The 69,834-nt window shown below is 46.7% G+C and overlaps 3 protein-coding genes across 3 annotated transcripts; 2 read left to right on the top strand and 1 right to left on the bottom strand.

The window, feature by feature from the left end:
• Positions 1-12,410: 12,410 nt before the first annotated feature.
• Positions 12,411-25,178, top strand: TTC34 (tetratricopeptide repeat domain 34). Its single transcript, XM_077788222.1, has 8 exons — positions 12,411-12,719; positions 13,137-13,939; positions 14,045-14,270; positions 15,858-16,050; positions 18,117-18,283; positions 18,732-18,999; positions 19,535-19,749; positions 24,619-25,178. The coding sequence occupies exons 1-8, from the start codon at positions 12,411-12,413 to the stop codon at positions 25,135-25,137; spliced, it is 2,700 nt and encodes an 899-aa protein (XP_077644348.1). The 3' UTR covers positions 25,138-25,178.
• Positions 25,179-38,069: 12,891 nt separating this feature from the next.
• On the top strand, positions 38,070-61,406 carry MMEL1 (membrane metalloendopeptidase like 1). Its single transcript, XM_021529902.2, has 23 exons — positions 38,070-38,336; positions 38,483-38,646; positions 45,069-45,128; positions 45,728-45,889; positions 46,269-46,349; positions 46,825-46,920; positions 47,166-47,284; positions 47,898-47,963; positions 50,125-50,259; positions 50,856-50,945; positions 51,186-51,322; positions 51,778-51,871; positions 52,430-52,558; positions 53,515-53,613; positions 53,984-54,067; positions 54,326-54,429; positions 55,058-55,116; positions 56,957-57,076; positions 58,052-58,185; positions 58,569-58,634; positions 59,614-59,709; positions 59,982-60,058; positions 60,416-61,406. Exons 1-23 carry the CDS (start codon positions 38,287-38,289, stop codon positions 60,513-60,515), a joined length of 2,322 nt encoding a protein of 773 aa, XP_021385577.1. The 5' UTR covers positions 38,070-38,286; the 3' UTR covers positions 60,516-61,406.
• A 5,735-nt stretch (positions 61,407-67,141) lies between these two features.
• LOC110470357 (transcription factor HES-5) lies at positions 67,142-68,788 on the bottom strand. Its single transcript, XM_021529901.2, has 3 exons — positions 68,672-68,788; positions 68,357-68,537; positions 67,142-68,228 (listed from the first exon to the last, which is right to left on the bottom strand). The coding sequence occupies exons 1-3, from the start codon at positions 68,732-68,734 to the stop codon at positions 67,987-67,989; spliced, it is 486 nt and encodes a 161-aa protein (XP_021385576.1). The 5' UTR covers positions 68,735-68,788; the 3' UTR covers positions 67,142-67,986.
• Positions 68,789-69,834: the final 1,046 nt, after the last annotated feature.

Genomic DNA, 69,834 nt, shown 5'->3' with positions numbered 1-69,834 from the left:
GAGGGACTCTGGCCGTGGAATTCATCAGTTCCCTTGATTTAACCCCTCCCGTGCCCCTGCTGGGCGACTCCCCGCAAGCCTGGAGGTTTCTGTGGCCACTCAAGGCGGAGAAAGGCACAGGCAAACCTTTCCTGGCCACTGAGAGAACAGAAATCCCAGCAAGAGAGGAGATTCTGAGAAACCCCAGGTGCCCTTGGAGCACAAAGGCTGGGGCTTGGAGCTGAGGAAAGGAGGAGGAGGAGGAGAAGGAGGAGGAGAAGGAGGAGGAGAAGGAGAAGGAGAAGGAGAAAGAAGGAGAAGGAGAAGGAGAAGGAGAAGGAGAAGGAGAAGGAGAAGGAGAAGGAGAAGGAGAAGGAGAAGGAGAAGGAGAAGGAGAAGGAGAAGGAGAAGGAGAAGGAGAAGGAGAAGGAGAAGGAGAAGGAGAAGGAGAAGGAGAAGGAGAAGGAGAAGGAGAAGGAGAAGGAATCCTGGGCTGTGCCTTCACCTGGGCAGTGTTTGCAGAGCCCTGTTGCAGTTCCCAGCCCCAGGACCCCTCTCAGATGTGATTTCACACCCTGGAACTCGTCCTTACACGGTCCCACCTCCTGCCCTGCCCCTGGAATACCTCCTGCCGTGGCTCTAATCCCTCTCCAAGCTGAATTCCCTACCTGGCTTCTCCCAGACTCACACACGGGGATTTCAGGGCTTGGGCAGCACAGCCCTGCCCTGTCCTGGGCTGTTCCCCACAGCCCCTGCTAACATCCCAGCCATGCCTGCTGATCCCAGTGATCCCAGAGATCCCAGAGATTCCAGTGATCCCAGTGACACCAGTGATCTCAAAGATCCCAGAGATCCCAGTGATCCCACTGATCCCACTAATCCCAGTGATCCCATGGATCCCACTGATCCCAGTGATCCCAGTGATCCCAGAGATCCCACTGATCCTACTAATCCCACTGATCCCACTGATCCCAGTGCCCGAACTGGGAGGAATCTCTGGGATAAAGGCCAAAACTGCTGCCATGCATGGGGGGAAAGGGGAAATTTAACCCTGCAAAAGGGCTGGGCTTGCATGGCCACCGTGGTGGATGGGAAATGGGGAAACAAAGGGATGTCCTGGAAATGGAAATGGGAAGTAGAAAGGAAAGCTCAGGAAGGAAAAATGCACTTTTTTGGTGTAAGAGGAAGCTCTGGTATCTGCACTAATAACAAGCAGGGGAACTGCTGTGCTGCCTCTTCCCACCTGTGCCTGAGCAGCATTATTTCAAGCTTCCTCATGTTGTGTTTTTTATTTAATTTTCCAGCGAACGCACTCTTTTATCATCCAGAACCGTGAAAGTAAATTAAGAAGAAATGGTTTTCTTTCAATTAGACTCACAGTTGCTTTGAGTAACTGCCTATAATTCTATTTAATGAAAAAATAAAATCATTATTCCAGCTCTCCCTGTGCCCTGACAAGCACACAGACGGGCCCCATTAGCAAGCACTGTAGATTTACTTAATTAGAAAAATATTTTGTTTTCTCCAATTTTTAAAAAAAGGAGAAAGAGAGGAAAAAAAAAAAAAGAAGCAAAAAAGAAAGCTCCAGGCACAATATTAATCTAACCTGTTACCTGGTGCTTAATAACTTATAAACTAAAGGCATCTATCAATCTATAATTTAGTTTTGCCTTTGATCTGCTGCAGCCCTTGGCTCCCAGCCTGGCAGCTGCTGCTGTCTTATCCTTCCTGCTTTTCTTCCAAGCACGAGGTCCCACAGCCTGCCTGGGGTTTAATGGGGTTTTTGGACACAGAACCCTGAGGATGGAGGGTGCAGAAGAGCAGAACTGACACCTTGAGCTTGAGGAAATAACAGAACGACAGGAGGGAGCCCAGCGCCCACCCTGGACCAACCACCCACGCTCTGTGTCCTTCACTTGGGGTGATGCTCCCATCCCACTCTTGGCTGAGGTTTCAGGACACGATCTGCAGCTGTCAGTGACTGCCTGGACTGGTTTTGACACTTTGAGAACAAATATTCTGCTTTTGGTGAGCGTTTCCACGGCAGAAGAGCCGAATGTCAACAGGAAAAATGACACAAGCACGGCTTGGGCCTGGCGGTGCCCAGCTCTGGTGCTCCCCAGGCAGTGACAGTGCAAACGAGGGGAAAAAGACCAAACCCCACATTTCTGATAAAGAATTTCATGGGGCTTTTACTGTGGGTAAAATCCAGCAGAAAGTCCAGTGGGGATCTTTGAGCACGGCCATGTGCTGGGCACCGCGTGCCGGAGTTTCCCTGGCATTTATGGGCTCCTGGGAACAATGCCCTCTCATTTTATCTGCATCTCCCTTTCTTTCCCCATGATTATTATTCCTCTGCAGCAGAATGAATGCCTCCAAGAAGAGGAAGTTTCAATTAGGACGCCGAAACCCTAAGCTGTAGTTTTATGGCTTTAAATTAACATATAGAGATTCGCTCCAGGTACCGTAACAAAATCAACATCCAGCCACGCTCTCTGATTACAGAGCTGATAAAGAATTTATGGAACATAGCACAGGAAGCTCTGTCTTTGCTGGCTGCCATTCCAGGGGCAGTGCCCCTCGCTAGGAAATGATGGGGGCAGTGGCAGAGCAGATAAAACACATGGGGCTGCCCCTCAGCTGCCATAAATCAGCCCCTTCGCCCCCTTCTCGAGCCATGCAGGGCTCTGGAGCTGCCTGGAGGACTCCACCCTTGCCTCATGCAACAATTCCTTCCCTTTTCAGCATACACTGTCTTTTCTTTGCTAAAATTACACATTAACCTCCAAGGACTGCAGTTTTCACTGTACCCTTCATAGCCACATTCTGCCTGCCTGAGCTGGGGACTTTTAGATTTTCACCCATCCTTAAAGACTCTCTTGAACTAATAAAGGCCAGTGACGTTCCAGCAGGTAAATTCAAATGTCAAAAATCAAAATCTTTCTGTCAGCGGGGAAAAAAAGAAGAAGAAGCAAAGACATTAAAAGCATTTGAGCCCCCAAAATTAAGTCCTTCATTCTGGATATAAAAGTCAGGATTTTTCAAGCAGCCTTTTGAGGCAGCGGCAGCTTGCCGTTTCTATGTTAATAAAAAATAATAAATAAATAATAAAAATAAAAATAAATAATAATAATTGAGGGACTATTCCCCAACGGGCCCAGGGCTGCCCGGTCCGGCGGTGCGCGGGCGCCCCCTGCTGGCGAGGGCGCGGCACGGCAGGGGCGGCCCGGAGGGACCGGGGGCGACAATCGAGCCAGTGCGGCCGAATTTGGGTAAAAAACCTGTTTCTTCAGCCAAATTTGGGTAAAAAACCCTATTTCTTCAGCCGAATTTGAGTAAAAACCCTGTTTCTTCAGCCAAATTTGGATAAAAACCCCAATTTCTTCAGCCAAATTTGGGTAAAAACCCTATTTCTTCAGCCAAATTTGGGTAAAAACCCTATTTCTTCAGCCAAATTTGGGCACAAACCTCAATTTCTTCAGCCAAATTTGGGCACAAACCCCTATTTCTTTAGCCAAATTTGGGTAAAAACCCAGTCTCCTTGGATAATGTGTTCCCATTTTAGGACAAAATTCCTGCTGTTTTCCATCAAATTATTGACTCGTGATCCAGTGAGGAGCGCTCTTGGCAGGGTAAGGTGAGATAATTCCCAGAATTACATTTTGTCCAAGGGATACAAAGTGGGTGAGCCTCATCTGGAGATTTTAACCATCCAGGATCTTGGAAAAATCTCCTAAATCCAAATAGTCACTGAGAGAGTGGGCAGCACCACCTAGAAACCACAGCTTGCATTTTTCCTTCTTATTTGGATTTGCCTTCCTTTAATTATTATGTCCTTAAGACCCAATTCCAGCTCTCTGTTTAACTTCTGAGTGCAATTTGAAAAAACCTTAAAAAGAAGAAAAAAAATTAGTCAAAATGCACGTGAGCTGGCTATTATTTATATTAGAATATAAATAATATCATTATTATTTATAGTGTAGTTGTGGGATGGAACTATAACCACCTGCAAAAGAAAAAAAAAAAACCAACCCCAAAAAAATAAGGAAAAAAAACCCAAAACCAAAGAATCAAATTATATCTAAATCATCAAACTATATTTAAATTTTCCATTAAATCAACAGAAAATTTCTGACAAAAAGGAAACAAAATGGTGGTAAAAGTAAAGTAAACTAGTTTTTATTCGGAAGTTCAGGATTTCTAAAGTAGATACCAATGAGGAAGGCTGAGAAAGCCTTGTGCAAGGGTGCCCAGAGCCTAAGTGTGCACAGGGGTGTGTAAGGGCACATCTGGGGGCCCCAAATTGCCCAAAACGAACCCAAAACAAGCCCAGCACTGCAGCAGGACCAGCACAGGAGAACTCCCTCGTCTGACTTCATTAATCCAACTCTTGCTCGTGTATCAAAGTGCAGCACGTTTTCTTGTAAAAATGATTAAGCTGCTAATTAAGCTGTTTATAACTTGTTTCCCTGGTTGCTAATGATAATTAACATGCAAATTAGCTGAGGGAAGAGAGGCACAGGGGTCCTCAGTTCATTACCAAGTTAATTACTGTTTGCATACTTAAACATAACAGTTATAAATGGTGGCATTTAATGTAATGGCCAAGATGATAATTATACCAACGACATTTTGAAAAGTCATTTCACTCTGTGCTATTTTTCTGGGTGATTGATGTTGCCATGGCTGCTTGATAAACTTACTGCAGGCCCAGATGACTTGGAAACAGCAGAACCAAACAAGTTATCCCTTAACAACATCCCCTTATCCCTGTTTGTTTGGAAAGCAGGGAAGGAATGAGGGGAAATAAGAGCAGAAAGATTCAGTATTAACAGAGGAGGGATAAAGTGGGCTGGTTAACAGTGTTTAATTTCAGCTGGCAACATTAGCAGCTTCCCTTTTTTAATCCCTCATGGTTATTCCCAGTTTCAGCAGTGCTGGGAGTCACTTCTAAGGCTCAGCCCATTAAACTCATCCCTGTCCTTAGCCTCAAATGCTTCTAACCTAAATAAACATGGCAAATAACTCATCACACCACAGAAATGTGATGATTTTGTCACTTTGCACTGAGAAGAACAGAAGCAGAGGGCACAGCTATTCTTTTGGAATGCTCCTTGCTTGGCATATTGAGGAATTTGCTCAAACAAACCTGTTCCAATGTCCCTCACTGGCCACAGAGGTGCTGAGCCAGATGGAAAATCTGCCTAATTATGCTAATTATGAGGGTGGGAAGTCTGGGATGTTGAAGTTTTTGGATACCCAGAGGCTGGTCTTGGTTCTCAGTCATACAAGGCCCAACTGCTCCTGATTTCAGCACTTTCCATCTAGAAAATCCTGGACTTGCACAGCCAGGCTGGGAAATTCCAGTGGAATAACTCAGAGTACAAAAGGACAAGATTACAGGGAGTGAATTTTGTTATGTTCACCCAGATCCTGAGTGACTGGGTCAGATTATAAAATGACCAGGATAAAACTTCTCTGGCCTGGACCACCTTCCACCCACGTGTTTGAGAGCTCTCTTAAACACCAATTTAATGACTGGACAAGAGAGTTTTAAAGTTCTTCTAAAAGTTTTCTATTCCCACTAATGTTTACGTATTTCTACTCAATTTCTACTGAATCTTCTCACACTGTTCATATAAATAATGATTGTTTTGCATTCTTCTTTGTGGGTGGAGAGAATTGATGGACTTTTGGTTTGACCAGTGTGGTTGGAGAGGTGGCAATTGCACCCTCCAATCCACTGTCACTTTTGAAATTGTATATGTAGTGGAGTCAGAAAATAAAATCTCTCTTCTGGTTCTTTTCTTTCCTCTTTTGCATCTGGTGTCCGTGTGTGAGTGATTTCGAGTTGTAGTGTGACAGACAAGGACTCAGAGCTCTGGTCTGGGTGACGAGGTGGTGAGTGGTCACAGGTTGGATTTGATGATCTTGGAAGCCTTTTCCAACCTCATAATTCTGTGATTTCAGCTGGAAATTTCTACCCTCGAGCCTTTGTATCAGAGGATGCAGCATCAGGAGGGAAGGCAGGAGTGTGACCACCCTAAGGGAACACCACAAACATCTCAGGGGAACCTCCTTCATGCACCCCACAAATTGTTACTCCTGGTCAAGCAGAAGCTTTGTGCCTGTGGAATAGGCAGAGCCACTTCCCTGCCTCACAGGGAGCCACTGCAGAATTCCCAGCATGTCGGAACTCAAAATGTCCCTCAGACATTTTTGGAGGCTCCGGGCCCAGGTCAGAAGCATTTGAGACCCTGGCAGGCAGCTGCAAACAGCTGTGATTTTGGGTTTGAGCCATGGAATGATTTACCAACCTTGCAGGAAGAACAAGAAGTCACAAAAAGTTTAGATATTAGAGCAGAAGTAGTCACAAAGTAAAGGGAAGAAATTTTGAATGCTGTACAGGGGGGTTTTAAGTCTTGTACATGGGTTTCAGAGGTTTTAATATGGATTTGGGATTTGGGCCTATCCTGTCCTCCCTCTTTCTCCTTCCTCACCTCCATGTTCTTGGTGATCTTGGCACTCACAGATTGGTTTAGAGTAGAAAAGCACTTTGTAATATAGGTAGTAGGTATTGGGGAAAACTGTAACCATGTAACACGTAATGTACCATATAAAAGATAGAAAAGCACCATTTAATATAGGTAGTAGGTATTGAGGAAAATCTATAAACATTTTAACACATAATATACCATATCAAAGACAGCAGCAGCCCTGGCGGGGAGAGAAGAAGCAGTCGGGGTCAGAGAGGATGTCAGGGTGTGTGTGTGCCTCTGCCTGAGCTGTGAGCAAACCACAGCAGCTCCAGAAGAAAATCTTTTAGATAACTTGCAATAAACTGCCTTGAGACCAAACAACAAGAGGCTGCAGAGATTTTCTTTGGAAGCTCGGGTTGGAGGAGAGGTTTTTCCAGCACACAGAGCCACTCCTGACCTAGGGTGAGCTTCAGCACCAGCACAAGGAGGACGGATTAAATTCTGCAACTGCACAGCTGAATCCCAGAGCCACCACCCAGCCAGGCACTGAGACAGCCAAGGCTGTGTATGGTGTTTTCTGCTGTCACTGCTTTAATCTCCAGAACATAAACAAAGGGATTATTCCTTTTTCTGATGGAACAAGCACGCTTTTCTTGTAATCTCACTCAAGTGCATCTTAATCCTGCTGCTTAAGGAGGATCCCTGCAATCCTTGGTGTTGTCATTCTTATTGGGTGAGCAGGGATGAAAATAGTCCAGTGCATGGAGAGATCACCTTGGCTTTCTGTGCCCACACACCTTCATGCCCCCAGGAGGTTGTGATTGCCTGGTGAGCAGGAAAGTTTGACTGAAGAGCTATCTAACATATTCTATAATAGGATTTTAAATCCTGGAGAACAGGGGCTCAGGAGGGACCTTCTTTCTCCACAACGACAGGAGGGATGTCAGGCTCCGCTCCCAGGGAAAAAGGGACAAGATGAGGGTAAACAGTCCCAAGGTGTGCCAAGGGAGGGTCAGGTTGGACATCAGCAGGAATTTCTCCATGGAAAGGGTGGTCAGGCCTCACAAGGGGCTGCCCAGTGAGGTTCGGAGTCCCCATCCCTGGACGTATCTAAGGAAGGCCTGGACGTGGCACTCAGTGCCCTGGGCTGGTGACGAGGTAGGGATTGAGCACAGGATGGACTCTGATCTTGGAGATCTTTCAATGATTCTATGACAAAAAACACACTTAAGAGGCTGAAAACATCCTGAAAATGAATATTTCCTACCAGACTGTAGATCTGTCACCAACAACTCTTAGAGGTTTCCATTGAACTCTGCTGGGGCCCAAAGGAACAGCAGCAGCTGTGGGGACATGGGGACACGGTGCCAGGGCTGCAGATTCCCTCCACAGGAGAAGATCCTGCCTCAGGCTGGCAACAGAGCTCCCTGCAGCCCAGCTCTCCCAACAGACAGGGAGTGGAGCTAAAGCTGCCTTGGGATGAAATTTCATCGTGTGGCTTCACTCACCAGCAGAGCTCCTCGGCTTCGGTGGGGAGGGCACCCGCTCCCCCAACCTGGATCATTTAGGACAAACATCTTCATTCCCCAGCCTGAATGCTCACACCAGCCTAAAGACAACAGAGCTTGGCATTGTTTACACCAGCCTAAAGAGTACAGAATTTGGTGTTGTTCACACCAGCCTAAAGAGAGCAGAATTCAATGTCTGCTCTCCAGCCCAGGTCCAGCTCAGAGTGAAAAACAGTCATCAAGTAAATCAAAGATTTTTTTGTATTATTAATACCCCACCCCATTATGCTCCTTTCTGTCAAATAAAGGTCATCCTCCTTTTAAGCCAAATTTTCAACCCCATAGCTACACGTGGTATTTAACAGCCACAAGAGAAGGGACTTGTTACATTGCAGGAATTGAGAGCCTTTAAAAGAAAAGAGTGCAAGATTTCTCAGCCCTGACTCTGAGAAGGGCTGTTGCAGATGTGTTTGTGCACCTCCTGCTCTGCAAAGCAGGAAAAATAAAGTTTGAAAACTTGTTCTGTATTTACTCCTTCCCCATCCACCTCCCTTTAAAAATTCATCAGTAATCAGAGAGATCCTGAGGAGCTGTTGTAGTAGAGTTACTATTTAATGAGTGAGTAGCTGACTTAATATTTAATGTTTAGATAGAAATCTCCACAATTTCCCCCTCCTCCTCTGTGTTTTTATTACCCTTTTAGAAAAGGAGCTGGTCTTATCTACCCCACAGGACACACAGAAAATTGTCTGGGGGCTTGAGGCCTGTAAATCTTTAAGAGACATTGCTGGTTCCACCTCTTACAACAACAGGTTTAAACACTCACACTTTCAGGGATCACACCAGGGCACAGAGAAATATTCTCTTTTTCCACTGAGCTCCTTAGATGTTGCTCCTCTTCTTCCTTCAAGCTCCAAAGTTAGGAACATAAATTGATTTAAGTTTGATACATAACATAAAATTGGTTGTGTTTTTCTGACCTAAAGTCAACAAAATGACATTTCATGAGGCTGCTGCCTTTTTGGCCAAGCACAGCATCCCCTAAACCATCCATGTACATCAGGGAGCACACGGGATCCTTATCCAAACCAGCTTTTTCCAGCTGGAAATGATGGATGGAGGACGATGCCATCTTCACATTTTCTGTATCTGCGGGGCAAAACGTGGCTGGAAGCAACTTCCAGCCCACTCAGTCATGCAGCAAAGTCAGATGATGGGTAATGATTTCTGCAGCCTGGACCAGGCTCCGTCAGAGGCTCCAGTCCCAGTTTGATTCCCACAAGCTCTGCCTGAGCCTCCAAGGAGGGGCAGAGGCATTTGATCAACCCCGCTCCCCTTAATGTGATTTCTATTTCAGAACTGCTTCTGTCGTGCCCTTGAGTCTTTTCCTGGCAATATCACCTGTGGCCCGATGTGACAGCAATGCTAAATTATATCTTGATGGCTAATTAGGGTAATTAAAGGGAAAGTAATCAAATCAACATAATGGGCAAACTCTTAATAAAATGTCAAAAAATCTCTATCCATCATAGAGAGGTTTTTTTTACTCTTTTGAATGTCAAAGAATGTGGAGAGAGAAAGAAAGAGTTGGACTTCAGAGTGGCCCTGGCTTAAAGGGACATCATCAGGCTAAACACTCATAAAAAAAGAGTTGATCTACTGCTAAAAACACTCTAATTGTTAAAAAATAAGGGCTATGATTTAAAAATAAGGGTTATTATTTAAAAAGTAAGAGTAGTTATTAAAAAATTAGGATCACTATTAAAAATAACATTTATAATTTAAAATTCAAGGCTTATTGATAAAAAATAAGGTTAAAAGTTTAGGCTGCATCGTAGAGTTTGCTGGTCTGTATAAGTAATTCCCTGTATCCTGCTGAGGGCTATGAGCTGGGTTAATTTCCTGAAGGTGATGGGGATCCCTTCTCCAAGTGAGGGGGATCCTTTCCCCAAGGTTAGGGGGGTCCTTTCCCCAAGATGAGGAGGATCCTATCCCAAAGGTGATGGGGATCCTTTCCCCAGAGTGATAAGGATCCTTTCCCGAAGGTGAGGAGGATCTTTTCCCCAAGGAGAGGGGGATCCTTTCCCCAAAGTGATGGGGATCCTTTCCCCAAAAGTGATGGGGATCCTTTCCCCAAAGGTGATGGGGATCCTTTCCCCAGAGTGATGGGGATCCTTTCCCCAGAGTGATGGGGATCCTTTCCCCAAAGTGATGGGGATCCTTTCCCCAAAAGTGATGGGGATCCTTTCCCCAAAGGTGATGGGGATCCTTTCCCCAGAGTGATGGGGATCCTTTCCCCAGAGTGATGGGGATCCTATCCCCAAGGTGATGAGGATCCTATCCCCAAAGCGATAAGGATCCTTTCCCAAAGGTGAGGAGGATCTTTTCCCCAAGGAGAGGAGGATCCTTTCCCAAAGGTGATGGGGATCCTTTCCCAGGGTGATGAGGATCCTTTCCCCAAAGTGATGGGGATCCTTTCCCGAAGGTGAGGAAGATCCTTTCCCCAAAGCAGTGGAGATTCTTTCCCCGAGGTGAGTGGGATCATTTCTCTCCGATGAGGGGGATCCTTGCCCTGGCCATGCCCTGAGCATCCCTCCCGGTCCTTCGGGATGAGGAGAGAGAAGCGCAGGCACGGTTCCCGTGGCCGTGCCCGCCCCGCCGGGCAGTGTTTGCGGTCTCCAGGCAACCCAGCGCTCCTGCCCTGCTCTCCCTCCCTCCTTCTCTCCTTCCTTTCCTCCATCCCTCCCGTCCGCCCCAGCCCGTCCCCTCTCAGGTATCTGCAGGGCCGGGATGAAGGAGCCTCATCCTTTCCTCTGCCTGGAAAAGAACCGATTTTGTCCTCCTTCCTCCAGGCCAAGAGAAAAGGTAAGGGGTGGGTGAAGCATCAAGGTGTGTCTCTGTCTCCTCCGTGTCCTCCACCAGCGGTGGCATTGATGGTTAAAGATTTATCAAATGGTTGTCCCAGCCTCATTCCATGGGCAGGGAGCACTGACCAAGGGGGTGGGAGCTTCCCTACCTCTGTGATGTTTCTCCTCGTGGCTTTACTCCCCCAAAAACCTGGCAGTGACCAAACCCTGACTTTTCACAGTGCCTGGGCATCTGGCATTTGTAAAGCTGCTCCCTCCAAGCAGAAAATCTTGTGTTCAGAGCCCCTCTGGCTGATTTTCTGCTAAAATTCTGCTCCGTGGTCCCCCATTGCTGATTTTCTCTCAAACCTGTGCTCCACAGCCCTCACTGATTATTTTCTGTCAAAATTCAGCTTCACAGCACCTCGTTGCAGTTTTTCTGCTAAAACTCTGCTTCACAGCCCCTCATTGATTATTTTCAATTAAAACTTTGCTCCACAGCCCCTCATGGCTGATTTTCTGCTAGAATCCTGCTCCACAGCCCAGCACTACTGATTTTCTATCAAACCTCTGCTCCACAGCCCCTCACTGCTGATTTCCTGCTAAAATTCTGCTCCACAGACCTTCGTGCCTGACTTTCCTCCTCTAATTCTCCTCCACGGCCCCTCACTGCTGATTTTTTGCTAAAACTCACCTCCATAATCCCTCACTGCTGATTTTCTGCTAAAATTTTGCTTCACAGCCCCACATTTCTCATTTTCTGCTCAAACCCTGCTCCACAACCCCACACTTCTCATTTTCTGCTCAAATTCTGCTCTACAAGCCCACATTTCTCATTTTCTGCTCAAACCCTGCTTCACAGCCCCACATTTCTGCTTTTCTGCTCAGACCCTGCTCCACAGCCCCTCATTTCTCATTTTCTGCTCAAACTCTGCTCCACAGCCCCACACTTCTGAATTTCTGCTCAAGTTCTGCCCCACATTTCTGATTTTCTGCTCAGACCCTGTTCCACAGCCCCTCATTTCTCATTTTCTGCTCAGACCCTGCTCCACAGCCCCACATTTCTCATTTTCTGCTCAAATTCTGCTCTACAAGCCCACATTTCTCATTTTCTGCTCAAACCGTGCTTCACAGCCCCACATTTCTGCTTTTCTGCTCAAACCCTGCTCCACAGCCCCACACTTCTGAATTTCTGCTCAAGTTCTGCCCCACATTTCTGATTTTCTGCTCAAACCCTGCTCCACAGCCCCACATTTCTGATTTTCTGCTCAGACCCTGCTCCACAGCCCCACATTTCTCATTTTCTTCTCAAACCCTGCTCCACAGCCGCACATTTCTGATCTTCTGCTCAGACCCTGCTCCACAGCCCCACATTTCTGATCTTCTGCTCAGACCCTGCTCCACAGCCCCTCATTTCTCATTTTCTGCTCAGACCCTGCTCCACAGCCCCTCATTTCTCATTTTCTGCTCAAACTCTGCTCCACAGCCCCTCATTTCTCCTTTTCTGCTCAGACCCTGCTCCCCATTTCTATTTCTTTTGGCAGCCCCGGGCCATGTCCCAGCCGTGAGGGCGCTGGCTGCGGGCCCGAGCAGAGGCGATGTCACTGCAGGAGCTCGCCGCCCTGCTCTGCGGGGAAGGCGACGAGCGCCTCTCCCAGCAGGAATTTCCAGCAGCCACGGCGTTTTACCTGGCTGCCTTCAGCTGCTGTGCCCCCACGGCAGTGCAGAGGGTGACCTCCATGGGCTGTGAGCTCCAGGAGCGGGTGGTGGCCACCTTGGAGACCTGGTGCGGAGGCAAGGCGCCGATCCCCGAGATCCAGAGCAAGAACCTGGCCGCGGTGTCCCTCAGCGTGGGAATAGCTGCCGTTTTCCTCTCCAGCCTCACCCCAGACAACGTGGTGGCCTCTGTGCACGAGCTGGAGGCCCTGCTCCGGCGAGGGTGCTGGGAGGAGGTGGTGAACAAATGCGATCTGCTGCTGGAGGCCGAGCCGAGGGCTGCCGTGGAGCTGCTGCTGCTGCGGGCGCTGGCGCGGGTGCTGGCAGGGACACGGGCTGGGCAGGGAGTCCTGGATTATGTCCAAGCCTTTGTGCAGAACCCGACCGAGGCAGTGGCCTACGTGCGCAGCAGGCAAAGGGAGCACCTGCCCCAGGTGCTCCAGGCTTTCTCCCGTCACCTCTCCACGTGCCAGGAGGGAAAGCCAGGCTGCAGGTCCTCGCAGCAGTGGCTGGGGGACTGCTGCAGCTTCCTGGCTGCCGTGGCACCGGGGCACGCCTGGGTGTGCAGGGCACGGGCAGCCCACCTCCGAAAAACAGGGGAGTTTCAGGAGTGCGTGGCTGTTTGCACCAAGGCCATTGAGGGCTTCTCGGCGGAGGATCTCGGAGGTGAGGACGTTCTGGCTCTGCTCCTGGAACGAGCTGCTGGGTATTTCTTCCTGGGAGGACGCACGCAGGAAATGATGCAGGATTTAGCAGCAGCCTTTGCGGCAGAGCCTGCCTGGGCAACGAAACGCTTTGAAGAGCTTTTCTCACCCTGTGATGCTGAGAAGATCGGGGAGCAGGCCAGGGCTGCCCTGGAGGGGAGGTTTGCAGCCTACAGGGAGGCTGTGTGTGCCCGGGCCGAGCTCAGGGGCACTTGTGGCACTGAGCTGCTGCCTCCTGTCATCCAGACAATCCAGCTGCTCCTGCACATCTGCCCAGGGTCCAGCCGGGAGCTCAGAGTCCGGCTGGCAGACTGTCACCTCCTGCAGGGACACCCCGGGGCCGCCCTGGACATGTGTGAGCAGCTGCTGGCAGCAGAGCAGAACACTTACCACAACACCCTGCTGGCACTGCGGGGCTTCTGCTCCCTCCACGCCCAGGAGCACCACAGAGCCCTGCAGGACTTCCAGAGGGTCATCGAGCACGATTCCCCACATCCCAACAGCTGCATCAAAGCCCTGTGTGGGCGTGGGCTGATCCGCATTTCTGGTGGCAGCAATTATTTGACAGCCCTGGATTATATCACGGCTTGCCAGTTAAAGCTGGACGAAACCGTCTTCACCATCAAGTCCTACGTGCCATGGAACCAGAGGGGATTGCTGCTGAAGGTCCTCCAGGAGGAAGGACAGATGATGCTCCAGAAGAAGAGGTACCCAGGAGGCAGCTCAGTTTCCTTCCAGAAAAAGCAAACAGGGCTGTGCACATTCCTAACCTTGAAGGTGTTTTGTTTTATTGGCTTTTTTTCCCCCTCCAGAGATGCCCCTGGGGTTTTCCAGCTGGCTTCTCTCTTGGTGGAGCTGGACAGCTCTGACGAGGCTTCCCAGGTCCTGTGTGCTGATGCCCTGTACCAGATGGGCCGTGGGGAAGAAGCCCACAAGATGCTGGCCCTGGCCCTCTCCAGAAACCCCCAGAGGGCTCCGGTGCTGGCCAGGCTGGCCCTGCTGCAGCTCAAGAGAGGCTTTGTGTATGATGGCAACCAGGTAAGGAGCACCTGGAAAACCTCATCTTCAGGGTCATTCCCTCCTCAACAGCTGATTTGCCATATTTTTCCCAGACCACCGTGAAATTACAGATCAATCCCTGTGTTCAGTGGTTTGGGTGCATGTCCTCTTTATAACTAAACTTTGCTGTTAGGAACTCCCTGAATAGCAACTGTGACACAGTGGAACTTGGAGCCCACGTGCAGAACTTCTAGCAGAACTTTGAAGGTGTAAATACAGGGCTGATATTGCCATAAAATCATAGAATCACATGAATTTGTGTCCAAAAAGGCCACACGGGGCCCAGTTAAACCCAGCTCATTCCTCAAGTGGTTTTTAATGGCATTTCTCAGCTCTTTAACCAGGCAGAGCATCCTGTCCCTGGGGACAACATTATGGGATTGGGAATGTTCCCTTAGAGAAAAGAAGGCACAAGTGCCACCACCCCAATTATCCTAATGAAGCATTGGAGAAGAAAAGTACAAATGCAGAGCTCCAGTATCAGTCTGCAGTTTTCTTTCTCCAATGCTGATAAATTGTGTTGGAAACCCTGACAGCCATTCCAGCAAGTTGGTTCTCTTAGCCAGGATTACAAAGCTCAATTCCCAGGCTCTGCCATCAGAGGGAACTATTGTATTCTTTTTTAAATGCCACATAAATTCTGCTAACCTGTAAGGAGAAAGATTTCATTGCCAGCACTTCACTACTGCCTATGAAAAATAAAAGTTTGCTGTAATTTGCTGCCTTTGGGAAGGCTGTTAATGAAGGGTGTGGCTTTATTAGAGTGCTCCTCTTGGAAGTTGGAGTTCCATCTTCAGCTTCTGCTGCAAGTTCTGCATGGAATATCTGAAAATTTCTCTTCAAAATATTTTTAGCCCGCCTACCTGTCAGATGCCAATCACTTTTATCTATGAGTTATGAGTTCAAGGGATGTGTCTGGTACATCAGGATAACTTTGTTCTTCTCCAGTTCAGATCTGAATATTTAGTCCCTGGTGAGCACTGTAAAAACCATCTTTTGATTCATTTTAATTGGAAATTAAATTTTTTAAAAGTGCTTGTTGAGGCAAAGATAGCAAAGGTCAGACAGGATTCTTTTTTAGGAGGACAGTAATTTGTGGGTTTTAATCCATGCTTTTCCCAGATTACCAATAACAAGACTAAAAATAACTAATAGCACCTCCCTAATTTTCCATTAATTCACTGGTTTTGATTTTGTAATCAAAAGGGTCACTGGAATCCTTGTGTTCCTTAGGAACATTCTTTTTTTGGGGGGGGCAATCATCCTGTATTTATAAAAACACTCCATTGCCAATGTGGAGCAGATGCTGCCCAAAACAAAGCAGGCAGCACCAGGTTTTTGCCCTGAATCATTTCCCCAGCTTCAGTGGTGTTGAGGAAAGATAAGAATTCCTGTTTCCTCCAACCTGAGGGGCCAGCTGAGGAGATAAATCAGGGAAATTCGTGGTCTTGGGCTGGCTGACACCCCAGGGAGAGGTGGGAAAGCTGGGGAAGGACACAAAGGTCTCACACACCTCACACCTCACTCAACTCTTTCTCTGCTGCCTTTTCCTCTCCCATCCTTAAGCTGCTGAGGAGACTGATCAGAATTGGAGACTCCTCCTGCCTCCTGCCAGTCCTGGACATCTTCCAGGACGAGGACCGAAAGCTGCTGCAGAGCCACTGCCGCTGCCGAGCCCTGGCCATCCTGAAGGGCACACAGGAGGGTGCTGCCATCAGAGAGGCCATTGCCCACCTGTCCTTTGCCATCCTTGCTGCAGGTAGGACACACCAGTCCTGTGCCAGCCTTGATGCAGGTAGGACACACCAGTCCTGTGCCAGCCTTGATGCAGGTAGGAACACATCTGTCCTGTGCCAGCCTTGATGCAGGTAGGACATATCTGTCCTGTGCCATCCTTGCTGCAGGTAGGACACACCAGTCCTGTGCCATCCTTGATGCAGGTAGGAACACATCTGTCCTGTGCCAGCCTTGATGCAGGTAGGACACATCTGTCCTGTGCCATCCTTGATGCAGGTAGGAACACATCTGTCCTGTGCCATCCTTGCTGCAGGTAGGACACACCAGTCCTGTGCCATCCTTGATGCAGGTAGGAACACATCTGTCCTGTGCCATCCTTGCTGCAGGTAGGACACACCAGTCCTGTGCCATCCTTGATGCAGGTAGGAACACATCTGTCCTGTGCCAGCCTTGATGCAGGTAGGACACATCTGTCCTGTGCCAGCCTTGATGCAGGTAGGACACATCTGTCCTGTGCCATCCTTGCTGCAGGTAGGAACACATCTGTCCTGTGCCATCCTTGCTGCAGGTAGGAACACATCTGTCCTGTGCCAGCCTTGATGCAGGTAGGACACATCTGTCCTGTGCCAGCCTTGCTGCAGGTAGGAACACATCTGTCCTGTGCCAGCCTTGCTGCAGTAGGAGGACACACTTGTCCTGTGCCATCCTTGCTGCAGTAGGAGGACACCACTTTACCCGTGGGGATTTGCTCCTAAGGGAGAGCACATGGGTGGGACAGGATGTCCAGATCTCCTCTGCCACCTCCCCGGTGAGGGCTGACACAGCACGTTCACCTGGGCCATGAAGGGGTGGAGTTAAACAATAAGGAATTTTTAATTCCTTGACATGGGTTCAGCTCAGTTCTACAGGGACATCACTCACTTTTCTTCAGCCAGTGCAAAGAAGTGAATGCAGCCCCTCACACATTTCACTATCCCAGCTTTCCCTCAGGAGAGAGACCAGGCTGACATGGAAATTCTCCTGGCGTGTTCCAAGTAAAACCATGTTTGTATGGAAATCTGCCTCTCACTCTGAGCAAATGTTATGACAGCAGCACTGAGAAGAAGAGAGACTGGCTGGTGGAAATGGAATAAAAACCCTGTTAATTGCTTGGAGATGGTTCCATTTCACAGCCCATGCATTCCAGCTTATCAGCTCCCCACCTGCTAGAACAGATGCTTGTTAAGAAATAGATATTGTCTTTAGAGGAGCCAACTGGTAGAGCTCCAGAGTGATAATAACCTTTGGTACAGAAGTTTTGGAGCAAATCAGGAGGGAGAAAAAGCCTCATTACTGCAGAGGAATTGCTTGGAGCCTTTCTGCTGGCTGATCCCTGCAGGCAGCTGCATTTTCTGACCTCCCTACGAAAACATATATCCAGTGGCACTGATGATTTATCATCCAATATTGGATGCCACAGTTATTGATTGCAACCCTGGGCATGTTAAGATCCTTATCGAAATTGCCTTGGAAGGAAGGGATATGTGGATGGCAGGCAGAGAAATGCTCTGCAGGCAGGGAATGGAGGGACCAGGATTTTCACTGACAACTCTATGTGTTTATTTGGGCAGCACTTGTGTGAAAGCAGAGGAAGAAAAGAATGCAGCTCAGTATCACAAATCCCAGTGCATATTAATTCTGGCAGGGAATTAGTCAGTCCCATCTGGATAACTCATTTATCCAAAACAATGTGTACCTTTCCTGCCCTTGGGAGGGGGCTGGGGACTCTTTAAGGTCCCTTCCAACCCAAACTGTTCTGTGATTCTGATCTCACTTTACTAAAAGAGCCAAATGGCTTCGTGCCTCCACTCTCACAGATCTCTCATTCGTGCTGCTCCCACTCCAACCTGACACAGATTCTTCTTTCCTTTCAACTCATGGCTGATAACACCTGGCAGGAATTCCACTAGCAACAAAAATAGAGGAAACTTCCATTTAAGCAAACTCTCATTGTACTTCATCCTGAGGTATCCTCAGGCCAAGTGGAGCTTTTTGTAGCTTCCTTGTGGGTATCCTTGCAGTAACCATGGCTGCATCCCTGTCCTCCAGGTGGTTATGCTGAGGATTGCCTCCTCATCCGGGCCCGATGCTATGGGCGCCTTGGGCAGATGAAAACTGCAATTTTTGATTTTAATGCTGTCCTGAAGGAGGATCCCAGGAATGTGCAAGCTCTGAGCGGCCGAGGGTTGGTTCACCTCACTCTGAGGCAGCAGAAGGTACTGTCCATGTGGGGCTTTGTTGGTTTTTCTGAGGGTATTGAACAATATGAGTGTAAAGTATCACAGAATTTGTTGTGGAATCACTGGAAACAGGAGTTTCTCACAGAATTTGGGCAGTGAAAGGCTCTGGGTTTGTCTGGGTGTATCAACAGCCCATCTGACTTTACTGATTTTCTTTCCCAAGCTTAGGGACAGGGGGACTAAAGCTTGGTCATGATTTTCTGTGCTAACCCAAGGAGTTTAAAGAACTTTGCAAACACTCATTCAAACCTGCCTTTATGACCTCCTATCAGCTTTGCAAATGGAAAAGTTGCAGCACAAGGACAGGGAAGAGCAAAACTTTTTCCATAGTTCAGCAGAGAAGAGAAAGCAGCTGAAAGACCAAATGATCAATACTTAATTATTTTCTTCTATTATTTCTTTCCTTGGTGTTGTTTTTCCACAGGAGGCAGTGCAAGATCTGATCTCAGCACTGAAGGTGGAGGCAGGAGCAGTGATCCCAGAAATCCTGTCCTTGAAGCCTGAAGCCCAAGGGTTGGTCACTGGGTGGCTCCTCCAGCATGGCAGGGCCACTCTCAGCGATCTCATGGCCACCAAAAACCTCCCAGGAGAAGAAACTCTCGGGGACCTTCTCACAATGGCAAAAGCACTGACCAAAATCTGCAGGGCTGCACAACATCACATCTTCTACACTGATGTTTTGATGGCAAATGGTGAGTTCAGGTCTTCAGCACAGCTGGTCAGGCCTGGTGAAGGAGCAGAAAATGGATAGAAGTGAATGTTAAATGTCAGGAGTGCTGCTGGATGGTGCTGGATAGTGCTGGATAATGCTGGATGGTGCTGGACAATGCTGGATGGTGCTGGATAATGCTGGATGGTGCTGGATGGTGATGGATGGTGATGGACAATGCTGGACAGTGCTGGATGGTGATGGATAATGCTGGATGGTGATGGACAATGCTGGATGGTGCTGGATAGTGCTGGATAATGCTGGATGGTGCTGGATGGTGATGGATGGTGCTGGACAGAGCTGGATGATGCTGGACAGTGCTGGATGGTGCTGGACAGTGCCAGACAGTGCTGGATGGTGCTTCTCAAGAAAAGTTTGAAAACATTTTGGGACAGGGTATGATTCAAATAACACCTTTAGACATGGACTGCCTGCCTGACCCCCACCTTGCTGTGGTTTTTCGGTACCTTTCTCTCCATGGGATGGGTTATGGAGTTTGTGCTTGTGTTCCCCACCAGGAAAGCACCAAGAGGCCCTCAAGCACCTGCAGGAAGCCTTTGGCCACTGTCCTGCTGAGGACTTTGCCAGGGCTCGCTTGGCTGTGCTGCAGCTGCAGAGCAGGAACGTGGCAGGGGCAGCTGCCCCGCTCAGTGCCCTGGCCAGGAGAGATGAGAAGGACTTGGCCTTTCTCCTGAACTTTGTAGACACCAAGAAACAGCAGCATCTTGCTCAGGTACAGCCTTTTTTTTTTTTGATCCCACATCTGTGGACTCAGTGGGGAAAGAATTGGGAAGTAAAACTGGGATTGCAGGGATTTCCTCCAGCCAGGTCAGGGAGTTGGAGCCAAGCTTCTTCCACTGCAGTGACCGTGATCAGTCTCTAATGACCCGTCACTGCCACATCTGAGCACTTGGGATTCCTTTTTGGTCTCCCTGCCACAAGAGCTGGTGATGGCCACACAGAAATTCAGGGGTTTGAGGGCCAGCAGGTAGGGAGGGATTTAACAGATCATTGCTAATTGTACTCTGGGGGATACATGGGGCTCAGGGATGGCTCCTGGTGAAGGAGGATTCATTTTTTTCATTTTCTTGGTGAAAAGAAGCCAAATATTTCAATTCATTGACATTAAATGCTTCCATCCTTCTTTTGTGCAATGTTTAGGATTTCTAATATGTTTGCATTTTTACAAAATTAAAGGTTTTGAGGCTGGTTTTCTTAGCTAAAACTGACACAACAATGTCACAAAACTCTGGTCCCCCCCAATTATTTATTATTCAGCATTTTTTCGTGTTTCTCCCCCAAAGTACACCCAGAAAGTATCTCCAATAATAAGACAAGAGAAGGTCAGATTGATGGTGGAGAGTTTTAACACTCAGCCAAGCATCTGCAATTCTGATTACCCAGAAGCTCTGAGTTCTGAGAATCAGTTTGCTTTCTTTTATTCAATTTGTTGCTGGTGTGCACCCTAGTGAGAAGCTATATTGTTATGCTCTCTCCCAGGTTATAAAACAAACAACATGCTGATATCCTTAATGCAGCAAGAGGAGCCCTTGGAATGTATTTGAACAGAACAGCAGGAGGATATAAGTAAACAAGTATTAATTTACCACTCCCCAGACATGACCCATTACAGAGAAAAGAGCCCCTCTCTTCTAAATAATGCAAAAAGTTCAGTCTTAGGGGGGAGAGTTGGAAGATTTCAGAGGCAATTTGCAATCTTCCACTTTTGAAAGTTGATAAAGGAACAATTGAGGCTGTGACCAGGGAGGCCCTAAGGAGGTGTCTGTAAATGAAGACACATTTAAGAGCTGAATTTCCCCTGCTGCCACATCACTCCTTCTGTGGGGGTCTCCCAGGCCAATCCATCCGTGCTGCTTCCCTTCCGAGGCAGCACAGGAGGGATGTTCTTTGCTGTCAATAAGAAAAGAAAAATGAGAAGAAAAAACCAAATTAACATTTGTGTGTCTTATACTACACTGACAAGTGAGAACCCACTGGTGCCACAGGTGTGTGAAGCCTTAAAAATGAGAGAGAAACTTATTTCTGTCTCTTTTTGGCAGCTGTGTCTGAAATGAAACCCCTCACTGTGGCTTATTTATCACGAGAGATTCCTCTGCCTGAGACAAGAGGTGTGACCAGGCCGATTTCAAAACTGGAGCCCAGTACCAGGGTTGGAAGTTTGAAAAGAAAACATTGCTCTCTTTCATCTCGTGCTTTTGTTCAACTAGTAAATGTTTGAACTCAGGCACCTGGGAGTTTTTAGATGTATTTGGTGACCAGGGGAGGAGTGTGTGCTCTCTGGGGTGGGGAAGGAGTTGTTTCATCCACCTGCCCAGCGTCTCGAAGGATTTCCCAGCAGCACTTCCTTTTGCCTGCAAGGCTATTCTGGTCTCTGAAAGGAACATCTCAGTAAAAGCAAAGTTTTTAAAGCTTACAGACAGAATTAATGCTAAAATTCCCAATGGTGGCCTGACTTTGCCAGGGTTTCTACCCTGGGAGAGGGAGCTTGCTCTGTTCCTGAATTTCCCAGGTAGGAAAAGGAGAGTTCAGAGTTCACAGCCAGCCTCAGCACTCCAGCACAAAAGCATTTCTGCCACATTGTTTTTTGAGTATTTGGAATTACAGGCATTTTAAAAACGTGTCATCATTATCCTGTAGCCAGGTCTGAAGAGCTAAAAATAGTTCTCCATATGCTGAAAAGGAAAGGGTGGAGGAAGGAGAGAGCTCCTTGATGTACTCTTTTTTTATTTTTTCATGGAAAACAAAGCCCTCAAATTCTCCCATTATTTATAGTGAAAGGGGTCCCATGCTGAGAAATTTGTAAACAACTGGGAGAGCCCCATGGGAATAGGAATCTGAAAGATTTATTAAGCTGCAAAAGGTCAGAGGAAGGGAGTTTGCTTGCTGCTCGTGCAGCTTCAACCCTTGGCTTTCTTAGGTCAGGGGTAAATGCACGACTGATTCCCAACCCCTCACACAGATCCTGGGGGCTGCAGCTTCTGTGGAGATCCAGATTCCTACAAAAAGGGTCTCCAAAACTACATGGTCAGAGCCAGAATTAGGTGAAGCTGCCATTCCCCACGTCCTTCATGGCATGTGCAGGTGGAGAAGGAAAGGCTTGCCCCAAACTCTTCTGGAAACACCCAACCCTCTCCCAAAGCTCCGAGTTTATCATTCCATCTGCTGGGATTTACTGCTCAGGAACTAACCCTTGGCCATCATTCCATACCCACTAAACTCCTCACTCTTTTTCTTTCTAACGAATTAAGCCTTGGTCATGTCATAACTTTGGTCCCTAGGGACTGCGACCAAAAATGCCACAAAAATATGTGTATGTTCAGTCCTTTACAGCCAGTGAGGTGAATAGATGGAAAAAGGGAACACAGAGATCTAACCCAGGAATCCAGGGGTCCACTCATGGCCCTTTCTAGGTGGCACCTGAATTATTGCAGTCTGGAAGCCAAAATCAATTTTTTAGTGACAAGCTGGACTCGAGTTCTCCTGGAATGCACTCCACAGATTTTCCTGCCCTTCCAGGTCACCTGCAGTGAGGCTGATGACAAAAATGCTTCTCCAAGGCCACGTGCAGGGAGCAGCTGAACTCAGCTGTGCCATGTCCTTCTGCCTTCCCTTGCCTTCTCTTCCTGAGCCTGATTTTCATCTTTATCTCTGTTAGGAGATAATGTGCAAACTGCTGATTAATCCTTCCCTGTTACACCCCAAAAATGTCCCAGCTCATGTCCCTTAAGTCAGGCAGAACCAAAAGAGAATCCAGAATCCAGCTGCCCAACCTTGCTCCATCAGCAAGGGTGAAAGGGAATCCTTTCTTTTCAGATGGGATTTTCCCTCCAAGTGTGGCAGGAAAGGTGGAATCTCACAGCTTGATGTGGGGACTCTCAGGAAAATGTGAAAGAGTCAAAGCAGTGGCTCAGTGAATAAATGCAATATTGCAATATTGCTCAGTGAATAAATGCAATATTGTGGTGCAATAACCCCAAGTGCCCCAGGTTAGAGCACTGAAATCTCCAGCATCAAATTTAGCATTCAGTAAAACAACAACAATTGTGTTTTTTTCTGCTTCTGAGACAACAAATACACCTTAGAGGCTAAAAATGACAATTTAACTACATAAACACAAGCTGTCTTGAGGAACTGCACTGTGTTCCTTGGAACAATGTGATCCAGAACTCTGGAATTTCTAGAGGAAAAAATAAAACACCTTCTCTTGCCAGGATGCTCCTCAGGCAGCTGCAATTCCACCTTGATCCCTTGTTAAATTCCTGCCACTGAGGGGACACTTGCATTGAAGGACAAAGCACATGTGCTGCTCTTTACATGTACACAAGACAGCTGAGATGGGTTTGGACAGACTGCCTGAAAATTCATGGCCAGAATTGTTAAAGCCAGGGGTTTACACTATTTGAGGAGAAGTCCTATTGCAATTTCTCTGTGTGGAAGCTGAGAGACTCCTTAATAAATATGATTATGTCAAGAAAAATAGCAATATATATATATAAATATTTATATAGCAATATGTATAATATATAGATATATAAAAATATTCATATAGCAATATATATTTTATCTATAATATATATAAAAATAGCTATATATATATATAATGTGCATTATAATGAAATAACTGGGGCAGAATTCCTCATAAACCATGAGGTGAGGCTACATTATTTCATGGCACTGCTCTGAGCTGAGGTGCTGGGACTTGCCCTGCAGCATTGATCCCCTCCCTGCAGAACCTGCTCTCCTCAGTCCTGGCAGACAGCAATCACCCCTAACCTCAGCCAGCCAAAATAAAAGGGGCACACAAAGAAACTGCAGGACCTGGCCTGGCTGTCAAGTGTGGCTACTAAAACAGGGGCTGGGCTAACTGGATTTCTGAATTACCCCCTGGAATGAGGAGGATGGAAATATTTATCCTTTGCTTGAAGCCTTTTGTAAGCCCTCAGCTGCTGATGGCAGCCTTGTTTACAACTTGAATATTCTCTCTGCTGCAGCACGTTAAAAGCTTGATTTATCACCAATAAAGGGAAATAATGAGAAATCCATTTGAGGCAAATACTTCTAATAGAGTTTTCTTTATTAGCCTCCATATACCTAAAAATTATGTGGCTCTTTTGGCCTTCTCTATTTTCTTGTTGTTTTTCCCTTCAGATGAGGCCAGAGAGTTCAAATTGCACTCAAGATTAACAATTAGCAAAGCCACCAGTTGGCCTTTTGTTTTTTTCTACAGCTTAGGTAAGCTCCAGTAGAGACAAAAAAATTCATTTTTAGCACTTGCATTTGTGGGGCAGCACCTGGGGATGTTGGTCCAGGCAGCTTTTTGTTAATTATTCCTAAGGAATTTAAACAAATTCAGAAGAAATTCTGTGCAGAAACAAAGGACTTCAGAAACTCCTGAAATAACACCAAGCGAGCCAAGAGCAAAAATACACCAATAATTAGTTGTCCAGCTAGATGCAATTCCAACATTTGCCAGAATAACTAAGATCTCTTCGTGTCTGTGTGTACGACCAGTCCAGATGAGATATTCCCCTATTTTTTTTTTTTCCTTTTTTGAACTAACTCGGATTTCCTGTCCCCACAGGCAGCAGCCCAGGAAGGGAAGGTGCTGGAGAAGGGCCGTGACCACCTGCAGGCCCTGGGCTACCTCAGCCTGGCTGTGCTGGCCAGCGGGGACAGCCCCAGGCACCTGCGGCGCAGAGCCGCCTGCCTGATGCGCCTGCAAAAATACGAAAAAGCTCTGAAAGACATGGAGAAAGTGCTCCAGAGGCATGGCTGCAACAGCCCAAAAACACAGGCTGGGGACCACTGCTGCCAGGGCTTCCTGCTGCTGGCCCTGGCTCGGGAGGAGGCAGCAGTGCAGCATTACATGCAAGCCCTGCAGCTGGACGAGCCGCTGGCCCTGGGCACCATCACTGACTGCCCTGGCAGGGAATCTTTAACCAAAACTTTCCACAAAATTGGACAATATAACTTCGAAAAGCAGCGTTACGAAGAGGCCTGGAAAATCACAGACTATGGGCTTAAAATTGAGAAAAGTTCTGAGCTCCAGAAGCTGAAAGCAAGACTCAAAAGGGAGGCATCGAGCTGTAGCATACATTGATTTCTCTGGCTGGGGATTTTCCAGTCTGATTGCTTTCTGGGTGGCTGCAAGAATGAAGGAAAGATGAGAAAGATAAGAAAGATGAGAAGCTCATGATAAATATGCAACAGACGTGACACTGAACATGGAGTAGAATGTTTAAGGCAGCAAAACAAAACTGACCATGAGAGCAATGAGAGAAAAAAAGCAAATTGTAGCATTCAGGATTCCTTAAAATCATTATGGATTATGTAAACTCCCCACTGTGAAAAAAGTCTTTTTTTCTGGCTAAACAACGAATTGTAACACAGGGGTTCCAGTCCTACTGAAGGAAAACATTCAAATCACTTGCAGCCCATGAATAATAATAATGTATTTCCTAGCTAGTATTTGATGAGCTTTAACATGCACTGTTCAATCAATTGGCCTTATTTTTATAGGCCAGTAAAAAGGATCAGTCAAAAGTAAGTCCTGTAAGGTGTTTGTGAAGGCCCTGACTGTTGGTTACTATTTGAAGGAAAACAGGATTTAATTATTTTTTCAGCTTTCAAATGGAGCCAACAGGTGTTTAGGGATATCATTTCATGCTTGGAAAGAAGCTCTCCCACAGCATCTTGAACCCACTATGGGGAAAAAGCCTCATCTGTGTCACTAAGATTAAAAACTAATTTGAAGGGGTGTGTTACACCCCTCTCCTGCCCCACTCCTGGATGAAGGAGTGGGAATTCCCACCACTGCCCTGGTGGGAATGCAGTGGATTTGCCAGGATCAGCCCCAGTATCAGGGATGGGGCAGCACAAACCCCAAATAAACTGTTCTGCTGCCCCAGGGAACAATGAAATAACAGATAAGGTGAAAAGTGAGACTCAACAAAGATCAAACATCCACTCCAGGATCTCCTGCCCTGATATCCACATGGGCAGCTCCACTCCAGGCTTCACCTTGGACTCCCAGATCCTGTGCCTCCCCTGGCCAGGGCAGGTACCAGGGATCATCTCTCCACAGACAGATCATGTCTGGTGTCTGCCAGAGCTGCTGAACCCCATCCCTCCCACTCCTGGCTGTTCCAGCCCCAGGGCAGCCCTGCAGCTCATGCAGAAGTGGTGATGCACAAGCAGGAGGCAGCATCCAGGGTGGGATTGCTCCCCAAGCTGCAGCATTATTTCTTCTTCTTCTTCTTCTTCTTCTTCTTCTTCTTCTTCTTCTTCTTCTTCTTCTTCTTCTTCTCCTTGTCCTCCTTCTCCTTCTCCTTCTCCTTCTCCTTCTCCTTCTCCTTCTCCTTCTCCTTCTCCTTCTCCTTCTCCTTCTCCTTCTCCTCCTCCTCCCCCCCGCTCCCTGGCAGGCCCAGGAAGGTTTTTGCTGCTGTCCTGTGCCTGTTTTCCAGCTTTCAGGTGGATTTGGGACACCGCAGAGGCAGAGCTGGGACATCCCTGGGCATTCACCTGGGTGATGGAGCCCCCAGCTCAGCCCAGAAGCAGAAAGGACCCGAGGTGGGGCCCAGGGCAGCAGCTCCTTGATTTGTTTTGGCTGCTCCAAAAGAGCTGTCCCAGTGTTTTTGGAGTGTGGTAATATAACCGTGGAGAAAAACAGAAACTACTGCTGAAAACAAAGATGAAAGCAATGCTGAGGAGTGCTCTGCTGCTTTGATTAGGATGAAAGGGAAGAGGGAACATTCTCCTTTTTGTTGTGCTGTTGTCTCAAAGGCAACATTCCAGTGTGGAACTCCATTCAGCAGCCATGGGATCAACCCAAAGCAATGACACCACCTGGAACCTTCCACCTTTTCCTCTTTTCTGCATGCTCCTTTTTTCTGCCCTAAGAGCACAGGTAAGACTAGGCTTCTTGTCCTTCAAATTGTTTGGAATTCAACATTCCACTGAAAGCTTTTCCTCAGAGTTCAGGCAGAGCTAAACTTTGAGCTTTTGTGATCTCAGAAGGTTTAATTTCCTTTTAAACCCCATCACTCCCATTAATTTTTCCTATTTCACTTCGCTGTGTGCTCCCAGGTACTGAGGGAACCTAAACACAGGAACCAACTTCTGCAGCTGCTTTGGAAGCTGACACATCTCCAGGGAATTCCTCTTCCTGCCTTTCAGCCCAAGTCATTGTGCTTCCAGCTCCAGAGCGTGGTGGAAGTGTGGCTCTGGAGCAGAGCCACGCAAACCCAGGAATTTAATGAGCTTTTCCTTGTGCCCAAGTGAGGACAGTCTCCTTGGCTTGCAGGGGCAGATGTTTCACTCTAATGACAGCTAATCTAAAAGCCATTTCTTTCACCATCACGCCCCTGCAGAATATTTAACTCTTATCATTGTGCTGCTGCTGCATCCAGCAGTTTCCAATTTGCCAGGGCTCTGAGGAGTCTCCAGGAATTGAATGTGGCACATGAACTGATCACTGGCACTGGAGCCTTGGCTGCTTCACTTGGATTCCAGCCACGCTGCTGTGCTCTGGGATCTGCTGCTTCACTCAGCCATTACTCAGTGGCACCTTAAGAAAAGCAGTTCATTATTTAGGAGGCACAGCATTCCAAAGCTGTGGGATCCAGGAGACTCCTTCCCTTTCTGCTGTGCATTTCAGGAATGACTTTTCCATCTCCATTCATTCTGTCAATGCTGCAGAGACTGCACCTGCCCACAGGTGTGTCCAGCCAACCCTGGGCACAGGAGCCGTAGTTTATTGGCTCCCAGAAGTGCCTGGAGGGCAGAAAAACAAACACAGCTGATATTGCTGGTTGTAGCTCTCAGAAGCTGAAGATGGGTGGGGAGCAAATTTCCACCCCAAATAGGAGGCTGGAGAACATGAGATGGAGATCCCAAAGATGTCAGCAGAGAGTAGAAAGCACTCATGATCACAGTGATGCTGGTTTTAGTGCCTCACTAATGAACCAGCAATTGAGGAAAGTGAGGAAACAGCTTCTGTCCTGGCCTTCCCTGAAGTCACAACCTGGTGCCACTGACCCTGTGGCTCCCACTCCTCAATACAGGTGTGGCACCTTCACCTCTGAGGTGTGCAACCAGGTGATTTTCAATTAATTCTCTTTCCAAAGTCTATCTTGGATACTACCTGCATGGCCAAGATCTCCTGGAAGCTTGGCAGCCTCCCTGGTGTCCCCAAGAGCCACTGGGGTCATGTTCTGTGCCAGAGCAGGTGTGGCTTTAGGTGTGTCACCACCCAACCTGATCATTTTTGTGTTGGTATGCTCCCTAAAGAGTCAGGAGTTGCAGAGAATGAACAAGAATAAGAATCTTCCCCTGGACTCAAAAGGAAATTAAGAGCAGTAGCTCATAATCATTTTGCATGCCTCATTCCTGAACTGCACCAGTAAATGAGAAAATTTAGCTGCAAAGCCAGAGGGGAATTGTAGGAGGGAGCAGGCAGCACAGGAGGATGTTAATGGTTCCATTCCACCCTGGTTTGCATTCTGTTATACCCCTCATTTGTGCTCTCATCTCCAGGTGGGTGCTGCCACACCAAAAACTTCCTTGGGGTGACCCAGAGTGAGGGACCTGGGGTCCCCCCAGAGCCCCAGGCTCAGATCCAGATCAGTAGTGGGTGAAATGGAGAACTGACAGGGATTAGCATTTCCCCACTTGAAATGACCACCTCAGAGAGCTTCTTGATTGCTTAGAAACCTCAGATGAGCTCTTAGAAGACATTCCAGCACTGGTAATATGCTCCATCTGTTCTCTGGAAGTCACATTTGAAATCTGAAATTACTGGGAACACCTCTGAGTGCCTGTCACGGTGTAGGGTTTGTTCTCTCACTGTAGACTTTAACAATGGCAACAATTGTACCTTGCCATGTGCTAATTTTTGCAGCCTTGCCAAGAGGATTTTTGCAGTGTTGTTTCTTTTCTTCTCGTGCATCATTTGGCCATTCTTGATCTGCTTCCTGAAGTAAACAGGTAATTAGCCATCTACATAAATTGCCCTGTGTCCACGCCATTAATGTGCTTGGATGTTTTAATTGATTGCATTCTCAAATGGCTTGGATGGCTTAAATGCCAGCTAATGCAATCCAATTAAGTCTCCTAATAAACCTGCCTGATGAGCTGCAGGATAATCACACATCAAGCACAGATGTAGAAGAAAATGCCACGGAACTGACAGTTCAGAATAGGCTGTGTCATTTGCAAAGATCCAAACCATTCTCAGCAGGGAAACTGGGAATATTCACTCTGCTGGTGCTGGATTTGGGCCCCAGGACCTGATCCAACACAACTTTTAAGCACACCCATCAGTTCCTATGCACAAAACCTCTTGCACAGAGTCCTAAAACAGCCCAGGTTGGAAGGGACACCAAAAGGCCATGGTTCCCTCCAGTGGGAAAGGGCTCCTAGATAAGATTATCCAGCCTGGGAAATCTTATAAACTTCCAGTGAGGAGACCTTATCATGTCCCTGGGGAGGCTCTTCCAGTGATTGATTATTCTCATTGGAAAAAAAAAATTCTTTTATCAAGATTAAACTTTTCCCACTCCAACATCCTTTTGGCCCTCGTCTCCAACATGAAAAGTATCAACTCAATAATCACCTCGAGGGAGCACAAATGCAAAGGAGATTTCAGGTGATATGGTGGGGGGTACTTTTTAAAATAGTATTCAAACAAAATTAGCTGAGGCAGCGGGAAGTTAAATAAACTCCAGCTGGGATAGGATGTGAACTTCCAGTAGTGCCCCACAAGTAACTCATCTGAAGATGGTGCAGTGTCTTTGTGTCAGCTCTGGAGGTCTTTCCTCAGCCCAAACAGAGATTAGGGATTTAATGGAGCAATCTGTGTGAAATTCTCCGCTCTGTTCTGCCAGATGCCAGACGAGACATAATAGCTCCTCTGGCATCAATGTCTATTAATCTAATCTTGACTTTGATTCTCTGTGTGACTCCCTTTCATCTGTAAAATGGGGATAATTCTCTCTTTCAGATGCTTGTCAGTACCTCTTCGTTCCGGGTACACGGCGCTTTGAAGATGACATTATTTGTACATTTTCCATTATTGTCAAAGAGCTGCACGTTGTCCCCAGCCCCTGTCCTTGTCCCCAGCCCCTGTCCTTGTCCCCAGTAACTATCCTTGTCCCCAGCCCCTGTCCCTGTCCCCATCCCCTGTCCCCAGCCCCTGTCCTTGTCCCCAGCCCCTGTCCCTGTCCCCAGTCCCAGTTCCTGTCCCCATCCCCTGTCCCCATCCCCTGTCCCCAGCCCCTCTCTCTGTCCCCAGCCCCTGTCCTTGTCCCCAGCCCCTGTCCCTGTCCCCAGTCCCTGTTCCTGTCCCCAGCCCCTGTCCCCAGTCCCTGTCCTTGTCCCCAGCCCCAGTCCCTGTTCCTGTCCCCATCCCCTGTCCCCATCCCCTGTCCCCAGCCCCTCTCTCTGTCCCCAGCCCCTGTCCTTGTCCCCTGTCCCTGTCCCCAGCCCCTGTCCCCAGCCCCTGTCCCCAGCCCCTCTCTCTGTCCCCAGCCCCTGTCCCCAGCCCCTGTCCTTGTCCCCTGTCCCTGTCCCCAGCCCCTGTCCCCAGCCAGGGCTGCTGCTGGAGGTCACCCCCTGCTCTGTGCCCGGCCATTGGCACAGCTGCCCTGGCACAGACCCTCAGCAGGGATGAGGAAATCTCCTGAGCATCCCATGGGATCCAGCCCTGCTGCAGGCTCTGGGTTTGCCTTTGGTGATGGCAAAGCCTTGAGAAATAATGAAACCATTCCGACCCCCTGTGGCCCTGAGCCCGCCTGCCTGAGCCCCAGAGGCTTTGGCGCACATGGAACCACTCAAAGCTGGCCATTCCAAAGGGAATTGACTGTCCTTGAGGGGAAATTCCAACCAGAGGAACCTGCCTGCCTGAGCCCCACAGGCTTTGCCACTCAAAGCTGGCCATTCCAAAGGGAATTGACTGTCCTTGAGGGGAAATTCCAACCAGAGGAACCTGCCTGCCTGAGCCCCACAGGCTTTGCCACTCAAAGCTGGCCATTCCAAAGGGAACTGATGGTCCCTGATGGAAATTCCAACCAGAGGTACACCTGGAATCCAAACCCTCCTCTGAGGGCACCCTCAGAGCCTGTTCCTAATCCTCAATCCAAGGAGTGCTGGCCATAAACTAAAACACAAATTCTGCCTCAGCCTGAGGGAGAACTTTTTTCCATGGAGGTGGCAGAGCTCTGGAACAGCTTCCAGAAGCTGTGGAGTCTCCCTGCCTGGAGAATTCCAACCCCACCTGGGTGCTCTCCTGTGCCACCTGCTCTAGGTGACCCTGCCTTGGCAGGGGCTTGGACTTGGTGATGTCCAGAGGTACAACCCAAATCCTCCTGGGATTTTGGGATTCGAGGCACCTTCAGCAGCTGTTACATGACAGAGCTGACCAGGCTCTGCCTCCTCCTGTCCTGCAGCTCCTGCCACAGCCACCCCTCACACTCATTGTCCACTCAGGGCTAAATTCAGCCCTCGGGCCCCTGATTTCCCCCACAGCATCCAAAGTGCCAGTGGGAACACAAGGAAAAGGAAAGGGCTGGATGAAAATGGGAGATTTGCTGAAATTTGCTGATTTTTTTTTTATATTTATAAGGATTTTGATAATCCAGGACTTCACAGTCTTGCTGAAATTGAGTGTAACCATTTATTGTGCAGGATTTTATGACTTGGGCTTCTGTGCTGCATTAAACAACATGTGCCTGGTGTTTAAATACAGGACTAAGGTTATATATTCTAACTTTTCAACTGGTCTGAACAGCTTTCCTTGGAAACAGGAATCATCTCCTTGTCGTTTTTAAAAGCAGTACATTTAATGGAATAGCTGAAACTTGTCTGTGCTCTGTAACTGAAAATAATTTAAGGTAAAATATCCAAGATTTATTTTGTTTGGAATCTGTCTTCCTACACAGCAAAGCAAGGCAAAAATATACCTTTATACCTTCCAAGTCATGTGCATGTAATTTTGAAGTGGCGTTTTTTTTTCATTAAGAATATAATTGCAATACTGAAATAATTACAATTCTGAAATTGGGTGTGAAAATGAGACACTGCATCCCAGAAGTCTTGAAAAACCTCTTGGGGAGAAAGGTAAAGCATGGAAAACAAGAACTTTCCTAAGAATTAATTACTGTAATAGAAGAGAATTCTCCAAATGCTGAGGAGCCAGGAAATTAAGTCCTCTTAAAGGCAGCCCTGCTACACAACATATTTTCCAGCTTAGACATAAACCCAAGTGCTCTCAGACATGTTGGAAGGGGTTAAATCTCTGAGAAGTCTCAGAGCATTGAAGTCATTGGGCTTTGGGAGCCACCTGAGTGTGAGTGAGGGGGAGAGAGGGAGATTTGGGCACAGCACTTTGCAAAGACCATTCCTGGGGAGAGCCTGGAAGGGGATCAGTGCTGGGAACATGAATAAATATTTATTTCTGACTGCCAGAAAACACAAGGAGCCCAATCCCACCCTGGAAACTGCTCGAGGCTCCTCTGCAGCTGAAAAACCTCCTCCCCAGGAGCCAGGTAAGACACCTTCACCTTTTTCCCTGCTTGTCTCTGCAGTGATTGCTTCCAGAAACTCAGGGCAGGAGCTGCTGTACCTTCCCTTTAATATCTATTATTACATAATAACACTGATACCTGGTCGTTTTTAATTCTGAGGGTGCTGCAAAGATGCTCATCTCTAAGGGGAGAGCAAGAGGAGACTTTTGAAACATCACTAAACTCCCAGGTTTTCCCAATTCTAAACTGTTTCAGCTCTACCAGGACTCATTTCCACCACACACAGCTGGCAGCCAACCTGCTCCGAGCAGATCTTTCAGTGCTGAGCTTGATTTCTTTGCTGCTGGCTGACAGATGCCAGGGTTCTGCTGGCTCTCCCAGACAAACCCATTATTCCTGAGCACAATGAGTTCTCCTCTGTGGGCAGCATCCCTGCCACAATAAATCACAGCCTTTGTCCTGGAGCCAGGCATCTGCATTTACCAGGGACAGGCTGCTGGCTTGGGCTTTTTTGTTGTAATGTCACCCTAGAGCTTCAGGTTTTCTTCTGTATTTAAGTGAAAAGTGTATAATAATCTCATTTGCTGGCATTTTGACTGGAATCATGGACACTGTTCTGGTTACTAGACTGACCATTTTACACAGAAAATCTTGGTTCAGGTCGGTTTTCCTGTTTAGATTAATTTATATACACAGAAGAAATAGATCTTTTTGTAATCTGAACATTGAAACTCAGATGACACCAAGTAACAGCTCTCTTTCCAGATTCTATTGTACTAAAACCAAAAAGGTAAAAAATAAAAGAGATTTTAAGCAGTCTCGGAGGAGTTTTGGAGCTGTTCCCCACACCTGTGCCCCTCACACAGAGGAGATGATCATTTCTAACCTGCAGCTCACACACAAGTGATTCCAGATCTGGAATTGCACTTCCACTGACACAGAACTGCCTCAATTTTTTTTTTTTTTTTTTTTTTTTTTTTTTTTTTTTTTTTTTTTTTTTTTTAATGTATAGGCAAAGGATTCAGGGCAAACTACAAACCCTGACACCCAGAGGTAAGAGAATTTCCCTCACATCTCAGACAGATGATGGCGATGGATAGATAGATAGATAGATAGATAGATAGATAGATAGATAGATAGATAGATAGAGATATATGGATATATATATATGGATATCTATAAGGATGTACCTCATAAAGATGAAGACCTTGTTTCCATGGCAACAACTCTTAAGACAAATCCCACTAAAGATGCTGCCACGTCCTGCTCGGCTCAGATTGCTTTAGGACATGGAGTTGTTTTCACATTTGGTGGAGCTGTTTAATTCCTGCTGGAGAAACCCAGAGCTCCAGCTGGGAAATCACTGCTCTCCTGCACATCCACTCCCTGGATTTCTGGGAGCAGCAACCATGGGATCATCTATTCAGGTGACCCAGAGCATTCAATCACATCAATATTGAGACTAAAAACTATACAAAAATGAAGTAGATAATATATTCTCATATAATAATATAAGGCGCATATATATATAATTTTAGGTTATATATTCTCATGTATTCTTATAAGCACAAAGTTTTTGAGGTTCACATCACCGGTGCAAAACAAGCACAGGCAGAAGGGGAAAAAGAATACACAACTGACAATTTCTATCTTCAGAATCAATTTCTTCCAAAGGAGGAGTTAAAGGTCAATTTGACATTGTGGCAACTGTGACACAGCAACCAAACTTCTGAGCAAGGTAAAAATACCCTTGAATAGTCTTGTCCCAGGTATAGCTGTAGTTATTCCAGATTCTCCAGGGGAAATATGAAGAAAAAATGTCCAAGTGCTGTCTCCCAGACAGGTGAAGCACCAGCTCAAATACTCACTGTCCAGAGCTGGAATCTCTGACCTAAATTTCCCCCAGAGTTGAGAAATTTTCCCAAGAAGAAAAGCAGTGCATAAAACCCCAGAGCTGCTCCCTCTCTGTATTCAGATTTGTGCAGTTTGGATGCCTCATTTCTGAGTAAATATTCACGTGTGGCTCTCTGAGTTCCCACTAAACACACCCCACAAAGAAGCTTGGCTGCTCAAGGCCCATCCCTGCAGGATCCAAGGGTAAAAATCCCTGATTTGAGGCTTTTTTTTCCAGCTGTAACCCTGCCACTGCCAGCTCTTTACACTTCCAAATTCCAGTAATGGGAGAACCTCCTCTGCAAAGTTACAAAGCAAGCAGAAAGGGAAAAATCCTTTCAAAGTGGCCCAACCCAAACAGCAAATGCTTCATTGCTTCATATGGTTTGTGTCTACATTGCTTTGGGGAGAGAGGATGTTTTCCAAGAACTGAAAACCCCCACAGTTCCTCAATCTCTGGAAGAAGAAATCCCCAGAGCAGTGCTCACCTTCTCAGGATTGCAAAGAGGGATTAAGCTTTTAAAAGCTCTTTTGTAAAATGAAGGGCTAATGGATGGTGGAGTGGACCAGCAGATGAGAATTTCTTCAGGCAGTGATTAAATTATGAATAACTTAATTGAATGTGAGATTTAGGGGAAAAGAAATAACAGATCAACCCCATTCCACTTCCCAGCATCGAGTTGCCTTTGCCACAGAGGATCCAAGGTGAGAGTGAGACTGGCAGAAATCAAAGCAGGTCTGTCCCCTTGGAAGCAATGACCAGAACAGGGACCTTGCTGCACTGCCAGCATGATGGATTGCTCCATTCCAGTGACCACGCAAAGTTGCTCAAGACAATCAAAATTAATGACTCTGCAAATAAGTCCTTGACAGTTGCTGGTGCTCCTCACACAGAAAATAAGGGTTTTTTTGACTTTTGTTGGGTTGGGTTTTTTTTTTCCACTCAGCACAGCAGTAGGAATACAGCTCATAGATTCTTGGCACTTTGATTCTCCACCTCCAAAATGGGTAAAATAATAACCTGCAGTGTCTTATAGCCATGGTGTCAGAATAAATACATTACATCAATGAGAAGAACTACATTAAATCTATGAGAATAGCTACATTAAATGTGCAAAAAGAATTACATTAAATCTATGAGAATAACCACATTAAATCCACAAAAATTGCCATATTAAGTCCTGTGAGGCGCTTGCCTATTGCAGTTTTACGGATGTCAACCAGGTAGATCCTACTCGGAGCCAGCTTAGTTGTAAAGTAAGAGTAAAACTGCTCAACAACAAGGAAGAGTCCCATAAAACAAGGAAACCAATCTTTGTTAGCTGTAGAAATTTCTGCAAACAGAAACAAGAGATCGCTTAAATCCTAATTAAATGTATAGATTTGTCCTTAGAAGTGACCCTGCCTTCTGCAGCTCTGTTTGCCATATGGACACCCAGGATCTGCTCGAGCACGTGGGCATTTCCCATCCCTGCGTTCTCCTCCTCCTCCTCAGCTGGTGGGATGAGAATTGCTGCCTTCACACTTGCCAGGAGCCCGAGTTAACTTGACTCTGAAGAAAAAATAAAATGAAAGGGAAATTCTCCCAGGGATTTTGAGGCAGAATGCTGATGGGGAGAGGAGACCTGGGCTGGTGTTTGGGACACTGAGTGTCCACTGCCAGCAAACAGCCACACAGTAATTCCTGCTCTTCCCCGAGCAGCTCGGGGTGCAGAGGCACAACCTGACATTTGTGCGGTGTGAGAGCTTCCAGTGGGTTCCCCCAGCTCGGGAAGACCCCCCAGCCCCAGCCCGGCCCTCCCTGCCCCCGGAGCCCGTCAGGAGCGGGGTGAAACAAAACCCAAGGAAACCCAGGCTGGCCCTGCTTTTACTGCCTGTCCCAGCCGCTCCCGGGCAGATTTCCATGCAGGAATTGTGTGTCCTCAGACAGATTTCCATGCAGGAATTATGTGCCCTCAGGCAGATTTCCATGCAGGAATTGTGTGTCCTCAGGCAGATTTCCATGCAGGAATTGTGTGCTCCTAGGCAGATTTCCATGCAGGAATTGTGTGCTCCCAGGCAGATTTCCATGCAGGAATTGTGTGCCCTCAGACAGATTTCCATGCAGGAATTGTGTGTCCTCAGGCAGATTTCCATGCAGGAATTGTGTGCTCCCAGGCAGATTTCCATGCAGGAATTGTGTGCTCCCAGGTAGATTTCCATGCAGGAATTGTGTGCCCTCAGGCAGATTTCCATGCAGGAATTGTGTGCCCTCAGGCAGATTTCCATGCAGGAATTGTGTGCATTGCCTGCACCGGCCCATCCATCAGCCTGGTCGCACACACTCCTGCACTCATCCCACCCAAAGCTGCCGGAAAACCGCAGAGCATCAGCGGGGTCCCTCCTCCCTGCGGGGCAGCGGCCGGATAACGGCGTGTTCCAGGGGTAACAGTCCCGGGTGGCATTCAGGGATAACAGAATCCAGGGTGACATCCCAGGGAAAACAGAATCCCGAGGCTAACAGAATTCCGGGCTAACAGAATCCTGAGTGGAATCCCGGGCTAACATAATCCCGGGCTAACAGAATTCCGGGTGGCATCCCGGGTTAACAGAATCATGAGTGGAATCCCGGGTTAACAGAATCCCGGGCTAACAGAATTCCGGGTGGCATCCCGGGTTAACAGAATCCCGGGCTAACAGAACCCTGAGTGGAATCCCGGGATAACAGGATCCTGGGTGGCATTCCAGGGCTAACAGAATCCCGGGATAACAGAGTCCAGGGATAACAGAATCCCGGGCTAAGAGAATCCCGGGATAACAGAACCCCGGGATAACAGAACCCCGGGCTAACAGAACCCCGGGTGCCATCCCGGGCTAGCAGAGTCCCGGCGAGCTCGGGAGAAGCCTCCGCGGCGCGCAGCGCCTGCAGTCCATCCCAGCGCCGCCTCCCCCGGAGCATCTCCCCGGAGCTGGGAAGGGCTCGGGGCTGAGCTGCCGACGCCGAGCATGGCTCGGGGAAACCCGGCGGAGCCGCAGCCCCTGCCGGGATCGGGGCTGGGACCCCCGGGCTGTGCCGGATCCCGGCTGGGACCCCCGGGCTGTGCCGGATCCCGGCTGTGATCCCCGGCTGCTCCCCGGATCCCTTTTGGGATCCCGGGCTGCTCCCCAGATCCCTTTTGGGATCCCCGGCTGCTCCCCGGATCCCTTTTGGGATCCCCGGCTGCTCCCCGGATCCTTTTTGGGATCCCCGGGCTGCTCCCCGGATCCCGGCTGGGAGCCCCGGCTGCTCCCCGGATCCCTTTTGGGATCCCCGGCTGCTCCCCGGATCCTTTTTGGGATCCCCGGCTGCGTCCCGGATCCCGGCTGGGATGCCCGGCTGCTCCCCGGATCCCGGCCGGGATCCCCGGGCTGCTCCCCGGATCCCTTTTGGGATGCCCGGCTGCTCCCCGGATCCTTTTTGGGATTCCCGGCTGCTCCCCGGATCCTTTTTGGGATCCCCGGCTGCTCCCCGGATCCCGGCTGGGATCCCCGGATCCCGGCTGGGATCCCCGGGCTGCTCCCCAGATCCCTTTTGGGATCCCCGGCTGCTCCCCGGATCCCTTTTGGGATCCCCGGATCCCGGCCGGAGCCCGCCCAGCGCCGCCGGAGCGCTCCGCAGGCAGCGGGAGCAGTTTGGCAGCGGGCAGAGCGAGGCGGCACTTTGCCCCCCTCCTTCCCTGCCCGGGAGAAAGGAGTTGCCCAACCTGGTCATGAGACTTTTCCACGCTTCCCAAAGAGGCTCCTGAAGTTCTGCCGCTGCTCCACGGAGAGCCCCGGGCAGCACAAACGCCCCCAGGGCAGAAACGCAGGCACGGGAGATGGAGAATGAGGTTGGCAAATCTGTGGACAATCAAATGGACAAATACATGTAATAATTTGGAAGTTTTCTTTCTCTCTTTGCTTTTTATTCTGCTTCCTTTTTTTTTTTTTTTTATTTCCCCTCATGCGTTTCTTCTCCCTATCCTGATGCAGCCGTGCCGTTAACCCTTTCTCGCCATCCCCTCCCCGATTTAGAGTTACAATAATGGGGAAATCAGAAAGTCAAATGGATATTGTGGAAAAATCGACCAAATCCGGGAAGAAGCCCTGGAGCTTTGTGGCCATCGGGCTGGCTGTCCTGCTGCTCCTCATGACTTGTGCTGCCGTCGCCCTGGTGATCCTCTATGCCAGCAGCAGAGGTAAGAACCTGGGAATAATCTTCCCCTTCCCTCTGCAAAGAGCAGAAAAAGTCCTTTTTTCTCAGAGCTAAATGAAAACAAAAATACAGGGAGACCATGAGGTCACCTCTGTGGGGGACTGAGCTCTCTCTGCCTTGCTCCCAGCTTGTGCTTATGTTGACTTTTACTTAAATTGTGAATTATGCTCTGTAAGTCTATGCTTTTATTTAATTCCATGCAATTTGTTGGATTCGGAGCTGTTTTGACAAAGCTGATGTGCTGTTTTAGAGGGAAGGTGTGTGCCTGTGTGTGAGGACTGACATTTCCTTATTTTATCCAAGCACAAGCCAAGATTCATTATTGTCAGGGTTTTTAAGGCAACAGCTGCTTTAAAACACTTCTAAAAACAATCTCCCTGAAGGGGAAATTACTTATTACAATGTGAAAGCTTAAAAAAAAAAAGAAAAAAAAGCCACTTGCTGCTGAAGAAAAGGAGACTTTTTAAATATTCCATCAGGCAGTTGGATCTCTAAGTGTGATTTGCTTCAGTGACTTGAATGCAAATATCTTGCCAGAAACCTGACATTGAGGCACGTTATTTTGAAGTGTTTTGCCTAAATATTTTAACTGCAGAGCACACTTGGTAAAACCAAAGTTTTCCCACTGGCACAGCAAGTGTAAAGTCCCACTTTAAAACCCTGGGAAGCATCAAACGCTCGGGAGCAGCTCTGCCTCATGTTTGTCACTTCCATTAAAGTCTCTTGGATTGGGAGCTTTGTTAAAACACTAGGAATGAAATTAAAGTGGGAACAGCAAAACTGGAGGGAGGCTTTGCTGTCTCCTCACACTGTCTCTGCCTCCCCTGCTGCAGAGAGCTGCATTTTCAGCACTTGTGAGTGAAACTGCACAATCCTGAGCAAGAATTGATGGGAAAAGCCTTGTTATTGTTCACTCCGTTTGCTACCAGAAGTTGAACACCAGTCAAAACCTGAGTATTTGGTATTCATAAAGTTCATCAGAAAGTTTATTCTATTAGCTCAGGAGATGAGAGGAAAGAAATTCCCCAGAGCCAGGTCCTGGAGGAGTATCAAACATTGAGCTTGGCAGGGTTTTGCTGCCTGCATGCATAAAGGATTTGAGAAATCTGCTCTACATCCTTTGCTGGCTCCAGACAATCCAGAGTTCAGGTATTAATAATATTTGCCCAAGTGCTGGTCTCATCCAAATCCAGAGGCAGAGTCTGTGCTCACTGCATGTGTTTAAGGAAGGCTTATCTGTGAGAAAACAGGTCTAAAACCTAAATATTTTTCTCAGGCTCGTATCTGCAATTCAGCTTTCCCTGGAAGTGTTCCCCAAATTGAGCCCTGAGTGCAGGGCAGATGTTCTGCTGCCCCGTGCTCCTCACACACCTCCAGCTGTGTCCAGCTGTGCTCTGGAGCCACTTTGTGCCTCTGTCCCCATCCGAGCTCACAGCTGGAGCAGCCAGGAGCTTTGGATAATTCCAGGTGGGAAATGAGGTTCCAGGTGGGAAATGAAATTAAATTCCAGGTGGGAAATGAGCAGCAGGAGCTCCATCCTCACCGAGCAGTGTCACCATGCCCAGCCTGGGTCAAGAACTGAAACAATAAGAGCTCTTCCTGCAGCAAAAACTTCTTTTTTTTGTCTTCAAAAGTTTTGTCCCAATGCCCCCCTTAGCTCTGTTTTGCTGTCACACTTCAGCCCATTCCCAATGCTCAGCCAAAAGCCTCAAATCCCTTTTCCCCATGGGAAAAGCACCTCTGGCTCAAAGCTGTGCCCCATAAATCCCACAGAACAACAGGAAAAAAACAATGTGGCTGAGCACCCTTCATGGGATACAACCAACAGCATTGTCCTGGGATTCTTCTCTTGCTAATTTCCCTGAAATGTTAATTTTGCAATGTGTATGGGACACTGGATTGCTCACTAAGAGCAGATTCGGATTTCACACTTCACCTTGATATACCCTTGATCAGAATGACACTACCCAGGCTTCTAAAAATCATTTTATTTAGCTTGTAATTAGGAATTAAATTAGAAAATCAAAGCATTGCTTGTCCTGCTTTGCATTCACTTTTTCTTTTTTTTTTTTAATTTATAAAGACATGTTAGGCTTTGTGGTTCAGGGAGAATATTTTTCTGCTTGTACATATCTTGCAGAAGAGCACTGTGGTGCATGAAATAGGCCTGTGGGCACAGCAATAATTCCTGGAGTTCTGTTAATGCTGACTGGGATTTTTATCTCTCTTCCCAGCCAACAAAAACACTCAAGCTCTCACAGCAGTGCAGTTACAGAATTCTGGATACAATTTGGGGATTTTTTGACATCCAAGGAACTTTTCAGACCCAAAAATCGCCCTCATCTAAATAAGCTGAAAGAAAACATAGGAAGAATAAAGCAATATTTGGGTGATCCTAGCATGGGAATTTGGATGTGAGCACACCATGCTCTCAAGCCTTCCCTCACACCCCCAGCTCAGCAGCATTTCACAGCTCCCTCCCAGCATCTCCTGAATCCAAACCCTTTGGAAAGGTCCCAGCCTGAGGAACATCTCAAACCTCTGTGGCTGACACACCAAATCACTCAGCAGCTCCTCCAAACAACTTCCAGCCTCACCTAATTGCTGCCCCTGTAACTCTGGTGATTTCAGTGACTTTCTGGCTCTGAGGAGGAAGATTCACTGCTGGTTTTGTGTCTGCATCCCCACAGTTGTCACTGCTCCTGGCAGGAAGCCCAAGGTCACAGCCTCTGTCCTCTCCTTAGGCAGGCTCCAAGCAAACACAAACACAAACCAAGCAGCACTTTGCTCTGGGGGTGCTTTTTATCAAAAAAAAAGCCACATTTTTCTCCCGCGTTTCCTGCGCTGAGTGGGATTGTTGTGCACTTCAACAACAGATTCACACGAGCCTGCTGAGCAGGAGCAGCATCTAAACTAAAGCTGGGGGAAGGCAGTGGCTGAGCTCCGGCTCCTTCCCTGCTGCTCCGATGTCCTTTGATGTCAGGAGCCTTCATAAGGAGCCAGCTATGCAGGGGAGATGCAGAATTGCACCAAGTGGCAGCTGACACACAAGTCATGATGATATTTGGGTGGCAAGGCTCAGCTCAGTCCTGGCCAGGTGCAGCTACGTGAGTGCAGAGCAGTGATGGGGAGTGGCAGGCCACGCAGGGCTGCAAAACAAGCAAATAAACACAATTTGCTGCTTCTCACCCCAAATTCTGGCTCAGCCATGGTTCTAGGTAAGAAATCCTAGGAAAGGTGGAAAAAAACCAAACACTTGGGTTCTGCACTCCTTCTGAAGACGCCGACATCTGGCACAGGAAAACCCGAATTTGGGGATTTCCCCCGTTTGTTGCGGGCAAATTTCTGTTTGAACAGCAACAAGGGCAGCTTGCAGTGCCAGCAGCTCTTGTGCAGAGGAGATCTGAGAAAAGGGAAGGTGCTGAGAGGTAAAAGCTCCCACGTGAGTGCCTGGTGACAACTGTGGCTCTAATTGTCTCCATGTGTGCCATCCCCAGCCATCTGTGCTGCTCCAAAGGCGCAGTGGGGAGACACTAAACACCAGCTGTGTCCTCCAGAGCCCTGCAGAAGGCTTGGCTTGGCTTTTGTTCTCTCCAAAAGGAGCTGAAATAAAGCTCTGGAAAAACAGTTTGGGTTTGAAAAGCACCATCATTCCAAAGGTGAGCTGCTGAAGGGGCTGCAGCCAGCCAGAGATGCCACAAGTGATTTTCTGCTCCTGCTGCTGGCCAGGAAATGTGGCAGGGCTCAGTGGCTCCTTGTGAGGCCAAATTAAGACAAGAAAATTCTCAGCAGTGAGCCCAGGGGCTCTGAAGCATGTCCCAGCTCTGCCAGCTCTCAGGTGAGCAGTTCACCTCTGGAGTGTTTAATTTCCCTCATTTTCTTCCATTTGGAGCAGTCCCACAGCTCAGGTCATTTCATTTATCTCCATTAAAGCTTCTCGTGCCTGATCAATTCTCTGCTGCTGCTGTATCAGGCTGAAATGGATGCCAAAGCAGGAGCCTCTCGATCATTGTAACTCAACCTGTCAGCAGTGCTTAACCAGGGAGGAAAATAAATAGAGAAATACCTGTGCTTCTACTGAAAACTTGGGCTGTTCTTCTAGAAAACCAATTGAGATAAATAAATACCTGTGCTTCTATTGAAAACTTGGGCTGTTCTTCTAGAAAACCAATTGAGATAAATAGAGAAATAACTTGTGTTTCTGCTGAAAACTTGGGCTGTTCTTCTAGAAAAGCAATTGAAAAAACAAAAGGCAGAACTGTTGAGAATTAAGAAGGTGCATTTGAAGTTCATTTCTAGTTTTTGGGAGGTGCAGGTGACAAAGTTCCAGTGGAGTGAGCAAGGATCTGAGACTGTAAAGCCAAAGAGGGCAGAGCTGGTCGTGCCCAGAGCCTGTGGCAGGAGAGGTCCTGAGGAATAAAAGAACAGAATTGACAGAGAAACAAAGGAGATATTTTCGAGGTAAATTGAGATCTCTGGCCCAGCCATTTCCCATGATCTGGTTTTGGGGCAGAGTTTCAGAGCCCTGAGTGTGCCCTGGAATTCCAAACTCTGGCTCCCCTGCTCAGTTACAGCATCACAAGCACGAGGCCTTGGGGAAGGGAGGGGAGCTCAAACCTCCCTCAAAGCACTTGGTTCCAGAAATTCAAGTGAGACACTGTCAGGTTATAAAATATAAAGAGAAGCTTTGATTTAAAAATAAATAAATAAATAAAGGATCCATTTCAGTCCTGCCTGGTCCCCAGGAAACAGAGATACACAAAATTCTTTTAGTACGATTATTTCTTCCTCACATTGCTCTTTGCTATTGCTCCTTCTTTTTGTCCTTGAACTACTCATTTCTTTTCATCCAAGTATTTGATTTCCCCCTTGGAGATTCCCTGGGCTTTTAGGTTTGATTTTTGCCAATTTTTTTAATTATGAGAGAGTTTAAGAAACTCCAAAAATTTAGCATGCAAAAAAATCCCAACAAATGCTGAAACAAACACCCAAAAAAGAAAAAAGAAAAAAGAAAAGAAAAATATAACTATCTTTATGAAGCTTCCCATTGTCCCAGATATTTTGCTCCTCCCCTGTTCAGGTTGCCAGACACAGAATTTGGGCAGGACATCCCAAATTCAGACAGGAGCCAGAATTTTTCTCATGCAGATGTGCTCCCACCCAGCACGGCCACGCTCAGCTGAACCCTGAACATTCCCCAGCACAGTGGGGGCTTTTTATGTCACTTCCACTGATGAACTTCAAAGTCCTCTTTTCTCCCCCACTGTTTGATTTCTCTCTGAATTACTGTAATCTTGTTTGCCCTCATGTAAAGCACTTACTTGCATTGAAAGTGATTTTTTTTTTTTTAGTAATTCTTTTCTGCAAACAAGGATCAAAAAAAAAAAAAAAAAAGCTTAAAAATGTCTAAATCTGCTGGAAAGAACCAAGATTTTGTTTTCAGAGTGGAACCACATGGTTGCCTATTTGATATAAGTGGGTAGCAAAGAAAAATATCCAGTTTCTCAAATGGGAAATTAAAGCAGCAAAATTAATTTCCTTGTCCCAGGGCCAGGGCCCTCAGATCCTCAGATGTGCAGGGAACAGCACATGGAGGGACCTGCCACCTGCCCAGCATCACAAGTACCTTCACTTGAATACTCAGCATCAAAAATGATGTGAGCATGGCTTTTTTGGGCATCTTGCACTGGGAGAACTTCACAAAGCAAGCACTCAGAAATAGAAAATGAATAGCCAAGAGCAGGGCTTCAGTGGCCTTTTCCATGCTGAACTCAAGGCAGAAGAAATTTGAACACAGGTCCACAGGCTCCTTATTCCAACCCTATTCCATCAGCCCTGAAAACTCCAGATTAGGGAGAACCTCTCAGATGAGCAGCAAGGCCACAGGGAACTGTGGCCAAACGAGCCTGTGACAGGCTGCCCCTCCTCAGCACACAAACACCTGCAGAAATTGAAGAAATTTCTTTTCCTAAATTGCATCCTGGTGCCTCAGAGCAGTGTGGCAGCACCAACCCAGCTCTGGGCTTTTTGCCCCTGTGTAAACCTCTCAGTCTCAGTTATTTTGAAGATGCTCAGAGCATCTTAATAGATTGTTTAAAAAAGGATCCCATGCTTTGAGTAGACTGTGGAGGCAGTTAGCAGGTAGAAAAAATGGTCTTATTCTCCTTCCAGGAGAGATAAAACTCACTGTCAAGACTGTTGTAGAGCTGCTGCCAATAAATTTTCCTCAAAAATCCCCAGATTTCTTCACGGTTGTCATCTGATGTCTTTGACAGGCACCAACATTCACTCGCCTGCTCTCAAACCAAGCAGAGCTGTCACTGGGATTGGGCTCTGCTGAGTGACTTTGGGAGCAATCCCCATCCAAAAAAAGTAATTCCATCTGCTCTCCTCCTCTCCCTGCAGGCTCCTACTATGGCACCAACTCGGGCAACATCTGTACCACCCCTGGGTGTGTGACAGCAGGTAATGGGGTACTGGGAGGTACTGCTGCACAGGGGAGGCTTTGTGGGCTGTTACTGAACCTGAAAAAAGAGATAATTCAGAGTTTAAGGCTGCAGTAGATGAAAAGGAATGAGATTTCCCCTTGGGTAAGGAATATCATTCTTAAGTAGCACAGGAAAATTGCCAGTGTTGCCAAGAGCTCTGAGCCACAAGGCCATGGACTGACCAACACAATCTGTACCTATTAGCATAAGAAAATTCCCTTTAGACTGAATTTTCTCTCTCATGGGGCATTCACCTTCTTATTTGTGGTATCTACACCTCAAGAGAGGTGAGACTCCAGCACAGACATTCCCAATAGCCCCCTGGCAACACGGGTTTTTTGGGCAGTGCCTAAACTGCAGCCAGAGGAGCACTGGGCACTCTTCCCTGCAAGGCTCTGGGACAACTCTGCTGCATTCTGCATCTGCCATTCAGATCCATTTCTAAGCAGAAAACGGGATTCCTCAAGTCATAATATGTGGGAATGAGTCTTGCCAAGCAGCTCCTTGAGAGTCTTCAACAGACCCAGAGGTTCCTGGGCAGTCTGTAGAATTCAGCTCTCCGATTTTGCTGCCCAGCTGCCAGAATCATCCAGAACATGGACCCCACAGCTGACCCGTGCCAGGATTTCTACCAGTATGCCTGTGGGGGCTGGCTGAACCGGCATGTGATCCCAGAGACCAGCTCCAGATACAGCATCTTTGACATCCTGAGGGACGAGCTGGAGATCATCCTCAAAGGTAGGGATGAGCTGCTCCCCCCGTCAGGGACCTGAGTTTATTTCTGAGGTTACTCACAGCACATCAGACAGAGAAATAAACTTGCACAGAAGTGCTGATTGGGATTTTTTTCTCTCTGGTCCTTTAATCTCTACATCTCTCACTACACCTATTTTGTGGGAACATCCTGTTCCCACTAAAAATTTGGTTTTTGCCAGAGGTGATTGGGTGCTAACTCCAAAAGGAGCAGGACAAGCTGTCTGCAGCTCCTTCCTCCTGACAATTTTTCATTAAGAGCATGAAGAGCTCTCTAGTTTGACAGTAATTGCAGCCTACAATTCACAGCCCTGAATCCTCAGGGATTTCTGTAAAAATCTCATGGTAATGGTTCCTTCCCTAGGTGTGCTGGAGACTTCAGATCAAGGGGACAGAGAAGCATTTCAGAAAGCTAAAATCCTTTACAAGTCCTGCATGAATGAGAGTGAGTGTCTTCTTGTTCCCTCAACTCCCCTGTTCAAAACCAGGCATACAGAAAAACCAAAGTCCTGTTAAGCAAAATCCAACCAATATCTGCCTAATCCATGTGGCCGTGTCTGGAAAATTCATCTTCAGACAATTGCAGATGCCTTGGTATTTCATTAAACCTCAAAATACCCCTTTGGGATGTGGGAAGGATGGATGCTGGGTGTGGATGCCAAGCTTTTCCTTCAGAAGGCACAAACCTGGCCCAGCTCACCTTTCCCAAACCAACCCACTCCAAATCAGCACCAGAGCCACAGAAGTATTTTCATTTCTTTTCTGAAGACTAACAGAGAATGGTTTCAGGATCTCTTTTTTTTTTTTTTTTTTTGCTATGACACATTCAGTTGCAAATTTAAGCTGTTAGGCCCATTACCTATTTTTCCTAATTTTATTTTCATATGAAAACAATACAGAATTTGTCTTTCCTCCCTCAGGTCTTATAGAACAAAGAGATTCCCTGCCTCTGCTGGAGGCCTTGAGGATGGTTGGAGATTGGCCAGTGGCTTCTGCAGACTGGAGTAAGACCAGAGGTAATGCTGGGCCTGGAAGGGTTCAGTCAGAATTATTTCCTGAAGCAGGGAGGCCACTGTCACCAAAAAAAACCCTGCATTTTCAGTTTCTCTTCCCAAACACAAGTCAGGTATCACACATTCGACACTTATTGATCCATTTAAATTGATCTCCAAAATTTCAGCAGCCAGCTCGTGAACTGTCTGACTTCAATCAGTCTGACACACATTGAGGAATTAACTCAATTTTCTCTTTTATCTCCCAGAGCCAAGCTGGAGCATGGAGGAAAACCTTTCCATAATGAATTCCAGGTTTAACAAACGTGTCCTCATTGACATGTTCGTGTGGAATGATGACCGGGATTCCAGCAGACACATCATTTATGTAAGAAAAAAAGGACAAGGGAATTATTGATATGCCAGAAATCATAATGGATCATTATTTTACACTGCAGACAGATGAGCTTCCCATTGAACAATAATGGTAAAATGTAGGCAATTTTTCTCTACCCCAAGTGTCAGATCTCTCTCAAAGCCATATTGGGAAAAGTTTTACGGCAACATAATTTTTGTTTCAGTAAAAGAAATAAGAATCAATGGAACTTTTGCTGATTTACAGCATTTAAGGGCTGAAAATTCTTGTGACTTACAAAAATGAGGATGAGGTTTAACATATAGTAGGAAACCATGGGTTTAAAATACATAAAGAGTATTTCAGAGTTTGTTCATTAATAGCTGTGCAAGAAGTCCAGCCCTAAAGTCAAGCAATGTAGAAAAGTTACTTAAATTTGTTCTTGGGTCTCCATGATTACTGAAAGATTTTGCTTTATAACCCACACTAAGATCCACCCTGTCCCCAGATTCTCTGGGTGAGTGGCAGTGGTGCCATGCCAGCCCTGGCAGGGTGGCACACACAGCATCTCCTGCTGCCCAAAGGGCACCTTCGGACACCCCCAGCTCCTGCTCACCACTGACCAGAGAAATGCATTTTCCTTCAGATCGACCAGCCAAGTTTGGGAATGCCATCCAGGGACTACTACTTTAATGGGGGCAACTATCAAAGAGTAAGTATCCCTTGGATTGATTTATTCTGTGCCACTAAAACAACTTTATTCCTCATCCCTGTGCTTTCAAAAACCCCAATACAAGAATCTTCACACTATGCACCAATCAGAACCAGACTGTGCCATTCATTGCTACAATTTTTCCTAATTTAGCCAACATTTTGTAAAGTTTACCAAAGGACTGAACAACAGTATAAATATCAAGCCTGCCCAGAACTGGCCAACTCATGAAGGAGGTTATGGGGAAATAAAATCGTGTTTAATAGCTTAGACAGCCTCTCATTTTCTGTGCAGGGGATTTGCTTGTATCTTCCTCTGAATCCCTGATGCTCAGCAAGTAGGAATCTGCTGCCACTTACTCTCCCCTTCCCCCAAAATTACGTGAAATTGTGAGAGATTATTTTCTAGCTGCTTTCCTCTGCCAATGCTCAGGGCAAAAACACTGATCATGCAAAAACACTGTTTCTGTAAATACACAGAAAGCTCTTGCAAACAAAGCCAGATAATTTGTCTGTTTCCAAGATGAAAATACTGCTTTAGTACATTTTATTTTCCTCAATTATGCCTTGCTAACAAAGAGTATTTGCAGCCCAACATCAAACCAATTTTCCTAACAAGAATGGAAGGGAATACAGAGGGACAACAATCAGCATTTGAGACTCCTTTGTCTCGTGGTTGTAAAGGCAGATGAAAACATCAGTGAGAAGAGTTTTCTTCTCACTTCAGTGTATTTCACCACACTTTATATAGAATACAGTTAAAATATAACCCTGTGAGGTTTATAGGGGATTGTTCTTGCACCTTCTGGGCACTTTTAGGAGTTGCCAGGTCCTGGGACAAAACAATCTCCTGGAAATGGAAAAATGTTGAAAGCTGCTGACCCGGGAATCTCCCCTGCAAGTGTCCCAGCACTCACAGCAGAAAAGAAGGATATTTATGCATTGGGGCATGAAGGTCACACATAGATTGACTTGGAGGAGGTAGGAAATCAGGTACAGTGCAGAGACAATCCTGAATTAGCAATAGAAAACCAGTTCTTCTCAATACAGCTTTAATTTGAAGGCACAAAGCAGGGGGGCTGAGGCTGTGCTTTTAATCCTAATGACCAAGGAGGAGACACAACCCCTTTTTATTTGTGTTTACCAGCTCGCTGCCCCCAGACAATGAGCACAGCTCTGATGACCCAAACTCCCCCTGTGCTTAGTCCAGCATCTTTTGGCAAAACTCCTCCTGAGGCCTGGGGGAGTCTGGCCTGATTAAGGCTCAGCATTCAGCCTAAAACCACAAATCATCATCTGTAAGTGCCCAGACTCAATTTCATCACAGTCACTGTGTTTATCTGGCTTCCAGGGTCTACAGAGGGAGAAAAGTATGTGAGAAGAACAGGTAGCAGCAAGTTTTCCTGTATCAGGGATCAGCACTCCCTCAGCAGCCAAATGTCTTTTCAAGGCCCTTTCTGAGACATAAACCAGTCAGAACCTCCATAAGGAATAAAGCAAAGGTGTCACTGGGAACTGTCTGAAACAGAGCTTTTCTTTCAGACACTAAAATCAGACCTGAGAATATTTATGGTATTACTTTCAGAGAACTCAAGCCTTCCCTATCCATCCTGGAATTTTGGATCACTGTTCCCATAGTGTAACTCAAAGCACAGAGCCTCCTCTTTGCCCAAGCAGTAATTCTAGCTCACAATGCCAGACTTGGATGGCACAGAGAAGCAGAACTTGTGTTTTGAGGCTGGCAAGTGCCCTGTAAGGTATCCATGACAAAGAGAATGCTTTGCTGAATGAGAAATGCGAAGATGAACCACTGAAATAGTGAAGAGAGATTGTTTACAAGGGCCTGGAGTGTCAGAAAAGGGGCAATAGATTCAAATTGACAGAGGAAAGGGTTAGAGGGGATATTTGGAATAAATTCTTCCTTGTGAGAGTGGTGGGGTCCTGGCACAGGGTGCCCAGAGAAGCTGTGGCTGCCTCATCCCTAGAAATATCCAAGGCTGGGTTGGACAAGGCTTGGAGCACCCTGGGATACTGGAAGGTGTCCCTGCCATGGCAGGGGTGGCACTGGATGGGGTTTAAGGTCCTTCCAACCCCAAGCATTCTGGGATTCTATGAAATGATGGGCAGCAAACCTTTTTTATCCATTCTGTGTCTGAGTGCAGGTGAGAGAAGCTTATCTGCAGTTCATGATCACCGTCGCCAAAATGATCCGGGAAGACAAGAACGTGTCCAAAGATGATTCCTTTGTCCAAGAGGAAATGGCAAAGGTCATGGAGCTTGAAACAGAGATTGCAAATGTGAGTAGAGAGATCAACAGCTCCTCAGGAAGCTGTGGGGGGCAAGGGGTGAGGGGGAAGGGTCTCTTGCTGGTTTGTGCAGCAGTTTCCAATGCACCAGAAAATGCACACACCAGAACAAGTGGGGGAAGAAGACTTTTGTGCCATGGAGCTTCTGTGTCTCTAATTCTGCCTGCTGTACACTGCTGCTGTGCTGCTCCAGTCCCAGCCTTATTTCTATTTGGAACTCTTCTAAAACAGGAAAATTCACCTTCTGCTAACCATGCACTGGGATAACACCAGGACAGGCTCCCTTGCATCCTTTATAACCTACAGCACCCTAAAAATCCCCCAAGAGGGGGCTTCCATTCTAAAGAGGGCAGAAGGAACCACTTGGCTCAACATATCCTTGAAACATTATTGAGTGGGGGGACCCAGGTTCCTGCACTGAATTTTTGGAAGCAGCACTGGGCACAACCAAATGATTTTCCTTTCCCCAAACAAAATGGTTAATCTGAATATTATTGGAGTGTGTTTATGTGCACCTGCCTGTGATTTCAGCCATTGATATTTCTGTCAGTTGATTCCAGTAATAATAACCTTGTGAATGTCTTCAGGCCACCACCCCAGCAGAGGAAAGGCATGATGTGACCTTGTTGTACAACAAAATGACCTTAGCAGAGCTGCAGGAAAAGTTTGCATTCAATGTAAGTGTTTCATGAGCAGTCTTACTTCAGGTCTCTTAATTACATGCCAGTTGGAAATGGCTTTGTGAATGTGCTTCAACAAAGAGGTTTAAAATCATTCCCATTCCTAGTTTTGTCTTCAGAATCTCTTTAAAGTCTTTGTCCAACTGAACAGCTGCACTCACGGTCATAAGACTGTCAAAAGTCCAGTTACTGAGGCATTTAATCATCCAACACTGGAATGTCTCTCTGTCTGCTTAGGAATTTAACTGGACCTTCTTCATCCAACGTGTCATGTCCTCAGTGAGTGTCCAGGTGGACCCAGAGGAAGAGGTGGTTGTGTATGGGATGCCTTATCTGCAAGAGCTGAAAGAAATTATCTCCAAGTACTCAGCCAGGTAAAGAAACTGCAGGACAGGTAGGACAAAAGTCACAGAAGGATTGTTGAAATGTCCATTATTGGACCCCCTTGCTAGTTCTGAGCTTCTGAGGAAAAATGACACCCCTGTAAAATATAGGAAATGCCTTTGGAGGTTTCAATTCCAAATACTGCAGAACAAGGTGTCTCGCTGCTTTCTTAGAAAAGGTTAAATGGAGAGAAAAAAATACATGACAGGCTTAGCTCTTGTTACATTCTAGAAGGAATAAAAATAAGACATTAATCCCAGAACAGACATGACAGCCCAGTCCTCAGGCTGGATGACTCTGCAGTTAAATGAAATGCTGTGAAACCCAGGACTGGCAGCAATGATTTCCTTCCTTGTCTCCATCCAAAATTGGGATTGCCCTCTGACTGCCTGCCCTAGTGCTGGTTTTTACAGGGGGTTAAGCTCAGCTTTGCTTTCCCACACAGCACCATCCAGAACTACCTCATCTGGCGGCTGGTGATCGACCGTGTCAGCAGCTTGAGCCGGCGCTTCAAGGACGCTCGGGCCAGCTACAGGAAGGTATTTCCTCTCTCCATAAGGAGGAGAGCACAACTGCCACCAAACCCAGCCTGTCAACACAACAGCCCTGCCAGGGGGCTGGAAAGAGATGAACTTTAAGTTCCCTCCCAGCCCAAACCATTCTAGATTCTATGATCACGCCACGGAATCCTCAAACAAGGCCAATCCCAGCAGTGGAAAGCTTTGGGTTAATTTAGGCAGTGGTTTGAAACCTTTGGGTTAATTTGTGCAGCAGTTAGAAACCTTTGGGTTAATTTAGGCAGTGGTTTGAAAGCTTTGGGTTAATTTGTGCAGCAGTTAGAAACGTTTGGGTTAATTTAGGCAGTGGTTTGAAACCTTAGAGTTAATTTAGGCAGTAGTTAGAAACCTTTGGGATAATTTAGGCAGTGGTTTGAAACCTTTGGGTTAATTTGGGCAGCAGTTTGAAACCTTTGGGATAATTTAGGCAGTGGTTTGAAACCTTAGAGTTAATTTAGGCAGTGGTTTGAAACCTTTGGGTTAATTTAGTAGTCAGGAGAGCTGCAGGGGCAGGGTTAATGCTGGGCTCTGGTGCTGCAGGCCCTGTACGGGACGACGCTGGAGGAGGCGCGCTGGAGGGAGTGCGTGAGTTACGTCAACAACAACATGGAGAACGCGGTGGGAGCCATGTATGTCCGGGAGACTTTTGCTGGTGAGAGCAAGAGGATGGTATGTAGTTTACCCTTCATACTACTGTACATCCACTGTGGTGGCAGCTCTCTGGTCAGAGAGAGAGCAAGCTAGATAAGCTCTCCCATGAGTCGGCCTGGGAAGCTTTAGGGAGCTGGAGAGAAAGAATTTTAAACAATCTGAACCTGGTGTTTTGTAATAAGCTGTTTTGCCCCTAAGGTTGTTTGCAAATGGGTGTCTTCTTAATTAGCCAATGGTGACAGTGTTTTGATTAAAGGACCAGTTCCACCTGTAGTGAATTAGAATATAAAAATGAATGGGTTTTCTAATAAAGTGAGTTAGCCTTCTGAACGCCTCGGGTGTCTGTGTCATGACTCAACAGTGACACATCCACAATGCCCACAGTGCCCATTCCCTCTGGTGTCAGCTCTCTGGTTTTTGCCTGGGAGACTTATCCACCAGTCAAGAAGGTGCAAGAACTTTTGTTTGTGATGCTCTTTTATGTCGTTGTATTAGGAACAGCAAGAAGCAAACAACATTTGACTCCAAAACCTCAGTAGGCAGGTTACCTGCCTTTATTACCAAAATCCCCATATTTATAATCAGGATCGTTCACCCAGAGCTTGACTGGTTCTCAAACAACATTTCTCATACCATTAGATAGTTAGGAACAACACATTCTTGTACATCTCTCTCTATAAACATCACGTACAACATTCCACATGTTCATAAATACCAGGTGCACAGACCAAGATAAGAATTGTTTTAATTCTTTTCTCTGAGCTTCTCACAGCTTTTCCCAGATCGGTGCCTGGGAAAGTTATCTGTTTCTCTCCCTGACCAAACTGTCACATCCACACTTTTAGATACTCAGTACCATGGCTTACAGCACAGAATTTGGAGACATTGCCATTGCAGGAAGATTTTCATCCCTCCTTAGCTGTGCCTGGGAATAGGGCATGCAAATGATGAGTGTCTCCCTGGCTCTCTTTCAGGTCCGAGATTTAATAGAGAAGATCCGTGAAGTGTTCGTGGAGACCTTGGATGAGTTACAGTGGATGGATGAGGCATCCAAGGAGAAAGCTCGTGAGAAGGTCAGACATAACAAAGAACTTCAGTTTTCCCTTATGAATACAAAATATTTGGAATTTTGTAGTATCACCATATCCAGTTTCTCCACAAACAAGAGGAAGAGGACATTATGATCCTGTTACATTGTCCTTTCCTTTCAATCCTTTGTTAGTCCACATCAATAAAAATTCCAATTGGATACGACAGAATTCCTAAAAACAAAAAAACATTTCCAACTTTAATTGACCTTCAGGACCATCAGCATCATCACAAAGCCAAGAAAAATCCCCTAATATTTAACTATTTTTTGTACTGAAACTTTAGTAGAAACAACCCAACAGCACACCAACAAAAATCACAATTAAGAGGAAGCATTCAACTCTTTTCTTCCAGGCAATGGCAATCAAAGAACAAATTGGCTACCCAGATTACATTTTGGAAGATCACAATGAGAAACTGGACCTGGAATATGCCAATGTAAGTACTTTGTGTATATCTCACTAAATACCTCAAAATAAACCCCTGCATTTGCTTTCTTGCCACTGGAGTATTTGTACCTGTGCAACTGCCCTTTCCAAGGACATTAAAATGAACATATTAATAAATAATTGGTGCAAAGAACCAACTATTCAGTGAAACCATGCAACCAAAACATTCTTTAGAGGACGCTCAGTGGGACGAGCAGTTCCTCTTCCTGCTCAGCTGACCAATGTACTTGGATCCCTGTTTGTGTAGTTAAACTTCAGTGAACACAACTACTTTGAAAACATCCTGGAAAACCTGCGAGCTGGAGCCCAAAAGAGCCTGAAAAAGCTTCGAGAGAGAGTTGACCAAGATGTGTGAGTTTCCAGACAGAGCCACAGACACAACCTAAATTCTGGGTTAATGGTGGGGGTGTTCAGCTCATGCTGTGGGTACCTGGGAATGCCCATGGCTGAGATAATCAAGGAATTAAACCATTCTAAGGTAAAGTGAAAAATGCTTTTCCCCTTGAATGTTGTGTGTTTGGGGTGAAAGCTGCCCATAAACACGCCACCAGGTATTTCCTGGTATCAGGAATTCTTCACAACTGTGATCAATGCACCCTTTTTCCTACGTTAATTCTTGCCTTATATAATCTCTTTATAAGACCTTTCTTTCTTGTTACAAGGTTCTTCCTTCTCCTAAGAAGGAAATTATATTTCTTTATGTATCTATATATACATTCCTGAGAATATATGTATTACATATATATGTGTGTGTGTATATGTATATACATATATCTACACATATATATTACATATATACGTGTGTATATATGTGTGTGTATATATATATATATATAAAAATAAATAATCCCTGAAAGGTTTATATCCTTACAATCTTCTCCTATATACCTGCGTTTTTTTAATGGGAATTAAATTTCAAAAATGTCTGGGGGAAAAAAAAGAAACATCATGACTAACTGTGTGCAACATTTATTTTTAGATGGATAATTGGAGCTGCAGTGGTCAATGCATTCTATTCCCCCAACAGGAACCAGATAGGTAGGTTTAAACACTTCTAACCAGCTGATTTTTTCCACCCCGTGCCCATGCAGGAATTGTGGGCAAGCCTGCCAGGCTGTTCAGCTCAAGCACTTTGTTGATGAATATTCCGCTCCCCAGTTTGCATCTTGTCACTGAACAGCCTTGGGTTTGAAAGCCTTGGACAGCACCAGTGCCAGCACCTAGAGAATGCTCCCAGCGTGTCCTGGGCTGCTCCTGCTCCTGAGTTCTGATAGCACATGGAGCAGCTTTCCAGTTTGCTCTGTGCAATTGCACCCCAAAAGCCGCCCAGAGTGCAGAAGGTGCCTGTGAGCATCAGCCCTGTGAGCTCTGCAGAGCTGCTGGGCTGCCCTTGGCACGGGAGACCTCCAGAGCCTGCCTGGCTCCCTGTGCTCCCTGAGCTCAGACCTCGTGCAGGAGCTCCGGTTAAAACTGCTGAGTCTCTGCTGAATTCTGAGCACCCCAAGCAGGAGAGACAATAGATAATTCCCTCCAGAAGTGCTTATTCAAATTCCCAGACTGCCAGGAAGATCTGCTGATACCACAGAAGGACAAATCCATGGGGTTTCAGGCCAGACAGAAACTGCACCCTGCTCCCAGGGCAAAGGCCAGGAGTGGGAACAGCCCAATCTACTAACAGCCACAACAGAAAACTTCTGTGATTCCTAAGAGCAGAAACCTCCAAATTGCTGATAATTTAGCCCTCTGACCTCACCCAAAATCTGTTTTGCTTTGTGCAGCTTCCACTCACCTCCATCCTGCAGCACCAGGACTTCAGCCACAGCAGGGCCATCCTGGGGGCTTTCCTGGTGGCCAGCCTCAGCTCCCAGTTTATCCCCAGTGGTTTTACAGACTGGAATCAGCTTTCCAGGCAGGGAACTCAGGTTCTGAAGCCACCTGGTTCCTCTCCAGATTTGTCCTCATAAATCATACAAAAGTAACTCATTTAAGCAACTTGGAGATGAATATGCCTGTGTAAAAATCCAAGCACAACCACCCACAATAGTGTATATGTCAGTTAAATTCTGTTTCTTCATGTCTCTAGCTTGAGAAAACAATTTTCCACACTGCTCTGTCTTACTGCACTCTGGATTATGCATTTCTCCACAAAATTGTGTAGCCAAAATGGTTTTGTCTCTGAATTAATTACTTGCAATACAACTTCAGTATCTCCCTTCATAGAAAATATCTCATTAGAGTGAATTACTGCCAGTCTGAATTCCTCTAGAAGCATTTATGCTTTTCAGCTTGTTTAGAAGGGGTGAAAAGCAAATCCCATGGTTCTGGATAAGGTTTTTTCCCAGCAGACTGAGGCAGAACAGATCTCATATTACCTCCCTCAACTGGCATTGAGTGCCCTTGGTGGTCTATAGGAATCACTCCTGTGTGTTTTACACTTCCAATTGTTGGTGGTAACAGCGGGTGATTTCTAACCTCTCCTTAACCCAAATAAAGCAATAAAACCTCCATTAGTTCCCCTATAAAATGGCTCTGACACACAAACTGTGCCTGTCTCCAAAGGACAGCTCCTAAACATTCTGTTCTTGACTCACTGCAGCAAGCATTATGGACCAAATTAGGCTAAGCTTAATGTAAATGTTGCTTGGGTCTCAAACAGAGAGGTACTGTAGCTGCAGATGTGCTAAATTAAACCTTTATTAACTTGTCATTTTCCACTTCTCAAGAGAGAAACAATTTCACATGAGGCATGAGCTTGTTTCTAATCATTTTATATTTTCTGTTCCTTCCTGACCCTTACACCAAGCAAACAATCTGTCTGCCAAGGATGCAAAAACAAAGTCACCTTACAGCATTTCCCTCTTTCTCCTTTTCTTCGCAGTTTTTCCTGCTGGGATTCTCCAGCCCCCCTTCTTCAGCAAACACCAGCCCCAGGCCCTGAACTTTGGAGGGATTGGGATGGTTATTGGGCACGAGATCACGCACGGGTTCGATGACAACGGTGAGATGGCTGAAAAAAATGTTGTTATTTCAGCTAAAACTTGTGGCATGGCAGGGATTGAAGTGCACTGGGACTGAAGATCCCTGTACAGTCACATCCAGCTCAACAGCAATAGGAGAACTCTGGGAACACTCTGTGGAAAGTTTTGCAGGGAGTGTTTCCTGAACAGAACACAAGATATAAGCAGATGTTAAAAAAAAATTGAGGCAATGACAATTCTCAGGAAAAAAAATGTTATTTTTACAGCATCATCAGATCAGAAACAGAAAACAAGCAGATTACGGTCTCCTGAATACAGTGAAATCTGTGAACAATATTTTTGGGATAGAACAAATGTCATCAATGTCTTGAAATCCCAGGAGACTTTGTTTTTCAACACAAATGTTTGAAATAAGTTACTTTTTAAAGTTTCTAAAATGCCATGTAAAAGAATTTGGGGGGACTCACTTCTGACTCTATAAGTCAGGAGTTTCGTCCATGTGTTGTTTTTTTTTTTATGCTCATTAAGTTTGTGCAGATGACATAAACACACAACACAGCCTCAGAAACTGAGTTCTAGAGCAAAGAAAAGCCTCGTTCTAGCCAGAGAGACAAGAACAAACTCCAGAACTGCAATTCCAGCTTTTAATTCTCCATAAACTTCAGTTCTGTCATGTGGCTGCACAAAACCAGCACCTGAGACACCTCAGGGCTGAGGGAAGGTTTTGTTACACGATATCTGCAAAATCCACTTGGAAATAAAACCAGGCTTTGGAGCTATACCTGAAGTCAGGGCTGCAGACTGGACAGGAAATCAGGGAATAACAGAGACCACCATCCCATTCCCCCATGACAAAGAGAATAAACTGTGCCCAAGATATTTCTGAGCATCTAAATTCAAGAAGGAAAGAGGAAAGAAGTGCAGCTCCAACTGCAAGAGTGGCAGTTTAAAAATCTTGCTCAAAGCTTTCCTTTTATCCCTGGGTTTTCCTGCAGGTAGGAATTTTGACAAGGATGGGAACATGCTGGACTGGTGGAGCAACTTCTCAGCGCTGCATTTCAAGGAGCAGTCCCTGTGCATGGTGCACCAGTACGGGAATTACACCTGGGAGCTGGCGGGGGGACAGAATGTGAGTAACAACCACAGCCACAGCTCTGCCTTTGTACAAATAATGACTTTAACAGGGGATCCCCATGGGGGATAAGCACAAACCCCAGCTACTACAGGGCTGTGATGAACTGGGGACACTGGTGGGGCCCAGAAAGGTCAGGGTCTGTGTGCAGTGATGTTCTGTCCTGGTGCAGCCCAGGTTCTGTCTCTGTTATATTTGTGTGTGTTCTTTTCCAATCTACAACTCTTACCCTGTGATTTGTTTAATTTTATTCTCTCCTTTATTATCCCATCACAGCTTATCTCTGCTCCAGGCATGTCAGGCTGTTTTATGATAGACCTGGAGTTCTTAGAGTTGCTGATTTTACTGACAGTATAGTAAATAAATTATTCTTTTTACAGGTCAGTGGCATAAGCACATTAGGAGAAAATATTGCAGATAATGGAGGAGTCAGACAGGCTTATAAGGTAATCCCCAAACACCCTGTGAGTTAACCTTACCTGGCATCCAGCAATGGGGGGACCTATTCTGTGCTAAAAAAAAATTGACAATTAACATGTCGTATTACCACATTCCAAAAGCTAAACTCTCAGATGTACACCTGGAAGCTCATGTGCTCGTGGCTTGCTGCCAGTCTTGCACCCAGGAGCAGCCCAAAGGTGGAGCTCAGGTGTGAGCAGGGAATGTTCTTCCATACAAAGGACCTAACAGATGTCACAGTCAAACCTTTTCTCTTTGGTGTTTTGAGTATGGTGGTAAGGGTGCTTATAGAACATCCTGACTTTTTGGAAATCTAAATTCCAACCCTAAGGGACACTATTCCGATTAATTACTTCATTAGGATTGTTCTAAAAGCCATCACAGACATGGAGGGGATGTGTGGGGTGACACAAAGTGCCTTCACGTGGAATCCATGGATGCTCTGTGGTGCTGGATCTCTTTTTACCCTCAGCTCTCCCTTTTGTTTCATGCTTTGGGACTGTGTCAGCACCTGAGAGGCTGCAGAAACAGAATGTTGGGAATTAACCAGCATGAGGGCACATTAACTTGTCTCCATCATGTCAATATACCTAAAAAAAGCAAATTGGCTAATTAACGTGCAACAATAACAGGTAATGAATTTAACATTGAGCAAGGTTGTTATCTGATATTTAATGAGCAGTTACCTGAAGAGAGAAAAATCATCACTAAAGAGAAGCAGAGGAGATTTAACACTTTATTTACAGATACAAATTCCTGTAGAAAGAGTCCATGAAGTCAACAGTGCTTATGCTGACAGCTTTTGCATAAAATTCTCTACACTGTTTGCATTGGAGAGAGAAAATGTATACAAATAGAGAAGGGAAGCACGCTGGTTAATGCATGGGGTGACTAAAATCCCTCCTCCCAAAACAATATTCAAAATCCTCCTCCTGCTCCTCTGAGTTGATCTGTGATCATTTCCAGGCCTACTTGAAGTGGCTGGAACAGGAAGGGAAGGAGCCAAAGCTTCCTGGACTGAACATGTCTCACAAACAGCTTTTCTTCCTCAACTTTGCCCAGGTGAGAACACACAGGGTTGTGCCTCAGGCCCTTGGACTTGGCTGGAGCAAACACCTGGGGGAAATCAAGGGCAGATAGATCTGTCCCAGAGCACCAGATCTTGATGAAACAAAAGCTAATTAATAAATAGTTGCATCTATTCTGCCTCTCTAGAAAACATATCCCAGTGATATCATAGCAAACTGGGATGGTTCTTAGGAAAGCCTCTGAGAGGGTTCCCAACATGAGTTCCCTTCAATACGGACCCACTAATGACGACTCTCCCTGTGCAGGTTTGGTGTGGTTCCTACAGACCAGAATATGCCAGTCAGTCCATAAAGACAGATGTTCACAGCCCTCTGAAGTACAGGTGGGTTTTATTCATTTACTAACTCACAACTCACTTCATTCAACCCCTTGCACCACGACAGCACAGGAGAGTCTGATGACACACTAGATACCTCCCAAGTGATTTCCAGATTTTCTCTCATGCCTTGTAGGACACTGCTGGAGAGCACGTACCTATACCTGACCTGGTGAATTTGCCAGTCCATAGGGGATGGAGCAGGACCAAACCCACTCTGTTCTGGCATTTCATTGCTCATATTCCCTATATTTCCTAAAGCATCCCATATTCTGAACTGCAATCAAGTTCTGAGGCTCCAAACCACTTTCTGTTCCCCAGAGCAGCAATTTCCACATCAATGAGTCCCTTCTCTTTGTTTAGGGTGATGGGCTCGCTGCAGAACTTTGAAGCCTTCTCCGAGGTGTTCCACTGTAAGAAGGGCACAGCTATGCATCCCGCAGGGAAGTGCCGGGTGTGGTAACATGGATGGCACACTGGTGACACCACCAACAGCTCGTGGCAGGGATGTGCCCGGTGTTCTGCTGCTCAGCCACAGCCAGCGCTGCCGGGGCAGCTGCTGCAGTGAGCCAAGAAGCGCTCAGCTGTCCCAGGGCCGCAGGGAAGCACGCAGGGACCACGGGGATGGGTCCCGGGACTAGCGGGCTGGGCCGGAGGCCGCGCTGCGTTCCCGGGCACAGCGACTGTTCCCAACGACATGCTGACTGTTACTGAGACACACATCAGGGTTACAAGGACTCATTCTTACACGCAAACAAAACCAACAAGCAGCCACAAATCTATTTTTCGGAGAGGAGTAATAATTTGAATATGTCAGCTCCACTTTCTGGGGCTCAGCAATGCTGTCTGAGATGTTCCACTGCTCCATGTCCAGTGTTCTGGTTCCATTTCTGGTGCATTTTTCCCCAGATCAGGTTAGAGCTGGTGTAAACTCTCGTGCTGTCTGTGCCCCTGCACTTTGATCACTGCTTTGTTGTTCATGGATTGCTATTTGTCGTGACAGTGAGCTCTATGTCAAGATGCCTGTTGCACTCTCCTCCTGCACTTGAGTTCCTCTGCTCCAAAGAACCCCCTTCAAGTGAGACATCACTGCAGTTATCACATTTTAGGAGTACAAATTCTGTTTTTATGGTTAAATTACAGGGTCCCACCCTTCAGAGATATATTTAAAATTATGCTTATTCTTGTAGAAAGTGTATAAAATACCTTTTGCCAAATAGCAGACATGTATCCATGGAAACAATTAAGCTGGTTTTAATCCTGTGCCTTTTTATTTTGCCATAGGCTATTTTTCAGTATTTACACTTGAAAATGTAACATGTATTAATTTTTAATAAAACTTTTTAAAATCACAGTGGTGAATTGAGCAAGGATTTCCCTATGGAGAGGTATGGGGGGATTTCCTGGGTAAGCATCCTACTATAATGAGAATATCTTAAACTTCCAGTATTTAATAGTGAGTTTTGAATATTCCAGCAAATGTTTTTCTTTCTAGCACAGGAGTCACTTGACAGCAAGGCAGTAACTGCCTGTGTGACTCTGCAAAATCACTGAGCCCTGGAGATGGGCCATTAAAGGTTCTGGCACATGCAGGTGTTAAAGGGATAACTCAAATGTGCCTGGAGGGTTAATTCCAGGTGACCAGCAGAGCACATGGAAGTTACTCAATTTTTTCAAGCAAGTTTATCCCATCTCCCACATGTAGAACACTTCCCAGCTGCCAGTTTGTGTCAGTGCCAAGGGCACGAGATCCAACCTCTCCTTACAGCCCCCCGACCCTGGTGCTGTGACCACACACAAACTGGAGATGAGAGACAGGCTCCAAATCCCCAGGGAATGGCCCTGAATTCCTACAGACCACTGGGTTTCCTTTCCACAGTGATAAAATGCATCAGCCCTGTGGGAAGCTCTGTACCCAGAGGGGTTTTGCTGCACTTTAGACTCTGTAGAGAATGAAGCCCCGGAGAAGCTGTATTACATACTCAGGAAAAGAAAGAATATCCTGATGTTTCCAAGGAGGAATCCAAAGCCTTTCCTTCTCCCATGCTGCCACCTGGTGACAAATCCTGCTCCAGCTCCGAAAAGACCAAAATTCACATCCAACTGGAGCAGCTTTCAGACTCCATCAAACCACAGTTGGTGCATGAAAACCTGCAAAAAAATTCATTTTTAGTTGATAGATTGCTGATCCCAGTTGATGCTGCACCTCTCTTCCTGGCTGTGCAGAGCTCCCAGCTCACCTACAGCAGCTTCCCTCTGGAAGTGAACTCACTGAAGTCATAATTATGGGGCTGGAGGACAGGTATTTCTTTACAAAAACACCTTTGGACAATCTGCTGCCTAAAAATTAATAAATCCCTCCTCCTAGTTGCAACATTTACTGAACAGCAGTAATATCTGACTACTTTCCCTCCTTAAGAGCTGCTTTCACTGTTGTTTATTTAAAAGTTCACCCCAGTAAAACAGTAAAACTGAAAACCTCAAGTTTCAGTTGCCTTCAACAACAATAAGTCATCAGCAGATTAAAAAAAAGTCCAAAACAGAACTTACCAGAAAATTGTTTTAGCACAGAGATGGCTGAATGAGCCTTGTCACTGTTCTCTGAATTTTCTCCATTTGGGGGTTTGGTTTTATCTTGCAAATTTTTCACTAAACAATTGCAATGACCCCTCCTGACTGTTGCGAAGGGATGAGCAGTGGTTAACAATTAGCAATTTCCACAGCTGGGAAGTGTTGGAAAACTTCCAACCTCCCCAGTGAAACATTAACCAGCTACCAAAAAATTAAAAATCAGTAAAAAGAAAAAAAAAAAAAAAAAAAAAAAAAAAAAAAAAAAAAAGTTGTCTATCATAATTTCTTTAAGCAAAACCCAACATTTCCCATTTTTTCCATTCCTCATGGTCATGTGGATGTCACCTCCCAGATGTCCCAGCACACCCATCCAGGGCCCTCTCTGTGCCTCTCCAGATTCTTCCATATCTCATTTTATAGACAATTCCAATAACTAAAGCATTCCCATCCTCACCAAATCCTTACTTAAAAACATTCCCAGGGATGCTCTTCCAGAGTAATCCTTTAATCCTTTTCCTTAAGGTAAAGCCAACAGCCACATAATGCAGAGTTTTCTCTTCTGCAGGTACCAGGAAACTTCTTCCACAAAGAGAATGTGCTTTTTCAGTAAAAAAAACTTTATTTTTAGACACAATGGACACAGAGGATATTAACTTTCTTTAGTAAAAGCCGCATGGTTTGCTTGGCACAATGGAATTTTTTTTTTTAATTTGCTTTACATGGAATTCTGTGTACAATTCCTTTTCCCAGCAATACCTTCTTTTCTCCTAAAGACTGAAAAATCTGTACAAAAAATGCATTTGGAAACCACATTGTGTATTATGCAGAATGTTTAAAATGGGGGGGGAAAAAGCCAGTTTTTTCCCACCAACAAGCAGCAGCAGAATAATTAATGCATACCAAGTGTCAACTGTCCATGGGGGAAGAAGAAAAGTCCAGGCATTCCACACAGCCCACTGGTCCTGAAGGGGATGTAAAAAAGAAGAGTTTCCAGCCCCTCATGACACTCCCAGTGCCTTGATCACTCAGCTAGCACAGACTTTGATGCTTCATAAGATGCCACTGGGCTATTTCATTAACTCCTTTGCAAACCCTCCTTTTCATTTTCAAGCTGCCTTTCTCTTCATGATGATTTAGGGAAACAAAAAAAAAAAAAAAAAAGGGGGGGTTGGTTGTGCTTTGGTTTTTTAACCATCCCCATTGTGTGTCACAGTTCAAACAATGTCCAATTCAGGCCTGGTTTCTTTGGGGTCGGCACCAACTTCCTGCACAGGAGCAGTTGTTTGATCCCTTTCTCCTCGTTAACATCAAAACCTCCCTGTGCTGTTCATGCTTTATGACACGTCAAAGGAAAACACAGAGTATGAACTTTTATCAGGTTTTATCAGCAAATCCTACTCTTTCCACTCTAACAACCAGGCTTCTACTTCTCTCTTAAGAGCAAGAACCACTGTTGGGTCACTCTCAAACCAAATTTTAATGTATTACCCAAAAAGAGAGATATCGTTTATTCCTGCACTGCTGCAAAGGAAAGGAAACAATCCCACCAACAAGCAGTGAGGGGAATTTTCAGCTGAAGAGTTAAGATCATTCTTCAGGATGTTATCATGAAACTACCCCTTTATAGTCATGTTCTTCATACTTTGGGGCACATAACCTTTTCTCCTTTGCCAGATATTTGTGAGGGCAGCTGCACCATCCAGCAGAACCACAGAGACAAGGATTTCCATGATCGTTGTCAGAGGCAGAGCTGGGGAAATGTTCTGGTCCTTAGGTGTTATGTGAGAAAATAAAAAATTGTGATGTTACAACCTACCAGTGGAACTGCTGCCCTGTTCTCCACATCACATCTCCGAAAGGTCATCCTGACTCTTAGTGGGTAATCCAAGTGAGTGCTGGCTCTTACCTCTTTGCTTTAATGCTTGTAAGTGCAAAATTATTCTCCTCAGAAGCAAACTGCCAGCTGTTCCACTCCTAGAGTGGATGTGTCCCTTACTACTTGAGTAAGGGATGTGTTACCTGAAACCCAGGTACCAGGAGTGTGCTGCTCTCTATGGCTCCAGATCCAGCTCAGCTGGAGCCACCCCAAGAGCCTCCTATGCAGTGACAAGTTTGGATGAGAAGCTGAAGGCTAAATCTGTAATGTCAATGAGCTTATAAAGAGAGGAGTTTAGCTGTTCCCAAGAGTAAAGGATTCCACACTCAGAGCCTTACTGGGAAGAGGATGCTGCTGTTTGGAAGACACCAAAATGCAGATCCAACACACTCATTCACCCAAAAGGAATCTGAGCTGCTTCCCTGGGTAGTGGGGTGCAGGTCTCAGACATGCAAGCTGTCGTGGAGATGCCAAGAGGACAAATTTCACACATGCTGTCCTTGGGTTTTGTGCCTAGAAGGGAGAAGCGCACAGGATTTCTCTCTGCGCCTCTGGCTAAGGGCAGTTCAGCAGATCTTTGCAACTCAGTGTTTCCTTCAGACACCCTTCACCTCAGGCAGCAGCTCACACACTTCTCCCTTTCACACAGGGAAAAAGCAAAAAGTGTCCTTGACCGCATCACACTCGGTGCCCACAGGGCGCAGCCAGCGCTCCAACAGCGTGAACAACACCAGGGCGAGGACCTTGGGCAACACAAGGACCGGGTTACAGCGCAAGAACCGGGTCCCTGAGCCAGCTCCTCACAGCCCCTGAGGTGGTTTCCCCTCATGGCTTGTTTCCCCATGGTCTGTGAGGCAGGTCCCTCATGGCCACTCAGGTGGTTCCCTCACGGCCACTGAGGCAGTTCCCTCACGACCACTGAGGCGGGTCCCTCATGGCCACCAGGGTGGGTCCCTCATGGCCACTCAAGTGGTTCCCTCATGGCCACCGAGGCAGGTCACTCATGGCCACCGAGGTGGGTCCGTCATGGACCTTAAGTGGTTCCCTCATGACCACTGAGGTGGGTCCGTCATGGCCACCGAGGCAGGTCCGTCATGGACCTTAAGGGGTTCCCTCATCACCACCAAGGCAGTTCCCTCATGGCCACCGAGGCAGCTCCCTCATGTCCACCAAAGCAGGTCACTCATGTCCACCGAGGCAGGACTCTCACAGCCCCTGAAGCGGTTCCCTCATAGCCACTGAGGCAGTTCTGTCACGACCACCAAGGCAGGTCCCTTATGGCCCCTGAAGCGGTTCCCTCACGACCACCAAGGTGGGTCCCTCATGACCACCAAGGTGGGTCCCTCATGGCCACCGAGGTGGGTCCCTCATGGACCTTAAGCAGTTCCCTCATGGCCACTGAGGCGGTTCCCTCATGGCCACCGAGGCAGCTCCCTCATGTCCACCAAAGCAGGTCCCTCATGGCCACTGAGGCAGGTCCCTCATGGCCCCTGAAGCGGGTCCCTCATGGCCACCAAGGCAGGTCCCTCACGGCCCTTCAGGCGGGTCCCTCACAGTCCCTGGTCTCCCCACTCGCCATCCTCACGGTGCCCCGGCAGGGGTCCCCGCAGGACACCAAAGAGAAAGCGAAAGAAGGCATGGAGGAAGGGGACGAGAAGGGGATTGAAGCCGCCGGGGTGTGCGGCTCGGATCCCCTCAGTGCTTCCCACCCTCCCGGCCAGGCAGAGCAGGGAAGGCTTTGGCAGGGAGAGAGTTACGCCCAAAATCAGTAAGATACCTCAAATTGTGCCAAAGCAGCCCCTCAAAGGCTGACAAACCCCTCAAATTGTGACAAACCCCTCAAACTGTGACAAGCCTCTCAAAACCTGACAAATCCTTCAAAGCATGACGAACTCTCAAATTGTCAAACCCCTCAAAACCTGACAAACTCTTCAAAGCCTGACAAAACCCTCAAATTACGGCAAACCCCTCAAAGCCTGACAAACCCCTTACATTGTGGCAACCCCCTCAAAACCTGACAAACCCCAAGAATCCCAGCAAGCCAACCCCTCCAAACCTGGCACAAACCCACACCTCAAAGCCTGGCAAATCAAGTCCTCAAATCCTGGTAAAAATCCCTCTCAACCTAGCACAAACCCACCCCTCAAAACCTGTCAAACCAAGCCCTCAAATCCTGGTACAAACGCCTGTAAACCTGGGATAAGCTCACCCCTCAAAACCTGTCAAACCAAGCCCTCAAATCCTCATAAAAACCAACCAGTGCCTCAAATCCTGGTAGGACCCTCTCTAAATCTGGCACAAACCCACCCCTCAAAACTAGGCTTAGTGGACTAAGTTTGTGGACAGATGGTGTGTAAATAGGACCCAGGTTCTGGGCAGGTGCAGGACATTGCTTCTTAGGTGAGGGGTTTTGGGACAGGAGGCGCAGTGACTGAGGAAATGCTCAGTAGGATTCTGCTGGAATCTGTGTGACAGGAGCACTCCTTGAGGTTTGGGGTGACTCACATGGTGGCATTCACAAGAATATACAGAGTAAACATGAATGGCAGTTCCTCGAGTTTTACAAAAAACCCATTTCTTCAGAACTACGTTAACCTTTCTCAGGGCTGCACATCCTTCAGATGGAGAGATCCACACAGAAGTTGCACACAAATGCATTTTATTGCTCTCTACACACAGAGATGCATACACAGTATGCAGGTGAGCCATAGGGCAGTCCCAACACTGGGAGAAACACCATCCACCAGGAATTCAACCACTCAATACAGATAAAAATCATTATTATAATGAAAATGCTAAAAAAGCATAGCTTACACCCAAAATGTATAACATTGACAAATCAAGCCTGTTACCTACTACTTTTCTTTAACATAAAGCAATAACATACTCTTTTTCTAAATTGAAAAAAGCATCAAATAGTAGAAATATTCCACATAGTTTCCTAACTCCTGGTCATCCCTCACACTGTATATACAGGACTATGAAAGGGTCATGGGGGAGAAATCCAAACCAAAACCAAATCTATTTCTGATGCTGCACAACTGATAAGCAGAGAGAAATTACTTTAACCAAGTGTGCATGAACCAAAGGGAATAAATTTATCCTCCAGAGTGACTGAGCCAAGAGTTGTCAGTCAAGCCAGAGCAAAGCTGATGGCTCTTACTGGGAATATTAGAGAAAATCTCCTACAGCAATTCCTGTCCAGCACAACTGTAACATTTACAAACACCCTCCTTCATTCTGAAGACGTTGCCCCTGCCCGGGCAGCACTGCACCAGTGCCTACATGGCTCCAATACTAAACAGAACACCTGAGCTTTTGCCAGAGGATCCCAAAAAAGTCAAAAGCATGGCATTCTCTCATACATAAATAAAACACAGGGGGAAATAAAATCCCCTACAGGAGAGAGGATCAGAGCTGGACTATCAGATGCAGTCAGATCCTTCCTCTGGACTGTCACAGGTCTGTGCAGTGAGGACTCCCCCGACTACCAGGGCCTCCAGAGAGGGCTGCTGTCCTTTGGAGAAACTTGTTTCAGGGCAGTGGCATTCCCAGGGGAGAAGGAGACCTCTGGAGCTGCTGACTGGCTCTTCTGGAAGTGACTTAAAAGTTTGGTCTGTGTTTCAGTCCGGACTTTGTGGAGAGAGAGGAAATAGAAAGCTTCTTGCAAACACCTGGAATAACCCTCTCTGAAGTCAAACTGGGAGCTTTTATGGAAGGATCCTGCAGCTAGAAAAAGGAAGAAAAGAGGGAGAGGGAAGAAAGAATAGTTTAGAACAGCTGTCCATGGCTCGAGATTCATACAACAGTTACAGATTTCCGATAAAATGGAGACTGAAAGAAAACTCAATACTTACTCTTCATCTGCAGCTGGCTCTGCTGCTTCAGGTAGCTGACAGTCATCTCCAGGATGTCAGCTTTCTCCAGCTTGGAGTTGGGCTGGTGCCTCTGGAACTCCTTCTCCAGGAGCAGTTTCAGCTGCTCGATGCTGCTGTTAATCCGGTCCCGGCGCATTTTCTCCACCACCGGCTTCCTCAGCTGTAAAAAGCAAAGGAAAAGAGATCTGTTATTAAAGGACACTCCGCAGCGCTGTTTGTTGCCCACCACTGTCCCTCAACAGAGCGAGGCAAGGTCTCAGCTGGTGTAAACTGCTCCGCTGTGCCTGCACTTACTTTGTTTTTCTCCTTTGCTGTCAGCAGGTTGTCGGGCTCCAAGAAAACCGTGCTGGGAGCCATCTGTGCTGAGCAGAGAGGTCTTGGAGTGGAATCCAGGAGAATGGTGTTGCTGGAAGCTGCCTGCAGCGGGTATTTATACCGTCCGAGCTGGCGGCGAGCGTGTGGGTCTGCGGCTCGGTGGCGTTTCCCACACTCGCCGGCCAATCCGGGCCCCGGGCAGCACAATGGGAGAAGCGGCTATTCTTGCATGCTCCAGTGGCAGTGAATAGCCCGCGGATAATGACCTTCTCCCAGATGAGCAGGTGGGGAGTGCGTGCTCCCTGAAAGGCTGGGATCAGAGTTACGTGTCAGGAGCTGGGAACGAGCTGCCCTCCAACGGGAAAGGCTGCTGACTAATGCCGCGGATCAATAGCATTCCAGGGGCAGCGCGGGGTTCACAAGCGGGAGGAGGAGGAAGGAGGAGGCAGGAGGAGGTCAGCTGCCCACGGCGCCAGTGCTGCTCCCAGGCACACGCTGCAGCAGCCACAAGGCACACGCAACACGCCAGCAGCTCCTGGCGACCAGAAATTCCTCAAATCCACTAACCTGCTTTCCACAGTGAGCCAACTGCGGTTCTCCCACGGGTGACTCTAGCACCAGCTTTGCCCATGGGAAGCAGAAAACGGCTTTCCCGTTTGACTCACTGCAAATAAAAACATTTAATTTATTGAAAACATTTTCTGGTTTGATCCTTCTTCCCTCAGAATCATTTGCAGCCCTTTAGAAAACTCTTGAGACGAGTCATAAGCACTTTATGTTTCTGTTTCCAAATACCTGCAAGATGTGTGGAGAAGGGTCTTTGAATTGTTTCAGGATCGTTCAGTATCACATGCTGCCTCTTTCTTCCTCTTCAAAACACATTTGCTCTAATTATTTTCATTTGGTCTAGAAACAAAAGGAAAAGAGGGTGCAGAAGAGATTTATATCCTCATAAACTTATCAGAAATCAAATTCCTGATTCTTCATTATTCTCCCCTGGGCCAGTTGCTGTGTTTGATGCACATCCTGTGCTCAGGCAGTGCCTGCAGTTTGGAGAACTGACAGTCTGATAAAAACACAGCCAGGGATTCCTGCTGGAAAACTTGAACCACATCTGCCAGCAATTTATCCATCAAGTAATG

This window comes from Lonchura striata, chromosome 24 (genome assembly GCF_046129695.1).
Source record: "Lonchura striata isolate bLonStr1 chromosome 24, bLonStr1.mat, whole genome shotgun sequence".
In the NCBI taxonomy this organism is placed as follows: domain Eukaryota; kingdom Metazoa; phylum Chordata; class Aves; order Passeriformes; family Estrildidae; genus Lonchura; species Lonchura striata.
This window is presented reverse-complemented; position numbering and strand designations above follow the sequence as displayed.

What these genes read in the sequence shown, in the direction of transcription:
- TTC34 (XM_077788222.1), top strand. Translation starts at nt 12,411, where the DNA reads ATGTCACTGCAGGAGCTCGCCGCCCTGCTCTGCGGGGAAGGCGACGAG. An exon ending in TTGTGTATGATGGCAACCAG is followed by an intron (nt 14,271 to 15,857) that starts GTAAGGAGCACC and finishes CCCATCCTTAAG; the next exon opens with CTGCTGAGGAGACTGATCAG. An exon ending in AACAGCAGCATCTTGCTCAG is followed by an intron (nt 19,750 to 24,618) that starts GTACAGCCTTTT and finishes CTGTCCCCACAG; the next exon opens with GCAGCAGCCCAGGAAGGGAA.
- MMEL1 (XM_021529902.2), top strand. Translation starts at nt 38,287, where the DNA reads ATGGAGAATGAGGTTGGCAAATCTGTGGACAATCAAATGGACAAATAC. An exon ending in AGGAGAAAGCTCGTGAGAAG is followed by an intron (nt 53,614 to 53,983) that starts GTCAGACATAAC and finishes CTTTTCTTCCAG; the next exon opens with GCAATGGCAATCAAAGAACA. An exon ending in AGCTGGCGGGGGGACAGAAT is followed by an intron (nt 58,186 to 58,568) that starts GTGAGTAACAAC and finishes TTCTTTTTACAG; the next exon opens with GTCAGTGGCATAAGCACATT.
- LOC110470357 (XM_021529901.2), bottom strand. Translation starts at nt 68,734, where the DNA reads ATGGCTCCCAGCACGGTTTTCTTGGAGCCCGACAACCTGCTGACAGCA. An exon ending in CAGCAAAGGAGAAAAACAAA is followed by an intron (nt 68,538 to 68,671) that starts GTAAGTGCAGGC and finishes TGCTTTTTACAG; the next exon opens with CTGAGGAAGCCGGTGGTGGA. An exon ending in GAGCCAGCTGCAGATGAAGA is followed by an intron (nt 68,229 to 68,356) that starts GTAAGTATTGAG and finishes TCCTTTTTCTAG; the next exon opens with CTGCAGGATCCTTCCATAAA.